Source organism: Salvia miltiorrhiza, chromosome 5 (assembly GCF_028751815.1).
Source record: "Salvia miltiorrhiza cultivar Shanhuang (shh) chromosome 5, IMPLAD_Smil_shh, whole genome shotgun sequence".
Taxonomy (NCBI): domain Eukaryota; kingdom Viridiplantae; phylum Streptophyta; class Magnoliopsida; order Lamiales; family Lamiaceae; genus Salvia; species Salvia miltiorrhiza.
Genome location: NC_080391.1, coordinates 3,715,179 through 3,787,267, shown reverse-complemented (window position 1 = coordinate 3,787,267; position 72,089 = coordinate 3,715,179). Strand labels below are relative to the sequence as shown.

The 72,089-nt window shown below is 36.3% G+C and overlaps 3 protein-coding genes, 2 long non-coding RNA genes and 1 pseudogene across 12 annotated transcripts; 5 read left to right on the top strand and 1 right to left on the bottom strand.

Moving 5' to 3' along the window:
* Nucleotides 1–8,523: 8,523 nt before the first annotated feature.
* On the top strand, nucleotides 8,524–9,819 carry LOC130985213 (uncharacterized). Its single transcript, XR_009088921.1, has 2 exons — nucleotides 8,524–8,812; nucleotides 9,198–9,819. It is a non-coding gene; the product is annotated as an uncharacterized LOC130985213 (long non-coding RNA).
* On the bottom strand, nucleotides 9,381–11,933 carry LOC130985212 (uncharacterized). Of its 2 annotated transcripts, XM_057908045.1 has the most exons (5): nucleotides 11,675–11,933; nucleotides 10,420–10,587; nucleotides 10,046–10,285; nucleotides 9,904–9,963; nucleotides 9,381–9,817 (listed from the first exon to the last, which is right to left on the bottom strand). In XM_057908045.1, exons 1-5 carry the CDS (start codon nucleotides 11,789–11,791, stop codon nucleotides 9,713–9,715), a joined length of 690 nt encoding a protein of 229 aa, XP_057764028.1. In that variant the 5' UTR covers nucleotides 11,792–11,933; the 3' UTR covers nucleotides 9,381–9,712. The 2 variants fall into 2 exon arrangements, with proteins under 2 accessions (XP_057764028.1, XP_057764027.1); XM_057908044.1 differs by having other exon boundaries at nucleotides 9,381–9,963; nucleotides 11,675–11,887.
* Nucleotides 11,934–12,248: 315 nt separating this feature from the next.
* Nucleotides 12,249–15,481, top strand: LOC130985209 (uncharacterized). Of its 3 annotated transcripts, XR_009088920.1 has the most exons (4): nucleotides 12,249–12,455; nucleotides 13,210–13,971; nucleotides 14,513–14,598; nucleotides 15,089–15,481. It is a non-coding gene; the product is annotated as an uncharacterized LOC130985209 (long non-coding RNA). The 3 variants fall into 3 exon arrangements; XR_009088919.1 differs by lacking the exon at nucleotides 15,089–15,481 and having other exon boundaries at nucleotides 13,808–13,971; nucleotides 14,513–15,074; XR_009088918.1 differs by lacking the exon at nucleotides 15,089–15,481 and having other exon boundaries at nucleotides 14,513–15,074.
* A 10,167-nt stretch (nucleotides 15,482–25,648) lies between these two features.
* LOC130985208 (dammarenediol II synthase-like) lies at nucleotides 25,649–32,545 on the top strand. 5 transcript variants are annotated; one of them, XM_057908041.1, is made up of 12 exons: nucleotides 25,649–25,805; nucleotides 27,477–27,914; nucleotides 27,984–28,073; nucleotides 28,177–28,371; nucleotides 29,208–29,292; nucleotides 29,363–29,718; nucleotides 29,811–30,373; nucleotides 30,450–30,593; nucleotides 31,510–31,687; nucleotides 31,776–31,856; nucleotides 31,951–32,034; nucleotides 32,128–32,545. In XM_057908041.1, exons 2-12 carry the CDS (start codon nucleotides 27,513–27,515, stop codon nucleotides 32,245–32,247), a joined length of 2,298 nt encoding a protein of 765 aa, XP_057764024.1. In that variant the 5' UTR covers nucleotides 25,649–25,805; nucleotides 27,477–27,512; the 3' UTR covers nucleotides 32,248–32,545. The 5 variants fall into 5 exon arrangements, with proteins under 5 accessions (XP_057764024.1, XP_057764025.1, XP_057764022.1 ...); XM_057908042.1 differs by having other exon boundaries at nucleotides 25,734–25,805; nucleotides 27,359–27,914; XM_057908039.1 differs by lacking the exon at nucleotides 25,649–25,805 and adding an exon at nucleotides 26,842–27,229 and having other exon boundaries at nucleotides 27,312–27,914.
* A 3,464-nt stretch (nucleotides 32,546–36,009) lies between these two features.
* Nucleotides 36,010–45,532, top strand: LOC130985207 (dammarenediol II synthase-like). The gene is made up of 12 exons (XM_057908037.1): nucleotides 36,010–36,291; nucleotides 41,476–41,631; nucleotides 41,701–41,790; nucleotides 41,884–42,084; nucleotides 43,024–43,108; nucleotides 43,183–43,538; nucleotides 43,623–44,185; nucleotides 44,268–44,411; nucleotides 44,503–44,680; nucleotides 45,028–45,108; nucleotides 45,198–45,281; nucleotides 45,385–45,532. The coding sequence occupies exons 1-12, from the start codon at nucleotides 36,046–36,048 to the stop codon at nucleotides 45,502–45,504; spliced, it is 2,304 nt and encodes a 767-aa protein (XP_057764020.1). The 5' UTR covers nucleotides 36,010–36,045; the 3' UTR covers nucleotides 45,505–45,532.
* Nucleotides 45,533–47,753: 2,221 nt separating this feature from the next.
* LOC130985206 (dammarenediol II synthase-like) lies at nucleotides 47,754–54,950 on the top strand (annotated as a pseudogene).
* The last annotated feature ends 17,139 nt before the right edge of the window (nucleotides 54,951–72,089 follow it).

Below are 72,089 nucleotides of genomic sequence, written 5' to 3'. Positions count from 1 at the left end.
GTAAGTATTGATTAAAATTAATAAACTGAAATGGCAAATTTCTAAGTTCTAGTGAACTAGTATTGATTAATGTTTAAACGTACCTACGAATGTCTGTCCATCTGATAGATAAAGATGGAATTAAGGATTTCACTTGATCTGAGCTGTGACAGTTTTTTGAATTAATTAATAAAATATGTAACATCGCAGTCTCTTGATTTGTTTTTTCTTCTATGAATTAACAAGTAAATAAATAAACTCAAAAACTTGGGTACAATCGAATGTACCGTACAATTGAATTCGAGATATGAGTTCGAATAAGGCTGTGAGTCAGGATCTAAGTGATGATGCAACCCGATTATACAGTACACTCAGTTGTACACACGACCACCTCATCAAGAAATTTAAAGTATGAATTCGAATTTAAAATCTTTGACCATAATTATTAATAGCTCTACTATTTGACCAACACACGTGCAATTTCTTGGAAGTTTTTTTTTTTTTGATAAATTAACATTATTAAATAAAAAAATTTAAAGACCGTGCTACATAATACTCAAACCTAATACATTTAATTTTAGACATTAACTCCTTATCGTTTTACCAGAGTACTATTGGAAATTTTAGTATTCAAAAGGGTTGACCATGCTCCTAAGTAATGATGGTATCTAATTTATAACACTCTACATGCCGGTATTTATTTCCTCATACAATATATTCTTGCTTTTCCCCTTTCGTTGCAATTATGGATTCACTTTTATGGAAAAGGACATCTAGCATGAGGGTATTTTCTTAAGGCTCTCTCTCTCTCTCTAGATTCTTGAAATTAAAAAATATTTTGGGGCTTAGCATTTGACAAGGAAGGAGATACCTTAAAATTGTGTTATATTCCACACTTTAGTATTGATATATGATACTCCATATTTTTCGACCCTAATTGTGATATATCCTAACAAAATAATTATATTTTATGTGTCACTGTTAAATCTCATTATTTTAAAATCTCTTAATTTTCCTTTATTTGTAATTATTCTTCATTTTATATTTTTTAACTATAAGCTTATGAAAATAAAATAATAATTTTAATAAATATTATACTATATGCATATGTACATACATATATATAGGAGTTGATTATAATGAAAATCATCATTTAAAAGGAGAACTTTGAACATTGCATTAACATGTAAAGTTACTATATTCATTGAGCAATTAATTATATTTGAAAAAAAAATATAAAAAAATAAACTTTTCGCTGCCTGCAGAATTTGAACTCGGGTGATGCATTCGTCTATTAAGATTATGTATTCACTGTGGATCTTCATGATCCAAGGGTTGAGAATGATTCTTCATCACATTTTAAATTGTGATGCTAATAAACGCATGAGAACTGAAAAAAAAAATGTTGGATAGTAAAATTATCTTTTAATTGAATTTGGATAAATAAATTTTAAAGGTGTCCAACTTTTAATTGACATACTTATGTTGATTTTTTAAAAATATTTTATGATTTATAGTACTTCATTCGTCTCAATTTAATAGGTCATATTTCCTTATTTAGACGTCCCAATTCAATAGGTCATTTCTTAAAATGGAAAATCAACATATAACAAATACCCCCTCGTAACTGATTATTTACACCAAATGTCATGTACCTCACACATAATTATCTATTCTTTATTTTTCTCTCATACTTTTTGAACAAATATATCCTCACAAAAAGTTATTTTCTCTCTCCTATTTTATAATAAATTATTCGTTTCTTAACATTCGTGCCCGACCCTTGTGGCCTATTGAATTGGGACGGAGGAAGTATTATTTATTGTTAAAGTATATGACTTTGTAATGTTTAATTATATTGAGACAAATAATCAATTGTTATATTTGTGAATTTGGATGTGCTCAATTATTCAGATTTGAACGGGTACGAGTATTGGTAAATCGTGATTGAGTGGGTAGTGTTTTAACCGGGAAATCATGATCGAGTTATGAGTTTTACCTAGTGTTGAACGCGAAAATCGAAAGAGAATAGAGTTGAATTGCCGAGAAAAAGAGTTTGCTGTTGTATTGAGAGAAAAGCACGTGAAAATATATTATACAAGTGCATGGGTATTTGTATAATACATTTGAGGGGCAAAATAGTAATTTCAGCATTGAAGTCACGTTCCCCGCGTGGTCAGGGGTACTGTGGTAATTTCGCCTGCCTTTGCTCAATCCTCTGCTCAGAACCGTGTGTATTGGGGAGTTTTGGATTCCTCTGCAAACAGATGATTCATCTGCTCAGAACCGTGTGTATTGGGGAGTTTTGGATTCCTCTGCGAACAGATGATTCCTCTGCTCTAACGCTTCTCGGGTAACGTGGTCATTTTTGCCATTGATTGTCCGTGAGTGGAGCATTTCTCTGACCTCAGCGATTTCTCTGACCCGAGTGATTCCTTTGTCCTCAGCGATTCCTCTGACCCGAGTGATCCCTCTATCCTCAGCGATTCATCTGACCTGAGTAATTCCTCCATCCAAGCCAATTCCTCTGCTCTGCATATATTACTCCTCATCAAGTATATACGTTCTAGATAGGTCTAAACATTTATCGAAATGCTTACATGAAATTATGATTTAATATAATTTTACATTTGATGATGTTATATCAAGCTCGAGAAGTGATGAAATTCATAACTCAGTTTTTGGTCTTTCAAGTTTCAAATATAAAATAATGTTCATAAGCCATAGATGTTCTATCTAATTCCAAACGAGATGATGCTCACAATTTAATTATGGCCTTTCAAACCACAGACAAGATGATGCTCACAAGTTATCTATAATATTTCAATCTCCATATGATGCTTATAATTGAGCTCTGGCCTTTCAAGCTCCAAATAAGATGATGTTCAGAAGTCAATTACGATCGTTCAAGTTTCAAACAGGATTATTCTCAATAGTCAATTTTAATCTTACATCAGATCCATAGGATATGATTAACATGAAATGCGACACATAAATCCCCATCATATCTTACATCAAACTTACATATTTTATTCTTCTTATTTTTCTAACATCTATAATTCCACATTGATCTTTCTTATAAACTAATATAACAATTTATTTCTATATTCCAACAAAAAATAAATATTTAATTAATAAAAGAGATTGAGATTAAAATGATTTTGATATTAATTTAATTAATTAATTAAAAAAATAATTTATATAATAATTATTTCATAGAATACAATTATAAAAATAATACATAACAATTATAAATCATGACGTACAGTCCACTAAATTTCGATGAATTACACATGATCTGCCAATAATTTCCTCATAAATCAATTTATCCAATCAAACATCTTGTCAAGTTTGGTTGAGCTAATAAGCTCTTTAAAACAATTTATAAGTTGTGTATGAACTTATAAGCTCATTCGAAATGTTTGACAAAATAAGTTCCCAAATAGCTTATAAGCTATAAAAATAAGCTCTAAGAACTTATAAGCTCCCAAAAAAATATGTACATTTACTCCAACTTATTTTCTCATTATCTTATAAGCAACACTCATTTTATAAAAATAACTAAACTAAGAATTTTTATTTTTATCTTGTGGTGCTCTAACGAGTTCGCACCACTTGTATGATGTTTTTGGTACTCCTGGTACCGCCCCAGTTTTTTAATAGATTTTTAATTGATCAAAAAAAAAAAAAAAAAAAAAAAAAGAATTTTTATTTTAATCATATTTCATTCTAATTTTATCTCTCTTTAGTTTTCTCTCTCTAACAGAGATTCATTCTCTCTAACTAAAAATTCTCTCTCTAACTTATAAGCTCAATTATCCAAATATTTTGATAACTTATAAGCTTTTAACAAACTACATCTTGTCAATTTTTAAAACATCTTATAATTAAGTTCCAAAAGCTTGTAAGCTTTTTTTAAGATAAGTTTCGCCAAACACCTGCCAAATTCCCCCTAGATTTCGACCCTAATTGTGGGCAAAATCCTAATATGATTAAATTGACTTTGAGCCCCACAAAAGCCACACAATTTGCAATTATCTATTCCGAAATTATAAGTTTCGTCTAAACATGTCTAAATAATTGGCGCATCATACAATTAATCAGTGTTGCTCGAAAAAAATAAAAAATATAACAAATACTGTCACGCAATTCTTGGTCAAATTATCATTAATAATCATCAGAGACATCACATCCGTATCTATTTCTAATCACAGGTTTCAACCACCAAATTATTGACTTTTAGACAAATCTCATTGGACAAGCAACACATTTCTTACGTAGAATATTAATTGTACATATTTAACTAAAATATGATTATAAATTAAAAATAAAATTTACTATATATAGTTAAAAAAGTAAGAAAATATATTTGTTTGAGTCAATGTCACTAATGAAGTAACATTATATTAGGTCAGGATTTATGTATGTGGAAATGAGAGAATGAATATTTTATTAAAAATTTATGTTGGATTAGATTGTATGAGAGTCTCCTCATATAGTAATGGATATACAGTCTCGGCCTATTATTCAGTATGTTAGAGCAACCACAACGGGCTACTCGATGCCCTTACTCGAGTGGCTATCGAGTAGCCCCATTGCAGAGCTTGTCTATCCGAAGTATACTCGATTGTTCGAGTATACCCGAGAATCACCTTTTTTTTTCTTTTTTCTTTTCTTTGAAATTAGATATTTTAATGTTAGTTTTAAATATATTTTTTAGGATTTAAGTAATTTTTAATGTATGTCTTTAGGTGTTTTTTGATGTAATATTTAGGATCTTTATTTAATGCAATTTTAATTATTATACAATTATTTTATTTAAATTTGAGCAATTAAATTTAAATGAAAAACATAAAATCAAAACTAATGTTATCAAGTAGGCTATCAAGGAACCCCAATGCAGCACTACCTACTCAATAACACAACCACTATCAAGTAGGCTATCAAGGAACCCCATTGCGGATGCTCTTAGGACCATTTCTCTATTAATATATATATTAATTATTTTAAGTGTCCAATCAAATGTATCACAAATTTCTTTAATTTTTTTTTCATGTCACATTTTTTATGAACGCACAATATATTACTACAACAAGAAAAACTATTATATATATTACACATCACAAAATTAAATTAATTCGGAACTCCGTCTTCTCCTCATTATGTAGACGCTAATATTTACTTCCTTCGTTTCACTATAAGTGATATATTTTTGTAAATAGATAAATTTAACCTTAAAAAAGTATAGACCCTATCATTTTTTATTTTCTTAATTCTCGTGCCGAAAAGATTTGATTCCACTTGTAGTGGGGACGAAGGGGGGAGCTCATAATTTAAGTCTTGATAATATAAGATTCCCCATCTTTAGAGAAGAAAGTATAATTCACCTTATACAATTATTGGTATTGGAATTTGGAACTAACAAAAGAATCTTTCATCACTTTTTTGAAAAACTTCGCGGCCTCACCAGTGGCCTATTTTTATAAGCTATGCAAATTTAGGTAGACGAACAATTTTTGGACGTGCTCTTCAAATTAGTCGAAATTACCACTTCTTCAATCTTTATGCGTATATATGCGTATTAATTTACACTGGTTAAGATTATTTAAAAACTTTTAATACAATTTAAATTAAAAAAATGGATTAAATATGATTTAAAACACTCTAAAAAGGAATGAATAATTAATTTTGTGAAATATAAGGAGTATTTTGAAATTGACTTCGTGTCAAGAGATGTCAATTATATTTAAGTTTTTTAGAATTGTTCTATTTTACTTTTATTATTGCTCTGCGCATTATTTTACATTGGTTTAGATTATTTGTTGGAAATTGGTTGTGAGTAAGCAATGATTGATAATTTTTTGAGTACCGAAAACATTTAATTTAGCATAATTAAATGGGACATGATCGATCTACGTTCCGAGTAGATGATCGTAGTATATTTATTTACTTTGCACTACATCCGATTTCAGATCGTGGTCCATGGGAGAGCAGATACTTTCATGATCCCTTGCCTGCTGTTTCTTCACGTTCTTGGCTTTGAGTTTTTTGTTTCTCAGGAATTGTACTTGTTGTCTGCGGTTTTCTGATTCATTGCTGATGCTCTTTGTAGGCACTGCTGGTGCCGTTGGTTTTTGAGTTATAAAAGTCTTTTTCTTATATAAAAAAAGTATATTTATTTACTCAAAACCTATTTTCGGTGAGTGAGAAATAATTATTTAAAGTTGGGTACTTGAAACATGGAGTTGTGGGAAAAGATAAGCATTAAAGAAAATTTAATGCTTATCCCACATTGGTTTGTGGATAACATTTATTACAGTATAAAAGTTATTACATCAGAGCATGTAATAAAACTGTGTGCACACGTGACGGGTTGCAAAGCCCACACGCGCGCGCCGCCGCCATCGCCCGCCCGGCCCTACCCCGTCGCCCGACGCGCGACCGTGGACTTGGATCTTGGCAATTGGTCTTTGGGTGGCCTTTGGACCTACCCTAGCCCACACCGGTTCTTATCTTTTTGGACCAACGAAAACTTGGGCCGAAGGGGACGATTACCTCTGTAACCCCCGACACTATTTGAATTCCATCAATGGAATCAAACCCTGCAGGCTCCCCCTATTGATGTGGTCTGTGCCTAATAAATAGGACAGCCTCCATGCATCATTCACACATCAACAAGCAATCTAGAAACTCTGCTGCATTCTGCATCCAAGTTCTGTTCTCGCCGCATTCCAGTTCGCCGGAGCTCGTTGGTCTGCGGTGCTGCTACCTACGAGACAAAACCGTTTCATCTTTGGGAACGACACGCCAAACCGAGAGCACTACCGGAGCGTATCTCGTCTTGCGGAGAGAGGACCCTCCTCGAATCGGCTGTCTTCCTGGTTTCTTTGCTTTTGTAATTTCAATACAGTTTTGTTTTGTAATCTCATCTCCTACTTTCTGTTTCATTGTAATTACGCCCGCAAGCTTATATTCGAACAATATTTTAATAAAAGAAATTTTAATACAATTTAAACTAAAACAAATGGATTAAATATGATTTAAATTTTAAAACACTCTAAAAAGGCATAAATCATTCAGCTCGTGAAATAGGAGTACTTTGGAATTGACTCTCTCTCTCAGGTCTAAACTATGTATGATACGCTTGACAACGATTGGCCATTAATAATATACGATTGACCTCCAAAATGTTAACATGAAATTTAATTTATGACATCTCACCCTCTCGTGTAGGTCCGAATTATGTATGATATATCGTTCGTAGGGATGTAAATGAGGCGGGGTCGGATATTGGTTTTCCACCTTCATATTCCGGGGCCCGATCTCATGTCCATTTAAATCGTGGTGAGATTGAGGGCACTGTAGAGATTATGTTTTCGAAAAAGGATACTCATTAGGTACCCGCCAAATATTATATATATATATATATATATATATATATATATGACGTGATTTTAGTAAGAATTATATTTTTCGTGAGGACGTGAGAGTTATTATAATTATTGTATTTGTTATAAAAATTAATATATTTGTTGTTAAAATTAATACACTCGAAATATAGAAAAATTTTGCTCACTCCAGAATTCGAATTCAGATGGTATATTCATCCACCAAAATAACACATACACCGCAAATCTTGATGATCTCATGATAAAAAATAGTTATATGTTCAGAATAATGTCAGCAAAAACTTAAATTTGAGTAGGTATTGTTGGAGAGTGAAAATAGAGAAAGTAAATAAGGTGATGTGTCAACAAAGAAGATGCATGAGTGATGCTCTAAAATCAATGGCATAAATCACAAATCACGAAGCACATTTTATTTCTCAAGCACAAAGCCATGAGATCAAATCTCACCAATATAAAAATTTATTGTTTTTTGGCGCAATACAATGACCCACCATCCCAACAAGCATGATCATCACCTCACTTATAAACCTTTAAATCTATCGATTGAGCTCTGTGTTTTTTCCCCCTTCTCATTCACAATCAAGAAGTCGACATTGTAATTAATAATGAAATCGACATTTTGGGCATACCTTGTTGCAGCCATTTTTAGCACCACATGTCACAACGCACAAAGATTAGAGGGTGGCAAGTATGTAGGCAGATGTCTGCCACACTTTGACCCCTCCCTACCTAAACTTCCCTCATTCTTTCATGTTCTTTTCAATTAGTGGATAGTGCAGCTGTAGTCCTAGATTATGGGTGTAAGAATGTGTGTGTGTGTGTGTGTGTTTGTCCATTTGTTTTCGAGCAGACACCAAGAAAGCCTTGTTAAGCACTTTCAAACCTATCATTCATGCCCATCAACCGCAAACTCTTTCTTAAGCCGAGGGTTTTATTGGAGAATTTAACGTGTGTGACAAGTCATTTTATATTTCTTATAATAATAATTATTATTATATTCACGTCTCTGCAATTAAATTATCTGGGTTCGCAAAGCGGGCCCGCGCCCAGCTCACGCAAGCTCCCTACCATTGCCGAGCCGGGAGGGAGCAATCCAAGCATGCAGGAGCGCGTGTCATTGCCGAGCTGAGAGAGAGCGAAACGGGTGTGCAAGAGCAAGGGTGGCGTCGAGAGGAGAGAGAAAATCGCATGAGGGCACAACCCAATAGGATAAAAGGGGAAAAAATATATATATAACAAAAATCTACTATCGAGCCCACTACTTCTGAGCCTGGTGACTCTCACGGAGGTGCCCACCTACGAGCCCAGAATGTTGGCTCGTAGATGGAGATGCTCTAAAGCCCCTTTGCTCAAGAACATTATTGTATCCCTTTTCAGCATGCGTGGAAATTATTAAACTAATTTGCGAATAAGAATAATTTAGGGTAAATATCACTTTAAACCCCAAACTATTTTCGCACTATCAATTATATCCTAAACTATTGAAAATAATATTTTAAACCTTGAACTATCAATTTTGTATCAATTGTACCCTCTATCCATTTTTCATCCTTTTAATTTTTAATGAGTAATGCATATAATCACGCCGTTTTATATAATATAGGTCAAAAAAGAATGATTCTAAATACATTGTGGTATCCGGTGAGCCACGTCAAATTTTGAAGCTAAAAAAATGAACGAATGGTACAATTGATACAAAATTAATAGTTCAAGGTTTAAAAAATTATTTTCGATAGTTCAGGATATAATTGATAGTGCGAAATAGTTTGGGGTTTAAAGTGATAATTGATAGTGCGAAAATAGTTTAAGATGGATTTTTCTCATATTATTTGTATAGATGGACTCAATATCTGTATATACCTAACAAACAATAATTAACACCGAAATTTATATAACATATATGGCGTGAGTGAATCCTGCCCTTATTGGCGTGATTTTGTTTCGAAGTCTGTTGATCTATAGCATGATGTACATCTTAGTTCAACTGTGGAATTGCAAAAACTAACATCAACATCATATATAAACAGCAAAACAATTTCAAAATTGCAACAGTTATGACATCATTTAAATGATCCTAACACCCTGTAGATCTTTCCATGCCTTTCACAACAAAACTCTTAACTCGCAAAAAGACCCCATCGAGCACCAACAACTAAGGGGAAAACAAAAATTCAAAACAACGACAGCAGCGTCGTTGGCCCTAGATATCGACAGAAGCGTGGTTTCAGCAGTCATAATGCAATAGCATAGCCATATATGGACCAGAGAAATACCCAACAAACAACACTAGCTGTTTTATAACTTGAATACCTAGTATCAGGCGTTCAACGATAACTTTGTAAAGGATCAGCTGCTTTGCCGGATCTTGCATCGGTCCATGCTTTAGCAATTGTTCTTTTCATATCCTCATCACCTTCCTCGTACATGTTCTGTAAGTAAACAAATCACGGGATGTTAAAACTGGATAACACAAGCGAGTGTGTGCATATATGGTATGAACGAGCTTTAGTTGTACCTTCATCAAGTCCATTATCCCAGCCATTGGATCCCGTTCTTTCTCCAAATTCGGCTTCAGCTAAGACATACAAATTGTTCATTAGGTCCAATCTCTTCTTGAACTTCAATAGTTCAGTTGCAGACTAAAGTAATTTAACTACCTTATCTTCTTTGAAGTGCAAATCCAACCAGTTTCCCTTCTCAGCTTTAGCCAATGTAACAACCACTCTCTTGGGCTTCACAATGAATTTACATTTCTCGGGTGCAATCTCTTTGAACAGCTTTGGCACTGCACAGCGGTAGTTCTTTCCTTGGACATCATGTAGTTTGATATCAGCAGACATTGGCTTGAATTCAGCTTCAACCTTCTCTTGATCAACACCTTCCAACGGTACATAAATCTGCGACAAATCAAACAGGAATACATCGCAAGTAAGGTACTTGGTTTACAATGACTGGGTTCAGTCGTGAACACACTGTTCATCAATCTTAAACCGAATAAAATCAGAGCTCGAAAATTGAGACCATTACGTACCTTCACTTGATCACTATCTTGATCCCAGCTGAAGGAACCGAGAGGAACATAACTCAACAAAGAGCTGGATACAGCCTTCGGAACACTCGATGTTGGTATCGGTGTGTTGACAGCTGGAACTGGGGTGGGTGTGTGCTGAGACGGTGCAGAGGCAGCTGCATTCGATAACTGAAATGGAAATCACAAATTAAGTATTGCAATAAGGCCTCTCCTAAGGGGGAAAGCATTAAGAGGGTGTTTGGCTGAGCTTATAAGCTCTTTAAAACAAACTTATAAGTTGATTAGGAGCTAAGGTCCTTCAAATGTTTGGCAAAATAAGTTCTTAATGAGCTTATAAGCTGTAAAAATAAGCTCTAAGAGCTCATAAACTCCCCAACAAATAAGTTCCACTACCCAACTTATTATTTTCTCACATCTTATAAGCGACAGTCATTTTACAAAAATAACTCAACTATGATTTTTTTTTTTACATCATACTCCTATGTCATTCTAATTTCATCTATCTTCGGTTTTATCTCTTTAACTAAAATTTTTCTCTCAAACTAAAAAATCTTTCTCTAGCTTATAAGCTCAATTATCCAAACACTTTGACAACTTATAAGCTCTTAAGAAACTATATCTTACAAGCTCTCTAACCTCTTTAAAATAAGCTTAGCCAAACACCCTCTAAATCTCATTCTAAACACCTAAAAGGAGCTACACATGTGTTGCACACGAACACCAATAAGCATAACCAAAATCTTTTATGATCAGGACCTGTATATATACACAATTTTCAACACTTACTATGCGAGGTCGTGATTATGAAAGTAGACAGCAATCCAAACTCATTAAAACGTACAATCACATCTATAATTCTCTATTAATGGAAATATTCAGTAGATTTTCAAAATCAATCACACGAATTCACCTATTCCATTTCACCACTCCAGTGAAAACATACGATTGTCGAAAACATAGTATAAAAACATGAGAAGTTCAACAATCAGTCTTTCAATCTCCAAATCATCGCACAGTCATAGCATCATATGATGACTTATAACAAGCCTGCTATCCAAATTCATTGAGCTAGAATAGGCCGAAATGGAAACGATGTACACATTTCTCAAATAGGCTAAAAAAAAGCACTCGAATTGTACAACCCTAGCCCAACCTCCATGTAAAAAATTTGTTAACATAAACTACAACGGATGATCGCTGGGAAACAACAAAACATTCGACATCAAATATTAGCGTCGAATGCAGATGGACTAACCTTCTCCAGGTTGCGAATCTCGGAGGAAATGAGCGAAACGACGCGCGGCCGCTTTGCGATGCTTTGGAGCTGCTTCAATTCCTCGATGTCCAGCGCGAAATCATCGCTGCTCGCCATTGTTACGTTGCTCTTGCAAATTGGGAAATCGTTTTGCTGAATAATCGAGAAAACTTGGATATATTGAAGGGTCGAGAGGAGTAGAGAAAGCTAGAATGCTCAGTCAAAAGAAGTTTCTAGACTTCCTTTATATTGGGCCGTATGAATTATTCAAGATCTCCTTCAGATTCCGATTGTTTATAATTTGGGCTTAGATTCATGCATGTTATGATTTAAAGCCCAATATTGGCATTTAATATGGGCCTTTAAAGCAACTAAAACAAAACAAATTTTAAATATGGGCCTAGAAATTATGGTATCAAGTTTTACACATATGCATTTCTTGGGCCATTTAATCGGGTAAAAAATGTGGAATTTTGTTCTCAGCTATTTTGATTTCATCTTATGCTTTTGATGTGGGATTGTTTTACGATTCGAGTTCGTCGATTTTTTTTTTTTTTTTTTTTAACTTTAGAAATTGAAGGTCTTATTTGTTTGGCAATAAATTAGTGTTAATTAAAAATATTTATTCCAATGCCAAAGTTCCAAACAGCAGGTAAAGGCGGCAGGCTATTTGGGTGTTTTTTTAATTTGATTTTTGATTTTTGATTTTTGCAGAGATGGGTGTTGAAGGATTTAGCAGTTGTAAATGGCCTGGGCTGGTTAGATAACAGAATTCCAAGAGGTATGAATGGAGGAATTTAAGATATGCTTTATTCATAATGACTAATATCAGTGTGAGCCATATGCTTTGTTTGATTGTAATTTATTGCATATGATATGCATATGAGAGAAGTTGAGGATCAAAGTACACGATCTGTGTGAAATTTTGGATAAAGATCCAATTTTTTACTATCCCATGTTCACAGCTGTAACAAAGTGTTGGTGTACTTGGAAATTTTTTATTTTCTGGTTCTACTGTGATATTGCTCTTTTGAGTTTTAGAAGATAAATGTTGGTTAGGTTTCTTTTACAAAGGCAAAAATGTACCAAGCAAGTGATTTTTCCATTTTTTGAGCTCTCTTTCTTACCATTCACACAGGGGACGTTTACTTTGAGGGTGCGTTCTCTTTGGTTGTAAATTTATTATGGGAAAAAGAAGGATAAACAAAATTTCACTCTTTAAATATTTTCTTTCGTTTCCCACATATCCAACTTGACCCTTACTCATTCCTCATTTACACTACAAAGAAGGGATAATATTATCCCTCCAAAAATAGTGTGATAATATTATCCCTCATTTGTAGTGTAAATGAGGAAATTAGTAAGGGCCAAGTAGGAAATGTGAAAAAAGAAAAGAATGATTTAAAGGGTGAAATTTTGTTTATCCTTCATTTTTTCATGATAAATTTACAACCAAAGAGAACGCACATCATGATAAATTTATAACCAAAGAGAACGCACCCTGAAGGTTAATCCCTTGTTTGCTTTGATGACAGGGGTGGATCCACCATGGAACATGGGGGTGCAGTTGCATCCCAAAAAAAAAAAAAATTTTTTTACTAGTATTAATATTCATATATAAATTATTTTAGATTTAGTTTTTGCAACCCCAATTAAAAGTTTTAATCCAAAATAAAAGAGAAATTCAGTTTTTAAAATCCTAAATTCCATTGACCCAACTAAAAAGAGAGCTCACCGTCTCTTTCTTTTTCATTCTTTTGATCAAGCCCATCATTTAATCAATCAATTACCTCAATTCTTAATTAAACAAAAAAGTTGAAAGTATACATTTTGCATTTGAAATGCAAAGTTATTACTATTATATTTGTATTTTAGTAAAAAAAAATGTCTAAAATGTATCGAAGGCCTCAAAAAAAAAATCTCGGGGGCTACCGCCCCCGAACCCCCGTAGAAGTTCAACTCCCTCAAAAAAATCCTAGCTCCACTAGTGTTTATAAGATTATTTTTTGCATCCCCAATTTAAAAATCCTGGATCCGCCACTGTTTGATGCATTGAAACTTTGGGATATCCCAAGGCCCTTGATTATTTTTATCATTTAAGTTAATTCTGTTTGATTCTTATCCCATTCAAAGGATGAGATTGGAGAAATCCTACTCTTGAGGATAAAAATACTCAAACATGCATCTTATCAATCATGCAAAGTAAACACTCCCACAGAGGCGGCTTCCCGGATAGCAAAAGATACGAGGAAGCAAAGCTGGTTCAATCTGCAGAAGCAGCTTCTGGAAGAAAGTTGGTAAGATATGTCATTGTAGCCACCTTTTTTTGTGGTTGATATGTAGCAGTTCATTTGTTTAATCTGGTCAGATCAGGGATGTAGTGCTTGTTCTTTGAGTATGCATTCCCACTTGTTGAGGATTTAGTTAGGAAAGAGGGGAGACCCAAATTAAATTTTGAATATAGTAGCCAAAGGCCAAAGGTGATGTTATGTAGAGTTACTTATGCACGAATATGAGGATTCTTTCTTTTCTTTTCCTTTTTTCTCTGATAAATTAACAGTATTAATCGAACCAATACCTTTGACCTTAGGCATTAACTCCGTACCGCTTGGCCAACACACGCACACTAACTATGGGGATTTCTTTGTATCACATTCTCTTGTTGACTCTATAAGCGTCTACTGCATATACACTTCTTTCATTTATTCTTATCAAATCTTCATGAAACAAAGGGATCTTTATTTGATTGGGTGTTTGTAGGTGACCTAGATTCCATGCTGTCTCAGTCTCGAACATTTTATAACTGCTCACTCATCTTACCATGTGATCCTCTCACAGATATTATTGCAAGATTGGTGGCTGGTCAAAGCATGTCCAGATTCTCATGGCAAACGATTATGCATTGGAGGCTTCACTTCAAAAGGGTAAAGTTCAGTTTCTTGCTAATTCTTTGTACACAATTTGCATGATAAAGAAGTCTGAGAATGTTCAGAAATATAAAGAGGTGAAATAAACTGTGAATATGATATTGTGGTGTGTGAAATGTTGATTGTATTTTTGGTTCACAATAAGTTCTTTAACTTCTGAGAAACTAAAGATGTCTTTTGTTGCTTTGGGCTGAAGCATGGGTCATAATAATCTGAAATTTAATCAAGTTTCTAAATTTACAGTAAGTTTTGATTTTGTGAGAGGATTTTGAATACATACCATTGGGAATTTGAATTTGTGGAATGTATTTGAGTTTAGGTGAATAGCTCGAATATTAAAGTACGGTAACGTGAAATTTAAACAATCATATAGATTATATCCAAAATTAGTTTAATGCAACTGAATAGAAGCTTACCAGATGAGGCCTTGACTTTAATCATGGAATGATGGAGCTGGAAAATGTTTGTGTGTTCATGGTGTTTGTAGATGAGATACTAAATTGTGGGAAGGGAGATCATCCATTTTCATTTGGGAGCATTGTTCCTCTCTAGTCGATGAAGCCCTTCAAAAATAATTTAATTAATATTTTTTTAAATAATCGTGCCGAAAAGATACAAGAGTACAAGACACTTGAAGTGGGACGCAGGGAGTACTTTTTTTTTTTGGTAAAAGAACAAATAATTTCTCAACGCCAAGTAGTGCCGCCGAAAACCCTCCATCAAGTTGCATCGCGTACAAGATGAAGCTCGAGTTTTTGTTTTGTTTTGTTTTTGTTTTGTTTTGTTTTTTTTTTTTTTAATGTACTGTGAAAAGAACGTATGAGTTTTACGTTTGGTCCATATAATCGGGTAGTTGCATAAATGTAGAGATTTGATTAGATTAATTAATACACAAATGCCATTTTAAACCTTTTTATATTTTTCGCAATATAAATTAGGGGTTATGGCCAAAAAGTACACGAACTTTAGAAAAAGTTGTAATTTTCACCCGAACTTTCAATTAAGCCAAAAAATACACGAATTTATATTTTTGTTGTAATTTTCATCTGAGTTTGACTTCTGATGAAATTAGGGCTTAGTCGGCAGTCGAAAGTTCACCTAATGTTGGTCTAACTTCTGATGATGATGAGTATTTTGAAGGTCGGAGATCTAAGGAGACAAAAATTAATATATTTGACTTAATTTCGACTGTCAATTAAGTTTTAATTTGATTGAAAGTCAAACTTATGTGAAAATTGCAACAAAAATATAAATTCATGTATTTTTTTGCTTAATTAAAAAATCAGGCGAAAAGTAATTTTTTTTCAAAATTCTTGTATTTTTTGGCATAACCCCTATAAATTATTATTCACGGTATTAAATAAATTGAAACTGACATAAAATCTAGACCATTGGATATACTAAATCAATGATATATATTTAGTCTTGGTTGTTACTTTAATTTAAGGTGTTCTCAATAGAAGCTAAGTTAGCTAACTCTACGTGGGCCTACAACTTTTGAAAATAAATGAAATTTAAGGTGTTCTCAATAGAAGCTAAGTTAGCTAACTCTACGTGAGCACACAACTTTTGAAAAAAAAAAATGAAATTTAAGGTGCTCTCAATAGAAGCTAATTAAGTCACCTAACTCTACATGAGCATACAACTATTGAAAAAAATGAATAAACACCACTACTCAAATTTCAATCAAGAGTTACTATATTATGAGAACTAGTATATGCCCATTCATGCAATGCACGACAGACATCGAAATTAAATGATAAATTTAAATAATAAATAAATAAAATAATATAAAAAAATATGTTTTAAAATAAATTATAATAATTCACATCAATTACTCAATAAAATTCTGAATTTAAAAATATAAATTTTCAATTTATACAAAGTGTAATGATATTATAGTTATTAAATAAATTTAAAAATGATTCGATAATGAAAATTTGCATTATGCATATTATTATATAGTATTATTAATCATAATAAATATTTTTCACATATAAACATAAATAAAAAGTTGTAAATTTTTAATGAGGAGATAGAAAATAAAATATTTTAAATTTTTCATAACTTATTCAATTTTGATAATTTTTATACTATATTAAATTTAAGATACATATTGATTTTTTTCATGAATCAAATTTGATGATGTTTAGATAAATAATTAAATTATAAAAAAATAAAAAGAAAAAATAGTAAAAATTTTGGTGGAAGAAGAGAGAGAAAAAGAGAAGGAAAATATGGAGGGAAAAAACTCCTCTTTTATATATTATATAGATTATATAAATATAAAACGTGCATAAGACTAGACAAATTAATAGATGTCACAACTTGCACGTCCTAACTCTCTACTTGTTTGTTTCGTCAAAAAAAATCTACTTGTTTATGGTATCCTACTAAATTAAAGGGTGAAAGATATTGTCACCCTCGTGCCATCCCATTCCTTTTATTAATTATATTTTCTATGTAGATTGCAATATGTGGATTATTCTATTCATGAAATAGAGTAACATATGATTTGTAATTTCATTTTGGATCATCTTGTTCAAAGAGCTAGAGGGGAAACTGCACATCCGACGATAACTTTATCTAAGTGCTTCGATGAATTTAGGGTAATTTTTCACTTGCTATCTATTTTCCTATAAAATTTGGAGCCTCATTCCTATTCTTTTAAGGGTAATCGTAACTACGGACGACAATAAGCCGAATTTGAATTGGATTTTGCTAGGTTTGGATCTAAATTTAAAAAAATTTACTTGGATCTGAATTCAATCTAAAGTCAACAAGTTCAAAACAATGAGATCATATCCATACTCATAAGATCCACATGGTCCTTTGATCCGGAATGAGATTCAGTGTACCACATTTTATGTCTCACTTTGTGTCTCACTTTCAATTTTACTTATTTTCTTATATATTTTTTCTTCAATTTCAATTTTATATGCTTTAGTTTAATTTTGTGATTATTAACTAGGGTTTATTCCATCAAATCAGGGTATATAATTATTTTTTATCGTTTAATTTCACTTTTATTAGTTAATAATTTGTTGATAAATTCAAAGTCATGGTATATACTTTTTTAAAAATATATATTTTTAAAATAAAATTTAAGTATAATTTATAGTATTATAACAAATTTTATTTTTATAAAAAATATTTTAAAAATAATAAATATAAGAATGAGACATAGTGGTACACATAAAACTGTGGGACACTGGATCTCATCCCCTTTGATCCACAACCTATTTCATAAATTTTTCTCTTTTAAAATTATTCTAAATTAATTAAAATTCAAAATAACATAATTGTCTAGTTTCTCAAATTATTCAAAAAATTTAACACCATAATCCACAAAAAAAATATTACAATAATCCAAAATAAGTAATAATACACTCATCCAAGTAACCAACCAACATTGCACATTAAAGTTTAATAACTTGTACTTGCGTCGAAAGTCAAAACAGTCAAGGTAATATATATATATATATATATATATATATATATATATATATATGGTCAAGTTAAACAGAGAATTATTATATATTTCATTTTGAACAAGTCTATACAATTTACGAACAGATTAACATAACTAACGAACAGACGTATTTAGTAAAAAAAGAGAAAAACTCGCCACCAACAGGATTCGAACCCGGGGCAAATTGCTGTTCATGCGGTACATTGATCTGTTCGTAAAAATTGTAGATCTGTTCGTTTTTATTTCACGAATTCTCTATTCTCTAAATATTTAGCATTCTCTGTTTAACTTTTCTCTCTCTCTCTCTCTCTCTCTCTCTCTCTCTATATATATATATATATATATATAGGGTTGCATTCTACGGAAACACAATATTAGATGGAGAATGGAGTCGCAATTTGGTTCGTCAGATCAATCTTGATCAAAGGCTGAGATTAGAAGTTAATATAATTAAAATTGGTAAGATTCATAATATCCCTTAATTTACTCCTTTCTCTCTCCTCTCTCTATCTCCCGTCACCCCTCACCTCTCTCCTCTTTCTCTCTCGTCCCCTCTCTCCCCTCTCTCTCTCTCTCTCTCTTAAAATCAAAATACATAATTAAGTTCATAAAACTATATCTGAAAGTTCGTAAAACTGTATTTGCAAGTTCATAAAACTATATCTGCAAGTTCAATCCTACTCTCCCATCTACCTCTTTCTCTCTCACGATTTTCCCCCATTAAATACCAGAAAACTTCAACAACATTCAAAACAAGTTCAACACAAGTTCAGAAGTTTAATACCACAAATTCAAAAGTTCACAGAATTATACGTATAAGTTCAATAAAATTATTTACAAAATCTGCCGCCCCCTTCCTCTTCTCCGGCGAATGTTCAATGCACGGAGAAGGGGGCAGCGGCCGGAGTTCAGAAGGCGGCGGTGGTGGCTGAACTTGGGGCGTTCGAAGGCGGCGGTGGCTGAACTTGATGGGGTTCGAAGGCGGCGGTGGCTCTGAACTTGTGGGCTGAACTTGGGGCGTTCGAAGGCGACGGTGGTGGCTGAACTTGAGGGCGTTCGAAGGCGGCGGTGGCTCTGAACTTGAGGGCGGCGGTGGCTCTGAACTTGTGGGCTGAACTTGGGCGGCGCCGAGGAAGGAGGCTGCGCCACCTTTTGTGTGTGTTCTGTGTGTGTGTGTGTGTGTTCTGCCGGTGTGTGTGTGTTCTGTGTGAGAGACGAGAGAGATAGGGAAAAAGGGACGGGAGAGAGAGAGATGAGAGAGGAGAGATGAGAGAGGGAAGTGGGAAAAAGTGACGGAAGAGAGAGAGATGAGAGAGGAGAGAGGGAAGTGAGTAATTTAAGGGATCTTACCAATTTTATTTTAAAAAGTTATTATATTAATTATATTAGCTTTTAATCTCTGCCCTTGATTAATATCGATCTAACGAACGAGATTATGACTCTAGACTTTGCAAATATTTATGCTCTTGTTGAACTCTCCCCTATATATATAGTGAGAATGCACAGTTATTTTAATAATATAAGCATAAAAGGGAATTTAGTTAATTACCATATCAATAAAATAAATTATACTAATATTAGGTTATCAGAATAAAAATAAAAATAAAAATAATATATATTATTCTCTCCATCCACGATAAATGTGATGTGGATGTGAGGACACCGATTTCAAAAAAATATTGAGAGATGTGTGTAAAGTGGTGAATAGACTCATCCAAATTGTTTTGTTAGGTAATTAATAAATAATTTGTATGATGAATTTTTTGTAAATATTCTGCGTGAATGAGGGCGAAAATATAAATGTATATGTCATAAAATGGAAAGATTACATTATTTTTTTAGAGTTCAAGAAAGATCACATTATTGTAGATGGAAGAGAATGTCAAAAGGACTATATTTATCGTGGACAAATGGAGTATAAATTAAATAAAGTTGCAGATCAAAATTGTATTCAGTTTAGATCTCAAACATCTTACTTTAGATTTAACCCACATTTTAGAGCACAGGTATCTTCGAGCAAATTCGTTAATTCCAATTTTTTACGTACCTAAATCTGACAAAATGAGTCAATTGAATTTACGAATTTGGATCGAGTCCTAGATTTAGTTATAATTCCAATCAATCAATAATATTTTGTAGTTCATAGATTTAGGAGGTGATGTCTCGCGTGATTGAGAGGCAATCGAAGCATGACTAGTGACTACCAATACATAGGTTGAAAAGATTTACATAATTATAAAATAGAGGGATGCTAATTAGTAATATTGTCGTTGTCCATGCACAATAGAAAAAAAATTAATTTATTTCATTTATTTTGTTTAATAAAAAATATTTAGGTATTTTAATGTATTTTTCACAATATAGATATTTTTTGTAACTTTTTTATTTATTTTTAAAAATAAAATAAAATTAATAATTATAAAACAATAACTATAATGTAGACAATATTGTAAAATAATGAAATCCTTTTTTTTATTTAAAAAATAAATCAAATAAATAATACTCCATTTTTTTTATATTTAACGGTAGTGTGATTGTATAGATTTATTATTCAAAAATGGTAAATATCTCTTTTGTTTCAAATCTTGAAAAAGAAATGAGACATTTCAAGACATAAATTTTTGTTATTCATTTTTTTCCATGGATAAATTTATCCATCAAAGTAAACGCAGACTACTTCCAAAAAAAGAAGAAGAAAAAGACAAAGAATTTTTTTGCCACTTGCTACAAAAATCTAACATGTCAGTTTTCAAATCTGCATCTCGAGATAAACTCACCACATATTTTTGTGTTAATCGTAAATATTTTCCGTTGGTAGCAATAAATATTTCATAAAATTAAACAATTGAAATATATATTGCTCTAAAATATCAACAACAATAATCAGTTATGTTACGCCGACTTTTGTGGTTGCTATTATATCGTGCCGACCTTTTCCTCCAATATGCCAGAGATTTATGAAAAGTAATACCGCTGCATAATTTAAAAAACCAAAATTGTCATACGATTTTATTAAAAAAAATTCTATTAAAAAGCCAAAATCGTTATATATATATATACACACATGCGTGTAATACTTAAATTAAGAAAATCATGAATTTCATTTTTTATGCATGCATGTATGAAAAGTTAGTACATTTTTCCAAAGCCTAATAATTATTGAACACCTTTCTTTATCTAGCTATATGTATATATCGAGTAATTAATTAAGGGAACACACAAATAAATGCAGTAAATGATTTGGATTATCATCACCTCACATGAGTTGATATATTGAACATCACATGAGTTTGTTTATGTCACATGTGTATATTCGACAATTGTCAAAAACTCCAAGTTGTTAATTAATTAATATATATATCACACATCAATATGAACTTTACGTCATTCCATTTGGATGTATAGAACCGGTCGCTAATTAATATTATAATGGAATTTATTATCTAAAATTTTGAAAGAGGTAAAAAAGACGAAGTCAATAGGTGATCAATTCTGACTTTGCAATTTTCTGTTCTCATTTTCTGAGCATTAAATAACTAATTCGACCCCTCAAATTTCGGGTCAATTATGTTTCGAATATAAGTAACGTTTTGGATCTACTTAATTTAATTTCTTTTATGTGATGCTAATGTAGTCATATTATGGCTAGTTATTATTTTTATTTTAGGGAAATATTATGGCTAGTTATAAATGAGTTAAATAGAGAAAAATTTGATTCATTTATGCTTTTTTCAAAAAAAAAATGATTTAGTTATTTTATTATATTATCCACATTGTAATTTTTTTATTACAAAAATAAAATTAAAATAACTAATGTAGATAACACAGTAAAATAGCTAAATCCTTTTCTAATTTTAAAAATAGTTAAATGAATCTAGCTAGTTTCTTCCTATTTGACTTGTTTATGATTAGCTAGCCATAATGTATATACTGCATTGATTTTTTTTTTTTTTTTTTTTTTTTTGTGACTTGCAGATTATTATAATTTATAAAGCTATATATTCATTTAAAGTGCTCTCAAAGTTGTGGTTGGGATGATACTAAAAAAAAACACTAAAAAAAATAGTAAACCACAATTTTTGAGATAGATTATCACAATGAAGTGGCAAATTATTGGTGCTGCAGTGTATTAATTTAGTGGTGTATACACAGTCAGACATATTTAACTGTGTGTTTTTGGTAATGCAAAATAAGTGTCGGTTTGAGATAATCGAGTCGTGCATGCTAATAATTAAATTTGAATACTAGTATATATAATTAGAATTAATATTTTATTTACATGCAACATATTTTTTTTACACCCAATACATGCATGAGTCGTGGTACGTATAACGTATTAGTTGATCATGAGTTTATGAACCGAAAATAATGTTTATGTTTCAAAGTTATAAATGCTTAGTATATATGTACATACCAATTATCAGGGTCGATTTAGAATTTGTTAGTGGGCAAGCTGAAAAAATAAATAACTTTAACTAACTAAATTTTATATATACTAAAATATATTAATATTATTCACATAAGTTGTGCTTGCGAGACTTCAATACATATACTTTATCAATAAGCTAATTTTAGATTGAACTTGATATAATACATGAAAGAAAAAAATTGGCCACCTACTCCTCCTATTGGCCAAATGAATTTGGTAATTATCAAAAAAAATATTTGTTGAAATGCAGCGTGACTACCTGCTCGTCAACACCCACATATTTTTTTGTCACTTTATGACATTAAATGCATAATAGAAGAAATTTTCATCATTATAGTCAACTTTATTGATTTTTTCACAAATACAATTATAATATTAGGGATAATTTAATTAGTTTGAACATAAAAATACATATTTTATAAAAATGAACACACTAACTTAATGGAAGTCACATTTTAAATTTTCGGCCAATATATAGTATCTCCGTGACTCTATTACACCTTAATTTACAATTTGAGTTTAATATTTATTTTAATTATTTTGTCATGTCTTTAATTATAATCAAAAAGCCGGCTCCATTTAATTAGTCCATTTATTACTAAACTTCCAATGTGGAATAAAAAGATTGAGGTTAAAAAAGAAATTATTAATGTGCATTAGATATTAGTACTACTATATATAGTTGGACTTAATGCTCCTACCAACTACTTATCTGGACTTTGAAAATATTTTTTCTCAGCCACAAAATGTTGACTTAGGCACTGATTCACTCCACTGTTGAACAGTTGTACAATAATATCTATTTATTTATTTCACGATAGATCATTACACGTTGTTACACAAACAACGATAGAAACGTTTTCTATATTAGCGCTGAACTTTTTTTTTTTTGTGAAACGATATTAGTGATGAACTTTGATAACATATAAATATGTTTTGTTATGTATGAAGTAATTAATTAATTGTGTTATAAGATTGAGGTAGATCATCGGAAAGATAAATTAATTAGAAATTAAGAAAAGATAATATAAATAAATTTGAAATAATGTGAATTATCGATTTAAGTTGGCTGCCAGGTAAATAATAATAATAATAATAATAATAATAATAATAATAATAATAATAATAATAATAATAATAATAATAATAATAATAATAATAGTGCACCTGATTCGGCAGCTAATGACTCTATAATTAATAAGTTCTCATAATAATTTGGCCCACGTATTATTATTGTCTCCTATCTTGGCGAAATACTATTGGTTTCGTAGTGGACACCGACTATATATATTTATATTTCTATGAACTTAGCGAATTTGTTTGGTGGCTCAATTTGTTATGAATAAATTTTAAATACTATGATATATTTATATGTACTTATTATAAATGAGCCTTGTTTTATAAAATTTGATTTATCTATTATATTCTTTGTATATATTTAATTTAAAGTTAATGATGTAATTTAATATATTATACATATATTAAATCTAAAAATATATTATAGTTTATGTTTTATATTTTAATAATGATTTAAGTAGTAGTATTTATTAGAACTCTTCATCCATACAAGTTACTATTTTTTATTCTGAAAATTTAATAATTTAGAATTACAATGCAAATGATTTATTTATTAGTTTTATTATAAGTTTAATTTTGTACTAAAATCATTGGAATAAAAAATTAATTATGTAAAGATGAAACCTAGAAAATAAATATGAATATATCAATGTTTTTTTGTTATTGCTCGTGTTTTTTTTTTCTAATGATGACAAAATTAGGCGATACTTGATTAATTAAATTTAACTTTTATATTAAATATTTTAGATGATTTTTTTTTCAATTTTATGAGTTTTATAGTATAATAATTTTCAATTCCAATAATTAGTTTAAGAACTATATATTAAAATGATAAATGATACTATAAATAAAAATAAAAATAAATATAAATTTAGTTTCCTAAATAAATAATTTTTAATTGATTATGTTCATGTACACACAAATGCAGTCAAATTATTGTTGCTGTCATATCCTTTATTGTCATAAATTTGGTACGGATATACGAAGATGAAATCTTTTAGTGCTTTTAGTAATTCATATATATTATAGTATTTCTATTCGTCCAAGATATTATGTTTTAACAACCACATAATACTTTTACCTTTTAAGAAGATGTAATATTTATAGTGAAAATTTTCATTTGAGGTAAAATTTCTACTCCTCGGAGAGGACTCTCTGCACTTTTGTTTTCTTCGAAATTGGATAAGGTGTGGCTATTACCACATGAGTTCCTACTATTTTGTGTGTACCATCGTGTACCACTCTTAATTTATTATAATTTTTAATTATATTTTTTTCAATTTTAATTTATTATGCTTTCATATTATAAAAAGATAACTAACAAGGGTTCACTCATCCAATTAGGGTTTATACTTATTTTTGTTATCTTTATTTGAATTAATAATTGATTATTTGGGTTCATTAATTCAAAGTTAGGGTATATAATTTTTTAAAATTTCAATTTTTAGTTATAAATATTAATTAGAGTTCATAATATAATTATATTTTTTATTTTTATAAAAAATAATTATAAAAAAGATAAATTTAGAGTGGTACACACAAAATAATGGAACAGAAGATCCGATCTGGGCTATTACTGCCCAGTTCACAAATGACCACTCATTTCTACAAAAAGATAAAAATAACTCATTTCAATACCCAAAAGTTTATGAGTAAAATTATCTTTTGTGAGATACGATGTGTACACTTCGAATGAAATTGCTATATCTATTCATTTTATTTTAATTTGGACAACGCGCGACGTCATTTAACTAAAATTTATTACTAATAATCCAAATTAACTTATAATTAAATTATATCCTAACGACAAAAAGGTTAAACTCCCAACTAAAAGCCGATGAAAAGCAGACAATCATGACCAATTCATACGTTGCTTTTGGCATAATCCACTGTCGTAATGTGACTATAAACTTCAATTATTATTGTAATCTTCATGCAAAATTAAAGTGTGTGTACATGAAGAATTTCACAAAAAAAAATTGGACATATAATATTTATTAATGTATAGCACCCATAGATTGACGTTGACAAATAGGAATAAAGTCTGCAGCCCATATAAGACTTTTTCCCCCTCTTGGTGGATTAAATTTCTCAAGCAAACTCTGCATCACTTTCGTTTATATAAGTAGTCTATGCAGAAACTAATTCTACTACAAAAACAAACTTCTAATTTCTGCTAGCTCACAAATATTGGTCACACCCTTTAACTTCTGCCCTACATTTCAGGTATGTATGCTTTCTTCTTTATGTTCCTTTTGGGTGTGGATCCTCTGCTGTTGGGGAAATACAACAATTAATTCGCTTTGCTCCGTTCATCAATAGTATACAATTTTTGCTGGACACGGGTTTAATTGTTAGATGTGTAGTTGTAATTGAATTGAGCGTGATGTCATATAAAAAATGAGTGATTGTAGTTAAAAAAAAAGAAGAAGAAACTGAGATCATGTTTAAAAAATGAAAATAGTATACTCTTTGTGGACGCCAAATCAAATAAATGTTGTATACTCTCGATGGACGGAGGTAGTACGACATATACTTCTCGATGAACTATACTACATGCATTATCTACTATATGTGTGTTAAATTTTTATGTGTTTAACTATATATATATATATATATATATATTGCGAAATGGAGTAAGATATTTTGTTTGTATCAACCAACGAGACATTAATTGATAAATTAATTTTAGTGATAAGAAAAGTACCAAGTGGGGTTGCGGAAATTTTGAAGTGTCTGTCTTTAGCAATTTTGGATTTGTATCAATTTAATGTTTGATTTGAAGGGTAGCATCTTGGGAGGCGCTATAAATCGAGTTCGGTTAGCCAAATTATTTCAAAACAATGGGCCTCGTTCAATTATTTGAAAATGATTTTTTACCGATCATGAATTCGTTCAATAAAGTGATTAATTAATCGTAAATTTTCATGTTTATTCACAATTTTTAAATTAAAATGAGATTTTATTTTAACCGACCCCTTTGTGTATATATACATCACATCATTGCAGTCCTTGAACATTAAATAAATTAAATTAATATTATAGGTATATTAATTTTATACTAATAATGTAATTTAATTGGATACCCTATATATATCATAAGATGTCAACTTAATTTGTCTCTTCCAATAAAAAAAAAAACAAAATAGAAAAGAATTGGCAAAAGCGACAAAAAGAACATGTGTTTTGTTTTTTCAAGGACCTAAAAAAATTTCAAGCACGCCAATATATATGAGTCTTAAACAGTCTAAACTCCCATCTATATTCGGTATATTAATCATCAATTCAGCTGGCACTTCTGCAACTTTTAATTGAGTCTATGATTGAGAAGATTGATTTTGGAGATCGAATCTTTATTTGATAATTTATATAATATGGTATTGGTGTCTGAGCATTATGAATAAAATATACAACCACATGTGTTGGATATTGAATACACAGCCAACCAAGTTTTACTTTGCGAGTATTTTTCAAACACGTATTTCAAAATTATAATCTACCAAGTTATCTACCCCTTCTATAAATAGCATCACTCCAAACCTCCACTTTCGCCACATATAAAACACACACACACACACATATAATCTTAGTTTAGAAGCTATTTCAGCCGAAGCATCTACAGACACTACAGATTCTTACATTCATTTCTTGTACGTATATATATCTTCGCTTGCTAAAAACTCTGCTTTATTTTTCGATTTTTATCTATCTGAATTGTAGCATGAAATTTAGTAGTAGTGTGGAAGTAAATTAAGACGTGCACGTCGCGACTTGTGTAGCTTTAACTGCAGAAAAAGCGTGAGCCCTAAATCGTGTGCGTGCTTCATGCATCTTATCATAAAACCTAGTATTTCTCGAAGCTCAACTGTTTTAATCTGCCGGAAAATTATTTTCCAGCTGACGGAAAGGAAAAATAAATAAATTTAAAAAAAAATGTGGCGGCTGAAGATCGCGGAGGGCCACGGCCCGTATCTGTACAGCACGAACAACTTCGTCGGCCGGCAGATATGGGAGTACGACGAGAACGCCGGCACGGCGGAGGAGCGGGAGGCGCAGCTCGTCGATTTCCAGAAGGCCCGCGACGACTGGAGCGAGAACAGGAAGAAGGGGTTCCATTCGTGCGCCGATTTGTTCCTGAGACTGCAGCTGAAAAGGGAAAGCGGAATCGATCTGCTCGGAATCCCGCCGGTGAGGATCGGAGAGAACGAAGAGATCAGCTACGAAGCCGCCACGACCGCCGTGAAGAAGGCGCTGCGGGTGAACCGGGCGGTCCAAGCCAGCGACGGCCACTGGCCGGCCGAGAACGCCGGCCCGCTCTTCTTCACTCCCCCTTTGGTAAGCTTATAATTTTGTTTTACTATTTTAATTTTGTAACTAATTGTTTAGTAACGTTTTGTGCGACAGCTGATATCTTTGTACATAAGCGGGACGCTCAACAAGGTGCTGACACCTGCGCACATTAAGGAGCTCATCCGCTACATCTACAACCACCAGGTGATTTTATCAATCATGCCAAATTGATGTATTTAATTATTAAAGAAAAAGAAAAAAAGAAAAAAAAGTGGTGGAGATGCATAACGGTGTTTGTACGGTGCAGAATGAGGATGGGGGGTGGGGATTTTACATAGAAGGGCACAGCACAATGATTGGATCAGCGCTAAGCTACGTGGCGCTAAGGATACTGGGGCAGGGACCAGATGACGGCGACGGCGCCATGGGCAGAGGAAGGCAGTGGATTCTTGATCACGAAGGCGCCACCGGAATACCCTCATGGGGAAAGACGTATCTTTCGGTAATATATTCACTATTTAATTTCCACACATATATCTATCAATGTTTTGGACACATGACACATATTCTTAAGTCGTCTACTAATGTGGTTGAACCAAAATTTAAACAAAAAATCATTAATTTCCTATGTATATCAGGTAAATAGTTAGTTGGTATGACTACGAAATTAAAAGTAGGACTAAAAGAAATGAAAGACAATTTGTGGGTGATCACTCAAGATATCCTTAGAATTCAGATACATTATTCAAAAACTAGAAAATTAAATCTGGGGAGGAGTAGCAAATATCTCCCTAAGTCCCTATTATATAACCTCATAACATATTTATCACCTTATCTTTTGATTTTGGGCTGTTAGCTCCTCAATATCTTAGAAGAAATGCAAAATTCCCCATATTTCTGACGGACACTTTACTCCGTCAATATTTTTCATTTTTTATTTATTATTATCTCTCAAGTGGATCTCACTCTATTTATCAATGTATTAGGAAGAATGAACTTTCCTTTATTTGGTATTTTTAATTAACTTTTATTCTTTTTGATATAATCCCGAAAATATATAAAAGCAGTCGCACCTTCGTTTTTTATTGTTTCATTTATTTCTATTTTTTTTCATCGGGTTTCACTGAATTTTGTTACGTTGAAGAAGAAAATTTTCAAATTTGTTGAGGAGCTAACAACTTAAAATCAAAAGATAGGGAGGTAAATATGTTAAAAGATTATCCGATAGGGGCTATTAATTTACTACCTCTCCCTGAAATCTTTAACCTGCCCCAAAGTAACATCCATCAAAAACTTTTAACCATGAAGTATAAATTTTGATGATGAAAATGCTTTCAGGTTCTTGGAGTGTACGAATGGGACGGTTGCAACCCTCTTCCCCCGGAGTTCTGGCTCTTCCCTTCCGTTTTCCCTTACCATCCAGGTACGGGGAGCTCTGTTTCTGTTTTTGTTTTTTGTTTTTGATTCGATACTAAACAAACATCGGAATGCAGCAAAGATGTGGTGTTACTGCCGCACAACCTACATGCCAATGTCGTACCTATACGCGAAACAGTTCCACGGGCCCCTAACCGACGTCGTTTTGGCCCTCCGCAACGAAATCCATTTGAAGCCCTACGACGAGATCGACTGGAACAAGGCGCGACACCACTGTTGCAAGGAGGATATTTACTACCCTCACTCGAAGATCCAGGATGTTCTGTGGGACACTCTCAACTACTGCAGCGAGCCGCTGATGCGGCGCTGGCCGTTGAACAAGATCCGGCAGAAGGCCATGGACAAGGCCATCAAGTACATGCGCTACGGCGCTGAGGAGAGCCGATACATCACCATCGGATGCGTCGAGAAGGTATTAAATTAATTCATCAATAAATTAATTGGTGGCTCTTGCTCCATCGATCATGATATTCATTAACGCTACTGTTTTATCCATTGATGCAGAGTCTCCAGATGATGTGCTGGTTCGCACACGACCCCAACTGCGACGAATTCAAGTACCACTTAGCTAGAGTTCCCGACTACCTGTGGCTGGCGGAAGACGGCATGAAGATGCAGAGCTTCGGGAGCCAGCTGTGGGACAGCACGCTCGCGACGCAAGCAGTCATCGCGAGCGGCATGGTGGAGGAATACGGCGACTGCCTCAAGAAGGCGCATTTCTACATCAAAGAGTCGCAGGTGAAGGAGAATCCCAAGGGGGATTTCATGGCCATGTATCGTCACTTCACCAAAGGCTCCTGGACTTTCTCTGATCAGGATCAGGGCTGGGTCGTCTCCGACTGCACCGCCGAGGCGCTCAAGTGTCTGCTTATGCTGTCGCAAATGCCGACGGAAATCGCCGGGGAGAAGGCCGACGTGGAGCGCCTCTACGACGGTGTGAACGTGCTCCTTTATTTGCAGAGCCCTCTCAGCGGCGGATTTGCGATCTGGGAGCCGCCGGTTCCGCAGCCGTATCTGCAGGTTTTGAACCCTTCGGAGCTCTTTGCGGACATCGTGGTTGAATCAGAGTAAGATTTTTCATTCAATTGAAGATTCATCGCATTTTCATGGGCGACTCTGAAACAGAGTGTGTTTCTTATTCAGGCACGTGGAGAATACTGCTTGTATAATCCAAGCACTCGTCTCGTTCAAGCGTCTGTATCCAGGCCATCGCGCCAAAGAAATCGAAGGCTCTGTCGCACGTGCGATTAAATTCCTCGAAGGAAGGCAATGGCCTGATGGTTCATGGTGAGCTACTTTTTTACTCTTACGTCGAGCATGAGTGTATTTTGAAGTGACACTCGACTAGCAATCGACAAATCTCGAGTATTAGTGCACTTTTAAGAATGCTCGACCGTTTGACTCGCAATGGTTGACCGTGTCGAGCATTTGTTTAGCACTGATGCTTGACTTGCAGGGTGAAAATTGTATCTACTAAAATTTTGAAAATACTAATATTTTACAAAATATATATAAATGAGTTAATGGGCTCAATTAGCCGTTCTTGTATAAGAAAAGGAAAAAATGTCCACCCAAATAAAAATATGGAAAAACTAGCATTTTTTAATGTAAATGTACAATTATACCCTTAATACTGTTACACATTTTTTCGCAAAAGTGTGTAATAACATAAAGTGTGTAACTGCGAAAAGTTTGTAACAGTGTATTTTACACTGTTACACACTTTTTCACAAAAGTGTGTAATAATGTAAAAGTGTGTGGTTGCGAAAAAGTGTGTAACAGTGTAAAATATACTATTACACACTTTTTTCGTTTCTAAAAGGTGTGTAATAGTATATTTTATATTGTTACACACTAAAAGGGTATTTTAGTCAGAAATGCTATTATTTCCATATTTTTATTTGTATGGCTAGAATTTCCTATGACTAAAAGGTTTTGGCTAGACTAGGGTGTGCTCATACCCATTTAGAACTTTTTTACCTTTACATCGAATATTAGTGCATTTTCTAAGAATGCTCGATTGCTCGACTCGCAGTGGTCGAACATGTTGAGCGTTGGTGCATTCACCACTAATGCGTAATGCTTGACATGGTCGACTTGCATTGATCGAGCATTTCAAACAAAGTTTGCGATTTAATTGCTACTTCCACTTCCCTGAAAGAAAAAAAAAGAGAGTAAATTTGAATGATGAATGGTATTGCAGGTATGGATACTGGGGAATTTGCTTCTTGTATGGGACGTGCTTCGTATTGGGAGGATTAGTTGCAGCGGGTAAGACGTATGAGAACAGCGAAACAGTGAGAAAAGCTGTGAATTTCTACTTGACAACACAGAACGAAGAAGGTGGATGGGGAGAAAGCCTCGAGTCCTGCCCAAGCATGGTATTAAATCTATAAATAAATAAATAAATCAATCAAATCATAGAAAAGATGAAATTAAACTCTTAACAATACGATGATGTTGTTACAGAAATACATTCCTTTGGAAGGAAACCGCACAAATTTGGTTCAGACATCATGGGCCATGCTCGGTCTTATGTATTCTGGACAGGTTAGTCCTAATTCCATCTGCAATAAAATATAATTAATATCTACTTATTTAATGTATAATCTAAATGAATTTTGTGGTATTTTTGATGGAGCAGGCGGAGAGGGATCCGAAACCTCTACACAGAGCAGCAAAGCTGTTGATTAATGCACAAATGGACGATGGAGATTTTCCTCAAGAGGTATTTAATTACAAAAACACACACACTTGTATTTTCATTTGGTGTTAAAAATCTGTGAGTTGCTAAAATAAGAAAAATTTTGAAAAATGGCAGGATATAACTGGGGTGTACATGAAGAACTGCATGCTGCATTACGCGCAATATAGGAATATATTCCCGCTGTGGGCACTGGGAGAGTATCGCAAACGAGTCTGGTCATCGCAATGCTTGTAAACAGAGTATATGAGAGCAACCATATTCAAAACAAATATATATATATGTATTTATAGATATATATGTGTCTGTGTGAAGAATGCTTGGGTGAAAAATCTGTGACAGCCCATGTCAAAGAACTAGTACAAAATAACCATGTGAAAGATGGCTTGCGGAAGTCTGCAATAACGAAGCTCGCCAAGTGTTGTTCCTTTTCTTTTTCTCTGTTTTTTAGTGTAAATTATGTAATATCAGCTTTTAAGTTATCATGATCTGTTGATTTCCCAATTGTGAATTTGGAAGTTGAAATTTCCAACAATTCCCAGTCACATTTTTTAATTTTTTTTTAGTATTATAATGGGACTCTAAAAATTAGAAACTAATTTATTGTTGGAGTACATGTTGGGTAAGTTTTCAAAGCTGATGTGGCAATTTGGAAGCTGAAATTCTAGTTCACCATTTGAGGCATCGCAATCGGGGTTGTGATGCGATGGTGAACGGCGTTTGGTTGAGCCACGGCGATGGCTGATTATGCCGAAAAATGGATGAAATATGCGACAATGGCGCAAGATTTAGGAGGAGAAATTGCTAAGTTAGGCAAGAGGTTTTCATATATAGTCTGAAGAAAAGAAAAGGATACAGTTTGGCAAGTGTGCTGCTGATGTTCTTGAAATACAAATTAAATTATGTGGTTGACAATAGCTCTAGTTCTTCATCTCTTGCTAACATCATTCCCTTCAAAAATTATACTGAGGATTGTGCTGTTAATTTATCACTTGATATTCGGAATGAGATTCCGTGTACCACATTTTATGTCCCACTTTGTGTCTCACTTTCAATTTTGTTTAATTTCTTATATATATTTTCTTAAATTTCAATTTTATATGCTTTAGTTTAATTTTGTGATTATTAACTAGAGTTTATTCCATCAATCTAAGGTATATAATTGTTTTTTATCATTTAATTTCACTTTTATTAGCTAATAATAGGTTGATAAATTTAAAGTGATGGTATATACTTTTTAAAAAATTTAATTTTTTGAAATAAATATTAAATATAATTCATAGTATTATAATAAATTTTATTTTTATAAAAAATATTTTTAAATAGTAGATATAAGCATGAGACACAGTGGCACACATGAAATTGTGGGACACTGGATCTCATCCCGATTTGGGATGTCAAAAGTGCGATTGGAGAAATAAAAGCGAGGTTGTGGAGCTGGAACAAGACTTTTAAGATGACCGATAGGGATCTTAACTTTCAGTCTTGGATCTCCAACGACATCTCTGCTTTACTTGTGTAATGTTTGGGTACCTATGGTACCAATGAATCCTCAATAATATTTTTTTCTGATAACAGAAAAAAAGTAATAAAATGAAGGTTTATTGGCGCCTAAATACACGAATTTTGGATCTATTTTAGTTTTCCCACGAACTTTGAAATTTGTCAAAAAATATATGAACTTTGATTTATTTTATTTTTTCCCACGAACTTTGAGAATTGTCAATAAAAATACGAACTTTGGCTCATTTTGCTTTTTTTTTTTTCTTTTCACAAAATATATTGTTATAAAAAAATGGTTCAAATAATTCTTTTATAATTAATTAGCTAGCTTAATTAATTTAATTAACTATAGATGACAATTATTCATGGTGACACATGATTTTTTTTTTAATTTCAAAATATATTCTATAATCAAAACGACGTCGTTTTGAAAAGAAAAAAAAAGAATTATTTGGATAATTTTTATGATAATATATTTCGTGGGAATAAACAAATTTAGCCAAAGTTTATGTATTTTTTTGATAATTCTTAAAGTTTGTGGAAAAAAACAAAATGACTCAAAATTCGTGATTTTTTTGACAACTTTCAAAATTCGTGAAAAAAAAAAATCAAACAGACCTAAAATTTATGTATTTAGGCGCCAATAACCCTAAAATTAATTTATTTGTTTATGCTACCAAAAGAAATAGTTGGGCCCAATTCCACAAACAATAGTTGGGCTAAAATCTATCTTAAGCAACGAAATTTTGATCTTTGAAAGCCTATTGAGCCCATAGCTGTCCTAACAAGCGTAATGCAGCATGCAGTTCTTCATGAACACCCCATTTATATCATGTCATTTTTCAATTTCTTTCTTTTTTCAACAACACGTAGATTTTTAAGACCAAACTAAAATAGAGGTGTGTGTTTTTGTTACCTCTTTGAGGGAAATCTCCATCTTCCATCTGTGCATTAGTCAGCAACTTTGCTGCTTTGTGTAGAGGTTTCGGATCCCTCTCCGCCTGCTCCATTAAAAATACAACAAAACTCATTTTGTGTTTATGGTTAATTTTTTTAAAAAATAATATAAATCTTGAGTTATCCATTAAGGACTGCTCGTTTGGGGGTTAATCGGGTCAGTCCGCAGGTTTCGGGCTGGATTAACATCCCCTAAAGTGTGAGATCCTGTGTTCCGTAATTTATTATGTCTCAATCTCAATCTTTTTTTTTTGTTACAAAAACAAAAAATATTAATATGCGTGATGATGTCAAATATATTCCAATTAGGAGAGAAGTATTCCAATTAGGAGAGAAGTCCCTATTAAATGTGAATGCGGCACCAACCAAAGAAGTCCCTATTAGATTTTCAATGTGAATTAGGCGACATGTCAGGTAAAAGATAATTATCAATGTGATCACAACATCACGTATATCTATATATAACAACATGCATATTCATATTTAACTATATGCATATTTATGTTGCATATTTTCATGAGTGGTACAGAAAAAAATAGATAAAAAAGAATTTTAAAATAAAATATTATCATTATTATTATTATTATCAATATCCAAAATTAATATTTACTATTTTACCCCTATGTGTATTTCGCCTTGGAAGGTCTCTCACACATGTCATGTTCTTAGTGCGCCACACACGCACAAATGAGTAACCCATATTTGGATCTATATACTAAAATAAGAAGAGGATATACATAATCCACTTCTTATGTGTGTGGTGGTTCTATTATTGAGAACTAGTATAATTTTTGTAAGAATGTGAGGACCATTAAAATTACTAAATCCATTATAAAAATTAATGCATTTGTCGCTAAAACGTTTATGTCACACTTATTAATGGTTAATAATTAGTGATTAAAAATGTTATTAACCACACATATATAATCCTTTACTATGTGTGGCTAATACTGTTTATTAATTTGTCACATAAGTATTAGATATTAAGAGTTAAATAGAAAATAAAAAGGATAAAATAAATGGGACTAACACTTTTTACCCACACATAACTACAGATTCTTAATTACTATTGAAATTTCTGGCTCCGCTGCACACACATACAATCTTAATTTAGAATCTATTTCGACAACACCACAGATTCTTACATTCATTTCTTCTCTAAATTGTGGCATGAAATTTAGTAGTAATGAAAGTAAATTAAGACTTGTGTAACTTTAACTGCTGAAAAAGCGTGAGCTCTTGTTGAAATATAAGAAAGACTTCATAATAGAGAGAGAGATTGAATCAGAAAAACCATCTTTCATTTCATCGCATTCTCCTATTTATGCAAGTTTTACAAGTTGGTGTTTGTACACCAGTTTACACAGGATAACTTACTCAGCTAACTAACTCCCTAACCAATTCTGTTTACTAACTAATGGGAGCTTAACAGATTCAAAATCCAACGGTAATATTCAATATTCAATAGCTCTAAATTGTGCGTTTCATGCATCTTATAAAAGCCTAGTATTTCTCGAAGCTTAACTATTTCACCGGAAAAGTATTTCAGCTTACCAAAACACGGAAGAAAAAAAAATGTGGTGGCTGAAGATCGCAGAGGGCCACGGCCCGTATCTGTACAGCACGAACAACTTCGTCGGCCGGCAAATATGGGAGTACGACGAGAACGCCGGCACGGCGGAGGAGCGGGAAGCGCAGCTCGTCGATTTCCAGAAGGCTCGCGACGACTGGAGCAAGAACAGGAAGAAGGGGTTCCATTCATGCGGCGACTTGTTCATGAGACTGCAGCTCAAAAGGGAAAGCGGAATCGATCTGCTCGGAATCCCGTGTTAGGAAATTAGACGCAACTAATTCCGCCCGGGATCAAGTGTGACTCAATATTGTGGATATCGACCGATATGAAACGAGAAGAAAAAATGACACCGATATTTTTAACGTGGTTCGGCCAAACTGCCTACGTCCACGGACCCACACCAATATATTAGAGAATCTCAAAAGGAGGAGTACAACAAAAATACCACACTGTATTTTGTATATGCCTACGCAGAGGCTATCTCTCAACTCACTTTTATCACTCGTGTATAACTTCCACACTGAAGTTTTCTCTCACAAGAATTTTCTCTCTCTATTTCTCTCTCTATCTTTCTTAGCTGAAAGCTTTGTTTGATAGTTGTATTTGGTGTGTTGTGATGCTGCTGCGAGGAAGGATTTTATAGGGGATGAGATGTGGTAGGTGGCAGATGGTGGTAGGTGGCAAATGGTGGAGGTGGTTGGTGAAGAAGGTTGGTGGCAGCCTACTTCCATTTTTACTAACAATCTCCCACTTGAAGACTGATTTCAATCTGTCTTCACACCTCGATCAACGCAACAGCCTTTCTGTCTTTGTCATTCTAGCAAACCAATTGAAGCTGAGCACAACTTCAATTTATCAATGGTTACTGCCTTTGTAAGCATGTCGGCTGGATTTTGAGCTCCTTGGATCTTTTCAAGTATTAACACCTCATCCTCCAACAGAGATCTGATGAAATGATAACGAAGTCCAATATGCTTTGTTCTAGAATGAAATGCTGAATTCTTTGCCAGATGTATCGCACTCTGACTATCGCTGTGCAAGACATTCTTCGTCTGATCAAAACCCAATTCTGCCAACAACCCTTGTAACCAGATCATTTCTTTGCTAGCCTCGGTGATTGCCACGTACTCTACTTCTGTAGTGGATAAAGCAACAATCTTTTGTATCTGCGAGATCCAACTAACAGCAGTCGTGCTAACAGTAAAGACATAACCGGTAGTGCTTCTCCTGCGATCTACCTCACCAGCAAAATCTGCATCTACAAAACCTTGTAGTGCTACATCACCTCGTCGAAAACACAAGCATCTATCAGTAGATCCACGTAGATATCTCAATATCCACTTTACTGCTTCCCAATGCTGCTTTCCTGGATTTGCCATAAATCTGCTCACAACTCCCACTGCATGAGCGATATCTGGTCTAGTACAGACCATGGCATACATCAGACTTCCAATGGCTGAGGCGTAAGGAATTTTAGCCATGAAGTCTCTTTCCTCCTTAGTCTTTGGAGAGTGCTCTTTGGATAGGCGGAAATGGTTAGCTAATGCTGAGCTAACCGGCTTAGCACTGCTCATGTTGAATCTTTGCAAGATTCGATTGACGTAGTTGGCCTGAGACAACTGCAAAACACCTTTTTGCTTGTCTCTGTAAATTCTCATCCCGAGAATTTGCTTTGCTTCTCCTAAGTCCTTCATCTCGAACTCCGCTGAAAGCTGTCTTTTCAACTTCTTGATTTCGTTCAAGTCTGAGCCGGCTACTAACATGTCATCAACATAAAGTAGCAAGATGATATAGCTGGACTCGAACCTCTTGAAGTAACAACAATGGTCAGCATTGCACTTCATGTAGCCATTTTTCTGCATGAATCCATCAAACTTCTTGTACCATTGCTTCGGAGCTTGCTTCAAGCCATACAGGCTCTTTTTCAACTTGCACACCAGCTTCTCCTTTCCTTTGACAGAGAATCCATCTGGTTGTTGCATGTATATTTCCTCCTCTAAGTCACCATTGAGGAAAGCAGTTTTCACATCTAACTGCTCTAGATGCAAGTCCTCCGTTGCGACAATACTCAGGACCGACCGGATTGTTGTCAACTTTACAACCGGAGCAAAGATATCTGTGTAGTCAATTCCTTCTTCCTGTTGGAAACCTTTGACTACCAATCTTGCCTTATATCGCTTTGAACCATCATGCTCTTCTTTGATTCTGTACACCCATTTGTTGTGTAGAGCTTTCTTTCCTTTGGGCAACTCAACTAGTTCCCACGTCATATTAGAGATAAGAGATTTTATCTCTTCTTTCATTGCAAGCTCCCACTTGACAGAATCTCCGACTTGACATGCTTCTTCATAGAATTCAGGTTCACCAGCATCGGTCAATAACATTTGATTCATGTACTTCCTGTTTGGAACATGAGGTCGAGATGACCTCCTGGGTATAGGAGTTGGAGCTGGAACTGGAGACTGTGGTGGATCAGCCTCAGAGTTGGGCTCCTCCGTCTGCAAACCTTCATCTATTTGCTTTGATGTACTGCACTCTGCAGTATCATCTGGATCAACGTATGTTGGATCGTCACTTGTTGTGTCGGTGGACTGCACTGCATTCCTGTCCTTGTACATCACATTTTCATTGAATATGACATTCCTGCTTCGAATGACCTTCATGTTTTTGTCATCCCAAAAACGGTACCCGAACTCATCTCCACCATATCCAATGAAAGTACATTTTAGTGATTTGGAGTCGAGCTTACTCCTGGCATTATCACTAATGTGTACATACGCGACACAACCAAATACTTTCAAGTGAGAAAGTTTAATTTCTTTGCCGCTCCAAACTTCCTCAGGTATTCTGTACTCCAATGGTACAGATGGCCCATGGTTAACGAGATATGCCGCAGTGTTGACAGCTTCTGCCCAAAATTGTGTTGGCAGTCCTGCATGTATCCTCATGCTCCTAGCTCTTTCTGTCAACGTCCGGTTCATGCGTTCTGCAACTCCATTTTGTTGTGGTGTCCCTGGCAACGTCCTTTCTAACTTGATGCCATCCTGGTAACAAAATTTCTTGAACGCCATATCTTCGTATTCTCCACCATTATCGGATCTCAACTTCTTTATCCGTAAGCCAGTTTCATTTTCCACCATGGCCTTCCACTTCTTGAACGCCTCGAACACCTCTGACTTGTGTCTCAAGAAGTAAACCCACACCTTTCTCGAGTGGTCATCGATGAAAGTCACAAAGTAAGACTTTCCGCCATTGGATGAAACTGCTGCTGGGCCCCAAACATCTGTGTGGACTAACTCAAGCTTTACTTGCTTCGGAGTTCTACCACTGGTATTGAAACTCACCCTCTTCTGCTTCCCGTAGATACAACTTTCGCAAAAGTCTATATCAACAGACTGAAGCTCTGGTAGTTTCCCTTTCGAATGCATATACTTGAGCCCTTTCTGGCTCATGTGCCCAAGTCTTTGGTGCCACAAATTTGCATTCTTCTTGCTATCAGCAACTGCAATTGTCACACACGCATTCATCGTTGTGTATAGGCTTCCAGTATCCTTGCCACGTGCAAGAATCATTGCGCCCTTAGTGATTTTCCAATAATCACCTGAGAAGTGTGTATCACATCCTTCTCTTGACAATTGCTTGACGGAGATCAAGTTCTTCCTCAACTCTGGAATGTGTCTCACGTCCTTCAATTTCCATACAGATCCATTGAGTTTGATCTGTACTTCTCCTATGCCCACCACGCTGCATGGGTGATCATCTCCGAGATATACTTCTCCGAAATTTCCCGACATGTAATTTATGAAGGAATTTCGATTCGAGGTGGCATGGAAAGATGCTCCAGAGTCTATGACCCAATACTCGGCCCTTTTCTCCATGGAACATATCAAGGCATCGCCTTCTTCTTCAGCCACAACATTGGCTTCGGTCTTTGTCTCGTTTCCCTTTGAAGGTACTTTACACTGCGTTCTGTAGTGTCCGACCTGACCACAGTTCCAACATTCAACAGACTTTGATTTGTTGGAATTCTTGTGGATCCTGGAGCTCTGCCTGCCATTCCTTGACTTGCTCCGTCCACGCCCTTGACTTCTGTTTGAGTTTCTGCCTCTGCTTTCTGCATTTAAAGCGGCACCTGAAGTGGAGACTACATCTGACTGCCTCCGGATCTCCTCGGTTAAGATCATGCTCACGACATCATCGAACTTCATTTTGGACTTACCGGCAGAGCTGCTAATGGCCGTGACTGTGCCATTCCAGCTCTCAGGTAACTGCCCAAGAATTAACAAAGCCCGGACCTCATCATCGAATTTGATGTCCACCGTGGTAAGTTGGTCCGTCACTTCGTTGAACTCGTTCAAATGTTCTCCAAATCTTCCGCTTTCCGTCATTTTCATATTGAACAATTTCTTGATCAAATGAACTTTATTTGCTGCAGACGGCTGCTCGTACATGCTGGATAAAGCTTTCATGAGAGACGCTGTTGTCTTCTCATGCTTTATGTTGAAGGCGACTGACTTTGATAAGGTCAGTCTGATTGCGCCGAGTGCTTTTCGATCAAGCACCTCCCACTCGTCGTCCTTCATATCATCTGGCTTTTCCTTCAAGGGCTTATACAGGTCTTTCTGGTACAAGTAATCCTCCATTTGCATTTTCCAAAATCCAAAATTCACACCATTGAATTTCTCCATTTTGGAAATTTTATCGTCTGTCGACATTGCTCCCACTCGATCAAAAAACACGATAATTTTCTCAAAAAATTCGTTTCTGATGTGGAGGTTCAGTTTACACTGCAACCACAGAGCATACTAAGAATTTTAAAAGAATAATTACCGTTGCGCACGAAACACTGTTCGCAAAATTTACTATTCACGAATTCACTATTCACGTGAATAGTACCAGCGCAAGAAAAAAAAAATTTCGCCACCAACGTGGCTCTGATACCAGTTGTTAGGAAATTAGACGCAACTAATTCCGCCCGGGATCAAGTGTGACTCAATATTGTGGATATCGACCGATATGAAACGAGAAGAAAAAATGACACCGATATTTTTAACGTGGTTCGGCCAAACTGCCTACGTCCACGGACCCACACCAATATATTAGAGAATCTCAAAAGGAGGAGTACAACAAAAATACCACACTGTATTTTGTATATGCCTACGCAGAGGCTATCTCTCAACTCACTTTTATCACTCGTGTATAACTTCCACACTGAAGTTTTCTCTCACAAGAATTTTCTCTCTCTATTTCTCTCTCTATCTTTCTTAGCTGAAAGCTTTGTTTGATAGTTGTATTTGGTGTGTTGTGATGCTGCTGCGAGGAAGGATTTTATAGGGGATGAGAGGTGGTAGGTGGCAGATGGTGGTAGGTGGCAAATGGTGGAGGTGGTTGGTGAAGAAGGTTGGTGGCAGCCTACTTCCATTTTTACTAACATCCCGCCGGTGAGAATCGGAGAGGATGAAGAGATCAGCTACGAAGCCGCCACGACCGCCGTGAAGAAGGCGCTGCGGGTGAACCGGGCGGTCCAAGCCAGCGACGGCCACTGGCCGGCCGAGAACGCCGGCCCGCTCTTCTTCACTCCCCCTTTGGTAAGCTTATAATTTTTTTTACTATTTTAATTTTTGTAACTAATTGTTTAGTAACGATTTGTGTGACAGCTGATATCATTGTACATAAGCGGGATGCTCAACAAGGTGCTGACACCTGCGCACATTAAGGAGCTCATCCGCTTCATCTACAACCACCAGGTAATACCATGCAAAATTAATGTATTTAATTATTTACAAAAAAAAAAAAAAAAAAAAGTTGTTGTAGATGCATAACGGTGTTGTACGGTGCAGAACGAGGATGGGGGGTGGGGATTTTACATAGAAGGGCACAGCACAATGATTGGATCAGCGCTAAGCTACGTGGCGCTAAGGATACTGGGGCAGGAACCAAACGACGGTGACGGCGACGGCGCCATGGGCAGGGGAAGGCAATGGATTCTTGATCACGAAGGCGCTACCGGAATACCCTCTTGGGGAAAGCTTTATCTTTCGGTAATATTACTCTATTTCCACAAATATATCAAAGCTTTAATTTCTTTTTTTGAAGCGAAAGAGAGGAACTATATTATGAAGAATCAGAAAGAATAACGCTCAGGAGAGTCAATTAGGAAAATCGGTCTGTCAAATCATTACATCAGAAAAAGAAAACAAATGCCACGCAAGCTCATGAGCTGCACGGTTTGCCTCACGGCGCAACCACATGTTGGCGAGCATGAGTAAAGGCATCTCATAAATCATCACAAAGCGATTTCAAACCTTGATTCTTATCGAAGAAAATATGCACAGCAAGAAGTGAGTCATAGCTTTAATTTCACACACATATTCTTAATCTAATTATTTTTTTAATGGAATTTCAAAATGGGCACTTTGAAAAAGTAAAAATTAATAAAAATTGTTCATTAATATAAAAAACTTAAAAATTGGTCACTCTTATGATTTTATCCTTCATATAAAAAACTTAAAAACTATCCCCAATTTTTTAGTCGCGAATTAGAATTTTTGAGCTACAATTTACAACCAATAATATTTTCTACTCGTGAATTCAAGTTTTAAAATTGAATTCACAACTAGAAATAGTATTGGTAGCGAATTCTAATTTTAATGCTGAAATTCACTACCAACACTATTTCTATTTGTGAATTCTAGCTTTAAAACTCTATATAGCCGGCGAGCCCAAATGATCCCCAAATATACTGTCGGGTCCACTCACATCCAAGCTTTGGATGAGCTTTTGCAGTAATTATGCCTAAAGTAGGAGTCTTGTACGTAACTCCACATGTAACAGACATCTCTGCTACAGTCTACAAAATAACAATACAATATAGAGTACTCATACTCTACCATTATCTATTGTGTGCAGCGATGATTTTCTTTTGTGGGACGATATTTATAAATTAAAAATTAAAAATTTTGATGATGGAAATGTTTCAGGTTCTTGGAGTGTACGAATGGGACGGTTGCAACCCTCTTCCCCCGGAGTTCTGGCTCTTCCCTTCCGTTTTCCCTTACCATCCAGGCACGGGGAGCTCTGTTTTTGTTTTTATTTTTTATTTTGGATTCGATACTAAACAAACATCGGAATACGTACAGCAAAGATGTGGTGTTACTGCCGCACAACCTACATGCCAATGTCGTACCTATACGCGACACAGTTCCACGGGCCCCTGACCGACGTCGTTTTGGCCCTCCGCGACGAAATCCATTTGAAGCCCTACGACGAGATCGACAGGAACAAGGCGCGACACCACTGTTGCAAGGAGGATCTTTACTACCCTCACTCGAAGATCCAAGATCTTCTGTGGGACACCCTCAACTACTGCAGCGAGCCGCTGATGCGGCGGTGGCCGTTGAACAAGATCCGGCAGAAGGCCATGGACAAGGCCATCAAATACATGCGCTACAACGCTGAGGAGACCAGATACATCACCATCGGATGCGTCGAAAAGGTGTTACATTAATTAATTAAGTATTAATTAATTGGTTGATGCATCGATCATTCATTAACGCTACTGTTTTATTGGTTGATGCAGAGTCTGCAGATGATGTGCTGGTTCGCCCACGACCCCGACGGCGATGAATTCAGGTACCACTTAGCTAGGGTTCCCGACTACCTATGGCTGGCGGAAGACGGCATGAAGATGCAGAGCTTCGGGAGCCAGATGTGGGATAGCGCGTTCGCGACGCAAGCCATTATCGCGAGCGGCATGGTTGAGGAGTACGGCGACTGCCTCAAGAAGGCGCATTTCTTCATAAAGGAGTCGCAGGTGAAGGAGAATCCCAAGGGGGATTTCACGGCCATGTATCGTCACTTCACTAAAGGCTCCTGGACTTTCTCTGATCAAGATCATGGTTGGGTTCTCTCCGACGGCACGGCCGAAGCGCTCAAGTGTCTGCTTATGCTATCGCAAATGCCGACGGAAATCGCCGGAGAGAAGGCCGATGTTGAGCGCTTGTACGACGCTGTGAATGTGCTCCTATATTTGCAGAGCCCTCACAGCGGCGGATTTGGGATCTGGGAGCCTCCGGTTCCGCAGCCGTATCTGCAGGCTTTGAACCCTTCCGAGTTCTTTGCAGACATCGTGGTCGAGTTCGAGTAAGATTTTTTCATTAGTTAAATTGTAGTTTCATAGCATTTTCATGGATGACTCTCTAAAACTGTGTGTGTTCTTTCTCAGGCACGTGGAGGTCACTGGTTCTATAATCCAAGCACTCGTCTCCTTCAAGCGTCTGTATCCAGGCCATCGCGCCAAAGAAATCGAAGGCTCTGTTGAACATGCAATTAAATTCCTCGAAGGAAAGCAATGGCCTGATGGTTCATGGTGAGCTGATTTAATTTAATTAGTGCTTTCACTTTTCCAAAAAAAAAAAAAAAAAAGAGAGAGTAGATTTGAATGAGGAATGGTGTTGCAGGTATGGATACTGGGGAATTTGCTTCTTGTATGGGACGTGCTTCGTATTGAGAGGACTAGATGCAGCGGGGAAGACGTATGAGAACAGTGAATCAGTGAGAAAAGCTGTGAATTTCTACTTGACAACACAGAACGAAGAAGGTGGATGGGGAGAAAGCCTCGAGTCCTGCCCAAGCATGGTATTGAATCGATAGATAAATACTCCCTCCGTCCACGAAAGAACTTCCTATCTTTCCTTTTTGGGACGTCCACAAAAGAACTTCCTACCTATTTTTGGACTATACCCCACCACTTATAATCCTCTTACTTTTTACTTTTCACAACTCCCAATATTAATTGTAACACATTTTCACCACTCCCAATACACTCAATTATTTTTTATCCACTCTCAATACACTCAACAATATTTTTTCTTAAAACTCGTGTCACTCTCTCCTAGGAAATTCTTTCATGGACGGAGGAAGTATATAAAATCACATGTAAGAATGAAACTAAACTCTTAACTACGATGGTGATGCTGTTACAGAAATACATTCCATTGGAAGGAAACCGCACGAATTTGGTTCAGACATCATGGGCCATGCTCGGTCTTATGCATGCTGGACAGGTTAGTCCTAGCTAGTTCCATTTGCAATATAGTATTCCATATCTAATTAATTGTTTAATGTGTAACTTAAATGATTTTGGATTGAGCAGGCGGAGAGGGATCCGAATCCTCTACATAGAGCAGCAAAGTTGTTGATTAATGCACAAATGGATGATGGAGATTTCCCTCAAGAGGTAACAAAAACACACACACACACACCTCTATATATTTTAATTTGGACTTAAAACTAAAAATATCTTGTGTTGCTGAGAAAAGAAAGAAATTGAAAAATGACAGGATATAACTGGAGTGTTCATGAGGAACTGCATGCTGCATTACCCGCAGTATAGGAATATATTCCCGTTGTGGGCGCTGGGAGAGTATCGCAAACGAGTCTGGTCGTCGCAATGCATGTGAACATATATATATATATATATATATATATATATAGGGGCGCGCTCCAGTGAGACCCTCTATTTTTCGTGTAACATGAGTACAATAAATAAGACATATAATACTAATGAACAAAACGCATATCTAATGAACAAAATGTATATACTGATGAAAAATAAAATTTAAAAAATTCGTAATGAATAAGACATATATACTGATGAACATGGCCGTATATACTGATGAACAATGCAGTATATACTGATGAATAACAAAATTTAAAATATTCTTCTCCCTTCAGGATTCGAACCCTGCGAAAAAAAATCACCCTCCAGGATTCGAACCCTGCGAAAAAAAATCACCCTCCAGATACAATATCAGCCATATGATTGATAAAATAAACGCACTAGATCGTGCCCTAGATCTCATTAAAATTAGGGAGTCTCATTGGAGCGGCCCCCTATATATATATATAGAGAGAGAGAGAGAACCATTTTAAACCATTCGATCATCAAGATCTACGGTGGATGCATCATCTTGGTGGATGAATGCAGATCCTGGGTTCGAATCCTGAAGGGAGCAAAAAATTTATTATTTTCGGATGCATTAAATTTAATAGCGAATGCATTAATTTATATAGTAGATGCATTGATTTTAATGGTTCTTATGTTCTCACGATAAGTGTGGTTCTCACTATAACCGCACCCTATATATATATATATATATATATATATATATATATATATATATATATATATAGGGGCGCGCTCCAGTGAGACCCCCTATTTTTCGTGTAACATGAATACAATGAATAAGACATATAATACTAATGAACAAAACACATATCTAATGAACAAGATGTATATACTGATGAAAAATAAAATTTAAAAAATTCGTAATGAATAAGACATATATACTGATGAACAGGGCCGTATATACTGATGAACAACACAGTATATACTGATGAATAACAAAATTTAAAATATTCTGCTCCCTCCAGGATTCGAACCCTGCGAAAAAAAATCACTCTCCAGATACAATATCAGCCATAGGATTGACAAAATAAACGCATCAGATCGTGCCCTAGATCTCACTAAAATTAGGGGGTCTCATTGGAGCGGCCCCCTATATAGGGAAGGGCTAAAATAAGAGCATTTCTTAAGATATAAAATAAGAATCATTTTCAGCCCTTAGATCATCAAGATCTACGGTTGATTCGTAATTCTGTTGGATGGATTTATAGTCATGAGTTCGAATCCCAAAGGTAACAAAAATTTATTTTTCACAATTCATATCTTTATACAGCAAATTCATACGTGCTGTACATAAAATTCATACATTAAAAATTGCTCTTATTTCTTATTTTATGTGTTCTCACGATAACCCACTCATATATATATATATATATATAGGGTTAGGTTTTATTGAGAAGCTCAAATGTGTTGAGAAGTTGAGAAGCAATCCAATAGATGAACATGTCAATTAGTTTCTATGAACGCGGGTTTGATCTGGGGTTCGATCCTTGGCGGTGATGTATTTTTTAACAAATTAAATAGATTTGTATGTTCGTCAGTTATATTTGGTATGTTCAAAGAATTCATTGATGTGGGGTCTAATTGTCATGTTCATCAAAATGTACTGACATGTTCATCTATTAGATTGCTTCTCAACTTTTCAACACATTTGAGCTTCTCAATTGAACCACTCCCTATATATATATATATATATATAACAAAAAAATTAAAAAATTATGGGAGCATGTGCCCCCATGGTGGGGATGCGTTCATCTCTGTACACATCATAAGGTGTCAACTTTGTCTCTTCCGATAAAAAAAATAAACAATATATAATGTTATTTGGACAAAATATATCCGAGCAAAATATGGTTAAATAATTGAAAAAATAAATTTATTTATAAGTTTTGGTTCAAAATAAAAAAGAATTTAGTGTTTTATTATTTTTCCATATTATAGTTTTTTTTTGTAATTTTTTAATAATCTTTTTAATTTTTATTATTTTAAAAGCATAAAAACTACCCAAAATTTTTTTTAAAAAAATTGCTAAAAAAACCTAGAATATGGAGAAAACAAAAGAATTGGCAAAAAGCGACAAAAAGACCATTTGTTTTGTTTTTTTCAAGGAACTAAAGAAAAGAAAAAGGAAACAAAATAATAAAGAATTGGCAAAAGCGACAAAAAGAACATTTGTTTTGTTTTTTCAAGGAACTAAAAAAATTCAAGCACGCCAATATTCCCGACTGAACTCCCCAGTCCCAACTATATTCGGTATATTAATCATCAAGTCAGCTGGCACTTGTGCAATTTTTAATTGAGTCTATAATTGAGAAAATTGAATTTGGAGATCGAATCTTTATTTGATAATTTATAAGCATTATGAATAAAATAAACAAGCACTGAAGCACATACGTTGGATTATTGAATATATATCCAACCAAGTTTTACTTTAACTGCAGAAAAAGTGTGAGCTCTAAACTGAGCTAGCTTCATCATTCGTGCATCTTATAAAACCTAGTATTTCTCGAAGCTCAACTGTAAAGAAAAATGTGGCGGCTGAAGATCGCAGAGGGCCACGGCCCGTATCTGTACAGCACGAACAACTTCGTCGGCCGGCAAATATGGGAGTACGACGAGAACGCCGGCACGCCGGAGGACCGAGAAGCGCAGCTCGTCGATTTCCAGAAGGCTCGCGACGACTGGAGCGAGAACAGGAAGAAGGGATTCCATTCATGCGCCGATTTGTTCATGAGACTGCAGCTCAAAAGGGAAAGCGGAATCGATCTGCTCGGAATCCCGCCGGCGAGAATCGGAGAGGATGAAGAGATCAGCTACGAAGCCGCCACGACCGCCGTCAAGAAGGCGCTGCGGGTGAACCGGGCGGTCCAAGCTAGCGACGGCCACTGGCCGGCCGAGAACGCCGGCCCGCTCTTCTTCACTCCCCCTCTGGTAAGCTTATACTCCCTCCGTCCACAAAAACTATGCCACATCCATTTGTAATAGTAGGGTCCACACCATTCAACTACCAACTTCACTCACATTTTATTAAAACCCGTGCCGAAAGTAAAGTGACGTATCTTTGGTGGAGGGAGTAATTGTTTTTACTATTTTAATTTCTTACGGTAACTAATTCTTGGTAACGTTTTGTTTTGTTTGACAGCTGATATCTCTGTACATAAGCGGAATGTTGAACAAGGTGCTCACACCTGCGCACATTAAGGAGCTCATCCGCTTCATCTACAACCACCAGGTGATTTTATCAGTCATGCCAAATGTATTTAAGTAATTATTTTAAAAAATATGGTGGAGATCAACGGCGGAGTTAGGAATTTTGATGAACTTGTATGAAGGTGTTGAGCAGTTTATTTATTTTTCTTAGTTAAAAAATAGGCATAACAGTGTTGCACGGTGCAGAATGAGGATGGGGGATGGGGATTTTACATAGAAGGGCACAGCACGATGATTGGATCGGCGCTAAGCTACGTGGCGCTAAGGATACTGGGGCAGGGACCAGACGACGGCGACGGCGCCATGGGCAGAGGAAGGCAATGGATTCTTGATCACGAAGGCGCTACCGGGATACCCTCCTGGGGAAAGACGTATCTTTCGGTAATTTACTATATATCAAAGTTTTTGATATATACATGTTTACATATTTTAATTTTAAATATTATTGTTCTAATAATTGAAAGAAACTAATGAATTATACTTAATATTCATGTATGTATATAAATTGTGATGATGAAAATGCTTCAGGTTCTTGGAGTGTACGAATGGGACGGTTGCAACCCACTTCCCCCGGAGTTTTGGCTCTTCCCTTCCACTTTCCCTTATCATCCAGGTACAGACGCATCCAATCTCTCTATTTTTGTTTTTAATTCGATACTAAACAAACATCGGAATGCAGCAAAGATGTGGTGTTACTGCCGCACAACCTACATGCCAATGTCGTACCTATACGCGAAACAGTTCCACGGGCCCCTGACCGACGTCGTTTTGGCCCTCCGTAACGAAATCCATTTGAAGCCCTACGACGAGATCGACTGGAACAAGGCGCGGCACCACTGTTGCAAGGAGGATCTTTACTACCCTCACTCCAAGATCCAAAATCTTCTCTGGGACACTCTCAACTATTGCAGTGAGCCGCTGATGCGGCGGTGGCCGTTGAACAAGATCCGGCAGAAGGCCATGGACAAGGCCATCAAATACATGCGCTATGAAGCTGAGGAGACCAGATACATCACCATCGGATGCGTCGAAAAGGTATTACATTAATTAATGGGTTAATAGTGTTTTATATCCCGAACTTTCAGTATTTTCCATAAAATATTTCAAACTTTCATTTTCTCCTAAAAAACCTCGGAGTTTAAGTTTTTTTCATAAAATGCCCAGCTATATAAAATTCGATGACGGAAAGATGATAAAAAAACCCCGATCGAACTTTCAGCGTTTTTCAACAATGGTGGTTCCTAATATGGTTTTCCAACAATAATGGTCCTCAAAATATTTCTTTCAGCGAGATAATTCATCCTTTTGTCACCAAATTTTATATAGCGGGACATTTTATGGGAAAAATTGAAAGTTCGGGGTATTTTAGGAGAAAATAAAAGTTCAGAATATTTTCTAGAAAACGCTGAAAATTCGGGACATAAAGCACTATTAACATTTAATTAATTGCTTGCTCCATCAATCATTCATTAACACTACTGTTTTATTGGTTGATGCAGAGTCTGCAGATGATGTGCTGGTTCGCCGACGACCCCAACGGCGAAGAATTCAAGTACCACTTAGCTAGAGTTCCCGACTACCTATGGCTGGCGGAAGACGGCATGAAGATGCAGAGCTTCGGCAGCCAGCTGTGGGATACCACGCTCGCGACACAAGCTGTTGTCGCGAGCGGCATGGTTGAGGAGTACGGCGACTGCCTCAAGAAGGCGCATTTCTTCATAAAAGAGTCGCAGGTGAAGGATAACCCCAAGGGGGATTTCACGGCCATGTATCGTCACTTCACGAAAGGCTGCTGGACTTTCTCCGATCAAGATCATGGCTGGGGCGTCTCCGACTGCACGGCCGAGGCGCTCAAGTGTCTGCTTATGCTGTCGCAAATGCCGACGGAAATCGCCGGTGAGAAGGCCGACGTGGAGCGCCTCTACGACGGCGTGAATTCGCTCCTTTAGTTGCAGAGCCCTCTCAGCGGCGGATTTGCGATCTGGGAGCCGCCGGTTCCGCAGCCGTGTCTGCAGGTTTTGAACCCTTCGGAGCTCTTTGCGGATATTGTGGTTGAAGCAGAGTGAGATTTTTCATTCAATTGCAGATTCATGAAATTTTTCATGGATGGCTCTAAAACAAGAGTGTTTCGTTTTCAGGCACGTGGAGAACACAGGTTCTATAATCCAAGCACTCGTCTCCTTCAAGCATCTGTATCCAGGCCATCGCGCCAAAGAAATCGAAGGCTCTGTTGCACATGCAATTAAATTCCTCGAAGGAAGGCAATTGCCCGATGGTTCATGGTGAGCTAATTTAATTCAAGATAAAATTTAAAAAATACTCATATTTTACAAAATATATATATGCTTCATTTGTCTACGAAAAAGACTCTCGTTTGAAGGTAGACACAAATTTTAGTAAAATTGTTAAATATATTGTAAGTAGAATTTGTAGAGATAGTGTTAATACAAAAAATTAGAATAAAGGTACATTATTTGTTAAATATGAAATAAAAGTTCAATTTATAGTTAAATATAGGAGAAAAGATATGATGTGATGGTTTAGAAACTAAAATGAAACTCTTTTTCGTTTAAAAAAAAGGGTAATTAAGTAAGACTCTTTTTTTGTGGATGGAGGGAATAAATTATACCCATTTAGATTTTTTTACCTTTGTGCTGAGTATTAATTAGTCCATTTTACATTGATGCTCAACTCGCATGTCTAACAATTGATGCATTCACCACTAATGCTTAGTGCTTGATATGGTCAAATATATCGAGCAAAGTTTACAATTTAAGTAAGGATAATGGCTCACAATAGATAGTTTCTACAATTAACCTGTAATTTAATTGGTGTAAAAGAAGAAAAAAGGTACTAGATTTGAATGATGAATGGTATTGCAGGTATGGATACTGGGGAATTTGCTATTTGTATGGGACATGCTTTGTATTGGGAGGACTAGTTGCAGCGGGGAAGACGTATGAGAACAGTGAAGCAGTGAGAAAAGCTGTGAATTTCTACTTGACAACACAGAATGAAGAAGGTGGATGGGGAGAGAGCCTCGAGTCCTGCCCAAGCATGGTATTAACTCAAATCAATAAATAAAATTACATGAAATGATGAAATTAAACTCTTAGCCCACGTTTGGTTGGGTGTTTTTAGAGGTTGGAAATGGAATCAAGTAATTGAATCCATTACTTGTTGTTTGGTTTGGATAATGAGATAAGCATTACCCTTACTCGAGGGTAACCCAATCATTCAATTTGTTACCCCTCAAAATAGAGGGGAAACAAAAGAAATGGAATCCCTTACTAATGATTCATTTCCAATGTTAATCCAAACACTCAATAAAAGTAATGGTTATTGTTACCATTCCACTTCTTTATTTGATTCCATTCCATTTCCATTCCTCTACTTGAACCAAACGAGCACTTAACATGCAATACGACGATGTTGTTACAGAAATACATTCCGTTGGAAGGAAACCGCACAAATTTGGTTCAGACATCATGGGTCATGCTCGGTCTCATGTATGCTGGACAGGTGAGTCCTAATTCCATTTGCAATTTACTAATATCTACTTGTTTAGGGTTTGTTTGGGAAGTATTAATATAGAATAAAGTGTGATATATTTGACTGAGATATATCATATTGATATTTATGTTTGGTAGACTATAAAATATAATATATTGTTTGATACTCCATCCGTCCCATTAGTAGTGTCTCACTTTCCTTTTTAGATTGTCTCATTAGTAGTGTCACATTCCCTTTTATGGCAATATTCTCTCTCTCTATACCTAATATTTAAATAATTTTCACCAACCCACTTTATCTACTTTCTACACACTTCTTAATCTCCGTGCCCAAAAGAAATGGTACACTACTAATGGGACGGAGGAAGTATTATTTATTAAGATTATATAATGTTAATGATGATTAATATAACAATGATTTATATTATGTATGCCACAACAACCTTAGATTGTATACATAATCATCCAAATATGTACAATATTTTCAATCTTTTAATTTATAAAAGACCGTGTGTTTTGTACCAAACAAAATATTAAAGTGTTATAGGTATATTATGGATGAAATCCTATGTCCCACATTTTACTGTGTTCCACCATGTCCCATTTTCAATTTGTTAATATATTTTTTCTTTAATATTATATTTTAATACTCCCTTTGTCCATAAAAAAATAGTTCTAGAAGGGGAAGACATATATTTTAATAAAAATAGTTAGTGTTGTAGTGGGCAAAATTCGTCAACTTGGCTCAAGCCCAATTAACATTCCAAGATGGACTAATGAGCCGAACAAACCCGGTCAGTCCAGCCCGACAAACCTCGGACCAGCTTGGATCATTAACAGGTTGGCCCAATTACTTAAGAAAACTTGTCGTCTAGCTCAATAAGTGAAATTATACTTATCACAGGATCAACCTGGACCGACCCAGGTTGACTATCCACTTTCGGTCCAAATTGCCTAAACAGTCGGGCTGCATTCGGCCTATGCCCACCAAGCTAGTTTGTCAGTTTGGCACAATCCTAAAAAGCCCAACTAGTCAAACGGACTGGTCCGTCTAGCCCGAAAAGCTATAGATCGACTTAAATCCACAACCAAGCTGGATATATCGCATGCGGCCCAAGGGTTATAGCCGACCTGGATTGACGAAGTTATAAGACCTAGCCGTCAAAACCCTAGAAAACGTCTCCCAGCCGTCAAACCCTAAAAAAAACGTCTTCCACCAAGCTGACGCAGTCTGAGGGGAATCTTCATGATCCCGGCCAAATCGCAACAACCGGATGGATGAGGGTTTTGACGGGGCCAGGCTGTAAAAACCCTAGCGGCTGGATGTCTCCTATATAAACATCCAGACTAGATCATAAAAGGGGACGAAAAAAATTGTACTTGCTCTCTACTTCTTAAACTCTCTCTCTACTCCGCCGCCTAGCCAACTTGGCCTATCTCCGCCTCCCATATTCAATTATCACGACACACTGTCACCGTTTCCACCCTCCGACGCCGCTTACAGCCTGGAGTAACCGCACACTCCAGCCTGCCTTTCTCTCTTATTTCAATTTGCTTATCTTTCTATTTTGCTATTCCGCTACTGACTTGAGCGTCGGAGGCTCTACGGTCGACACCCCCACCCGGTGCTCAACCTAGGGCTCTTACGTGTTCTTGTGTTGACAGGTTGCTAGTGCCCAATCTATCCGGACGTGCAGACGTCAACTTCAATTGTAGATTTTAGCCTCTACAGTGTATTGTGAGTGAAGAAAATATCTCACTTAAAAAGTAGTGTTAGTAATGATAATTAATTGAATTGTGAGATGAGAAAATGGTCTACCATACTATAGAAAATTTCTAAAAATAGAAAGAAAATGACAAAAATGAAATATTTTTTGTGATGAAAGGAATTTAATTTTAAGATAATTGACAAGTATTTGGTCATCTAATTAAGGTTTATAATTTTTTTTATATTTATTTTAATTAGTAATGAATTATTTGGGTTAATTAATTTAATGTTAGGATATCTAAATTTTTTAAATTTCAAATTTTAGTGATAAATATTAATTATAGTTCATTCGATGATAATGTTCTTTTATTTTTACAACAAATAATTATAAAATAAAAAGATTGAGATTGAGACACAATAAATTGCGGGACACAGGATCTCACACTCTTAGGGATGTCAATCCAGCTCGAAACCTGCGGGCTGACCCGATTAACCCCCAAACAAGCAGTCCTTAATGGATAACTCAAGATTTTTATATTATTTTTTAAAAAAAATTAACCATAAACACAAAATGAGTTTTGTTGTATTTTTAATAGAGCAGGCGGAGAGGGATCCAAAACCTCTACACAAAGCAGCAAAGTTATTGATTAATGCACAAATGGATGATGGAGATTTCCCTCAAGAGGTAACAAAAACACACACCTCTCTATTTTAGTTTAGTCTTAAAAATGTATGTGTTGCTGAAAAAAAGAAAGAAATTGAAAAATGACAGGATATAAATGGGGTGTTCATGAAGAACTGCATGCTGCATTACGGGCAATACAGGAATATATTCCCGTTGTGGGCACTGGGAGAGTATCGCAAACAAGTTTGGTCATCGCAATGGGCTCAATAGGCTTTCAAAGATCAAAATTTCGTTGCTAAGGTAGATTTGAGCCCAACTATTGTTTGTGGGATTGGGCCCAACTATTTCTTTTGGTAGCATAAACAAATAAATTAATTTTATTGTTATTGGCGTCTAAATACACGAATTTTAAGTCTATTTTAATTTTTTTTATGAATTTTGAAAGTTGTAAAAATTATAAAAAAAAATACACAAACTTTGGCTAATTTTGTTTTGTCCCACGAAATATATTATTATAAAAAATGATCCAAATAATTCTTTTATTTTAATTTTTTTTCCAAAATGACGTCGTTTTGATTACGGAATATATTTTGAAATTAAAAAAAAAAATCATGTGTCAACATGAATAATTGTCATCTATAGTTAATTAAATTAATTAAGCTAGCTAATTAATTATAAAAGAATTATTTGGACCATTTTTTTATAACAATATATTTTGTGGAAAAAAAAAGCAAAATGAGCCAAAGTTCGTATTTTTATTGACAATTCTCAAAGTTCGTGGGAAAAAATAAAATAAATCAAAGTTTATATATTTTTTGACAAATTTCAAAGTTCGTTAAAAAACCATAATAGATCCAAAATTTGTGTATTTAGGCGCCAATAACTCTTCATTTTATTACTCCTATTATATTCTATTTTTCCTCGAAACCTTTTAGCTTTCCAATAATAACAAAAAAAAAAGTAATAGCGACAATATGATTTTACAAGTTTCTATAATTACAATTAGATGGGTTTTACTATTATAATTAGAGAGGATTTAACCCTTTTAATAACAAATTTAACTCTTCTATCAGTTTCATTAGTATTGTCCCACTACTTTTGGTACAAAGAATAAAAAGAGTGTAGTCCCTTCGTCCACGAAATGAGTACTCATATTTCCTTTTTCGTCCGTCCACGAAATGAGTACTCATTTCCCTTTTTGGCAAGTGTACCGCACATCTATTTAATTAATACACTAAAAAAGTGAGACCCTTAAACTATTCACACTACACTCCATACATTTCTTAAAACCCGTGCCGTCCACAAATGGATACTCATTTCCTGAACGGAGGGAGTATAAAATAAGTTGGTGAAAGACATCTAAGGATTATTTTAAGTGAGTTAGTGTATAAATTAAGTGAGCTAAGCCCATTGTTATAACATTTTAAATGGTTGCTTTTTTTTTTATTAAAAAAGACATTAAGCATTGATGTGTATATTTTAGCTACCTAGTTTAGTGTGTGTGTTTGCTATTATTTTATATGCTTTTACATGATTTATGGTATTTTGGATGTAGGAATTGAGCGAAGATTGGAGATGGATCTTGTGGATGGAAAAAGTCGAAGAAATCGAATTTTGCATGGATTTTGATGAAGATGGTGGACTATGGAGAAGAAGTTTGGAGATTGGGCTTGGAATTAATTATCTAGAATTTAATTAAGTCCAAAATTCTTGATTTTAATTATTTCATATGTTTTATTTTGTAAGGGCCGAAGCCCATTAGCAACGAACTTAAGGGTTTTAATTCCCCTAGCTTATTTAAAGCATAGCCGCATAGTTTAGTAATGAGTTAGGTTTTTATCTTTTTGTTTTTAACATTAGCCGCAATTTTGGACTTTAGGTGATAGTTGACTTTTGATTAGGAGATCATAGACTTTTATATTCCTTTAGCTACTTTTCCTTAGTTTTTTTTATCAGACGAATTCTAGTGAATGCATGCAAAGTTTCAGTTTTATATTATTGTTCTTTTTAGAAGATTGCGGCTGGAGTGTTTTCGAATTGGAGCGGACGAGTTTGTTCGAATTGGTTCAAGTGGTGTCTTTAATTTACTTGCAATTTATTTCGATTGTTTTTATGTTTGTTTTTATTTATTTTATTGTTCTAGTTTTAATTATGAGTAGCTAATTCTTTAATGGGCAAATGGTTTTTAATACCCACTTTTATAATACATCTATCAAATCTACCCACCTATATAAAACATCTATGAAAAATACCCACTTCATAGTGAAATACCATTTCTACCCTTATACTTAATTTCTCTTTATCTCCCATCTTTTGCCTAATTAAGCTTGACTAGTATATCGGCTGGAAACTTTCCTCGTGCCCGATAGGTTACTTCGGTAAACTGGGTCTGGACTGTGCGACAACGCCACGTACTATTAAGCAAAAAATGATTAAAATTGGTAATTGTTCAAATTGATCCCGCGCTTCTCAAAATGGTATCAAAGCGGGTTTTTATAGAGAAATTATATAATTTTTAGTTTTTTTTTTTATTATTAACCCATGTGGGAGGAGACTCCATTAAAAGTTTATGGATCCGGACGAGTGTCCGAGATGTGTACCATACAGGAATTCTCTCCAATATTTGGAGAGTGAAATGACCCGTCTACTAAACGGACTCAACTGGAACAATCGAGCCCTCGTTACCAACTTACGACGAGGAGAAGATGTCGAGACTATTCGTGATATTATCACGAGTATCCAATTCTACCATGAGAACCTCATGGGACTCGCCGCCACCAGAACGGCGATTGAACAAACCAGAGACGAGGCCCATCAGTCACACGATTGATGGAACAAAAAGACAAGGCGGGAGTAGCTTATCCGAGCTACCACAAGATCGAGCCAGACTCTTCCGACAACGTCAACTTGCGTGATATCCAGAGAAGAATGGAGGAGATCGAAAGGCGAAAACCATGTTCCGGAAAAATTCGGAATCAATGGTCCAAAGACCCGACGTCTACCTCTCTATTCGATGCAAAGCCCAAGGAGTTGCAGCCGGAGGACATAATCCGAATCATGAAAGGCAAATATCATGAATAGCCTTGACAGAATCGGATTAGAAGATCTACAAGAGTTAGCAGAATCTTTTGCTAACCTCAATATGGTTGATCTAAAGATGAACCAAGGAGATGAAGGCCCTAAAATTGAGCCTCAAGGAGAAGAATCGTCAGGAAAAGGGTCAGCCCAAGACGATGCAAGCCAGTTCCAACGAACCCGACGACGGAGGCCTCAGATGCAGAATACTCCGGTTGGAAAGGTCACACTGGAACCAGTCCATCCATATGGATTGATCCTCAATCTTGACGAAGCCAGCTTCAAAGAATGGGAGGGTCTCATCGACGAATGGGCTTCATCATTGAAAGTCGTAATTGCTACAATTGATTACGACAAAAAGGAATTTGCCAGAGTCTTCGAAGCTAGTTTGGCAGGCATGGCAAAACAATACTGGGACAAACTTGAGATTCCAGTAAGGGAAGAAATGTTTAGTAGTACATCCATGTATGACATCATCAAGGAGATTACTAAGCAGATTAAAATCCATTTCTTGGGAATGAGTTTTTTCGAAGGATCCGCGGAGGAGAAGCGCAAGAAATATCAACAAGCACTTCACAATCTAAGATTGATGGTGCTGGAGCCAAAAGCTCTTGATGAATTTCTGCGCCTATATACCCTATATGTCCATATGGGGGAAGTTGAAGATCAGACGGCCATGGACCTATTTTTTCCAAAATTTCCAAGTCCATGGAGGGAGATGCTCATCAAGGAGTATGTTTCACCCGGAACATATCCCCTCGATAGTGCTTCAAGAAGGATGTCTTATGTCCACAAGAAGCTGTCCGAATGGTGCCAAAAGGCGGCGGACCAGAGGAATCTCAAGAAATTGAGAAGACTCACCAAGAAATCCCCATTGATGTGCGACAACATTGATCTTCCAACAGAGATTGGTGCCGAGTTGCTTTATCAAAGGAGGAGCCGAAAGAAACATAGGTACCAACCCTATGAAAGAAAGTCCAGAAGGAGTTCTTGGAAGCCAAGGACTATGTGGACCAGACAGAAGGCACGCTCCTACAAGTCAGGCCAACGGAGCGGACCATCAAGAAACCAATTCTCAAATCAAAAGAGAATCCCGGCGAGAAAAACTTTCAGGCGCACTCAAGCTAAAGCAAATGAAAGTTTCAAGGATTGCAACTGCTGGACGTGCGGAGCAAAAGGGCATATCTCTACAAATTGCCCAGACAACAAGATGAGGAAATTCGAATCCACACCGGATATCGAAGACGCCATCTACCACCAGGATTTGATACCCGTGTATCAGTTCGAAAATATATCCTCTGATGAGAGTATATATGAGCAAGAGGAAATCTTTAGTTCTGAAGATTCGGAGATGTCCGATGGATCAACCGGAGCCGAGTCAGACTAAAGAGGAGCACGAGGTCCACCACACCCAGAAGGAGGATCAGAATGGATTTACTAGCCATTTCCTGATTCCACAAAAGAAGTGGTGAAGCAGCTCGTGAAAAAACTCAAGAAGGAAACCGAGGAGGTTCAAACCTACCAAGGATTTTCTAATGGAAGATTGAATCGAGTTTTAAATAGCTTGATTCCAACCAAGAGGAAGCATCATGTCTATTTTGGCGTCACAAGCCAAGAAACGGCGCTTCCAATTGAGATCACAAGCAACCAGGTGGAAATCCAGCTGGTTCCAGCCGAAGATATTAGGCGGGATCTCAAGAAAATGAAGCCAGAAATCGCAAGTACGATGAAATGGATTCATATTGGAGCAATTCAATTGGTACTCAAATCTTCCCTTTTCCCAGGGACAGACCAACCAATTGACGTCGCACTCTGCGATAAAAGGGTCAGAGATGCCAGAGAATCAGTTATTGGAGCTTTTTCGGGCAATCTCTATGCCAAGAAGATTATAACCGAGTTCTACCCACAGATCGCTTATAATCTACAGGATTCATCCTTCAGCCGAGCCCTGACTCTCTATCAGGACTACAAAAAGAAGGAGTACATGACAGATGGAAACAGGCCATACTCACTGACTTATCAAGTCTCGTATGCCTTATCAAATTCCCATCATACGGAGTTATTTCTGGGAAAAGAATTTATTGAAATTCCAGAAATATTCAAATAAGTTGCCAAAGCAGCTCCTCCAAACCGAGTGGAAATTCCCCAAGTCAGGGAAATCGACATCGATGTGGGAGATAAACCGGTACTTAGCCATACCCAGAGTCTCAGACTGGGAGCACCAAGGCTATCATTCCAAGGAAATAGGCTAACTTCAGGGCCTATTACAAGAAGTTTCTCTCATTCCTATGAGAGAAGGGCGATACAGGAAACACCAGTCCCAGACATGAGGGTCAAATTCAAATGTCCCGAAGGATGGAGACAGGTTTCTACAAGATTTGATACAACAAGTATGGAAAATAAGTTTCCTTGCAGTATGTTGTATTATCTGGCGAATCCAGGCGACAACCGATACATCGGAACTCTGGAGGTTGGAGGTTTTGAAATTCAGACCGAAGGCCAAGCCGGACAAGAAGCAGATGTCCTAATCTTAGGACGAAATTTCCTTGACAAATATAAACCATGGTCATGGAAAGCAGGAGGAATGGAGATCACCATTGGGCGCCAAAGAGTGATGATCCAATGACCAGTCCATTCTCGATATACATCTCTGTAGGGATGTTATATGACAAATTCAAAGCAGAATATTTTGCTGCTTATGTGAATTCAGGAGCAGGAATCTGTACAGCAAAACGAGGAGTCTTTCCAACAGAAGTGGAAGAAGATCTACCTCGAATTGCAGGAAGGGATTTCTCCAAGAAAATTTTACTCTTATCAAAAGGAGTAAAACAAACGGAAATATTGATCGGCGGAGCAGGACAAACACCTTGGTACAAGGTCAAGACTCCACCAATTTATTTCCATGATACCGGAGCAGATATATTATTCGGAAATAATTTTCTGCAAAGCTTCAAGAGGTACATACAGGACAATGAAGCCAGGAGGCTAGTGTTCACAACCAATTGTGATCACAAGATCATTGTGCAAAGGCTCCAGGGAGCTTTTCATCGTTCAATGCCAATCAAATTCCGCAGCAAGCGTGGTGATGATGGCAGACTCCGGAGACCTCAAATGAAGGATCAAAGGAGATTCGGAGAAGTTCTGCTCAAATGCAGAACTGAGGGATTCCCAAATCTCTCCGAGGAAGAAACCCAAATCCTCAAAGTATCCCTGATATCACACAAAGATATCAAGGAAGAAGATCAGGTGTCCATTGCCGACGTCAAAAGGAGAATCCAGAAGTGTTACCACGAGGATCCTTTGGCATGGTGGGACAAGAACCAGCTCAGAGCAACCTTGAAAGTTAAAACTGGAAAGGAGCATGAGTTCGTTAGATTCAAACCTATCCTGATGAACCCTCAAGACCAACAGGATATGATGAGTATAATCAAGGAACACCTTGATTTAAAGCTGATTGAAGGAGGAAGATCACCCTACAGCAGTCCTGGATTTCTGGTGAGAAATCATGGGGAGATCAAACGAGGAAAGCCAAGATTGGTCATTAATTATAAAGGGATTAATGACATTCTTGAGTTTGACGGATACTTCATCCCAAGCAGAGAACACCTCATCAACTGCATCAGAAGTGCAAAGGTATTCTCGAAGTTTGATTGCAAATCGGGTTTCTACCAGATTCGCATGGAGGAAGGGAGTAAGAAGTTCACAGCCTTCTCTACTCCACAAGGACATTATGTCTGGAATGTCATGCCAATGGGGTTAGCCAACGCGCCTCAGATATTCCAAAGAAAGATGGATAATCTCTTCAAAGATTATTCTTCGTTTATGTTTGTTTACATTGATGACATCCTTATTGCATCAAAAAACATTCATGAACATGTCAGGCATCTGGAGATCTTTGCGGATGTTTGTCAACAAGAAGGACTAGTGCTGTCAGAAAAGAAGGCAGTCATAGCCACCCAGAAGATGGAGTTTCTGGGAATCGAGATCGATGAATCTGGGATAATTCTACAAGATCATATTGTGGAAAAAGTCCAAGGATTTCCAGAGGATCTCAAGGAGAAAAAACAGCTCCAAAGCTTTCTCGGAGTTGTCAACTTTGCAGGAATGTTTATCAAAAATCTTGCAGAGTACCGGAAAGTCTTCAGTCCATTACTGAAGAAGGATGTTCCATTCATTTGGAAAGAGGAGCATCGGGAGGGTATGAAGAAGTTAAAAGAGATTTGTAAAAATCTCCCAAAACTTTCAATACCACAAGATGAGGATGACTTGGTCCTCTACACCGATGCGAGTGATTTCTGGTGGGCAGCAGTGCTTACAAAGATCACCCCTTATGGAGAAGAACCTTGCAGATACTGTAGCGGTCTCTTTTCCGATGATGAAGCTGTGCGATGGCACATCAACGAAAAGGAATTCTTTGCAGTGCGAAAGGCGTTTAAAAAATGGCCGCTTTTCTTACTTGCTAAGAAATTTGTTTTGAAAGTAGATAACACTAACGTTAAAGCTTTCTTAACAAAAAAGATTGAATCTAAGCCTGAAAAATCTAGATTGCTTAGATGGCAAGCCGAATGTCAATATTATGATTATGATATTGTCGTTTTGAAATCTGATCAGAATGTTCTTGCAGATTTCCTTACAAGGGATGGAGCTCCCTGAAGTGGAGGCCATCGAGGCAATACAGGGGCAGCTCTTTGCAAGTCTAGAGCTGCTACAACAAGAATGGCAGAAGTGTGTACTACACACTAAACAAGCTGGAAAGATACAAGCGGCTGACGAAGCCCAAGTATCCAACCAAATCGATGATTGCTTCATGAAGATGTTCAATCTTCAGGAAGTACTCAGCAAGCCGCTCTTGCGCGTTGTCCGTGAAAACCGGGCTAAAGCAATGCTTTCCGTACAGGGCGGATTACCTGTAGCAGGGGATTCAAGTACCCCTAGCACAAGTCCTGAGAGAATGGCTTTACAGCCGGACGCTCGAGGAAAAGATGTTGTTAAGGGGTCACACCCTGAATCAACATGTCAACCCTCCACCTCTGGGGAAAAAGAGGGAGAGATCAATCTTAGGCCGATGACTGGCCAACTTAAGGTTGATACTAATTTTGTTGATATTTCTCCTTCTTGGCAGATTTATCAAGACAGATGGGAGAAACTCATCACGAGAAAGGGCATTAATCCGGGAAATTGCCGGGTTGATGTTGCAGGAAGATACCCTAGGATTTGGACAACTCCGGGAGCCAATCCAAATCACATCAAAGAATGGTATGAGTTTGGGGCTTTGGCCTCAGTTTATACCACTGCTCCAGCCTTCAACGAAATCAAGGGTCTACCAAAGTGGATCCAGAGAACGGTGTTTGAAGCCTGGGAGAACAACGAGTCCCTTAAACGGGGAGATGTTCTGGAACTTTACTTCTTCAGTGCAGCACCAGAACCTGTCGGAAAAGGAGTCTATGAAGTTTTGCATTTCATCAAGCTTCGGAGACCAGATACAGGAGCCTTGAACCGGATCAAAGTTCCTGATTTTCAAGTCCCAATCGCCTCAACCTTTACGGAGGAACAAATTTCCACGAGACGAGCATGGGGGCTATGGGTCTGTCTCACAGAGATGGACAAAATGAAGTCCAGATTTAAGTTCTTTCAAAGTTCAGATCTGGGAACGTTCCTGGTCAACACAATGACAGGAACAACAACCGAGTTTGCCGAAAAATCTTTCGAGAAAAAGAGGCAAACGATATGGGACAACAAGATTGCGGGGAGCAAAGAGACTCGTCGCAAATTCTGCAACATGGCTCATTCGGGCCAATGGATCGAGAAAATCTGCGATCAATGTTCGTCGCAGAAGGAGCCAGAATTCGGAAAATGTTTCTTCCCGAAACCTGACAGAAGGAGGTTCCGGTCTGATGAACACGACAAGCATCAGACTCCAAAAGGGAGGACCCCTCGGGCACCAAAAAAGTAAGGTGGCCGACAGAGCAAAGTGAATCATGTGATTCACAGCAAGGATCGCACCCACAAAAGAAACGACAAAAGTGGGTGGAATGACAGGAGGACCACTCAACGCTCCAGGACAAAGGTGAGTGGAAAGAAAGCAGCCGGCCCCTACCAGCATTATCACAAAGCGATAAAGCAAGGGCCCAGCACATGTGACAACACCAACAAGTGTCGGCAATAATGGCCAACAAAAGAAGGTGGCTGTCAATTTCAAACAAGCTGGCCACGAAAATAGCATCCGAGGCCAACCACCAAGTAATAATAGAGGGTATCAGACCTCTATAAAAACACAAGAGCTGGAGAGAAGAAGATCATCAGAAAATTTCACAACATTTTCACACACCACTTCCTCTCTCTAGAAACTATCCTTTGTAATTTTAAATTTTGTTTTCAAAGTTTTTTATTTTAGTTTAGTTCCTTTTTTATTTTATGTACACAAGGATTAGCTACTATGAGTAGCTAAAACAAGTTTGTCTCCTCCCTTGGGGAGTATTTATGAAATAAAATTAATTATTATATAATTCCTCTATAAACACTTTGTTTTTGTCCAACTAATTCCGGTTTAGTAAAAATATTTTCTTTTCATTTTTCAACAAAAATATTTGAAGTCGAGACACAGTGAAGGAGGGAAACTGATTCCTGAAGGTGACCATTCGGCGAAAGCCGGAACACAGTGAAGGAAGAAGGTTGCAACCATCACTTGCGAGTGGGTGGTTGGACGAAGGCCGAGGAGGCAAGAAGTCCGTAAAACGCGATAAAAGCTCCTGAAGGTGACCAGTCGACGAAAGGTATACTGTTGATTTATGATTTGAATTATTTCGAAGTTGTACGGAAGCATGTTGGGCCTGATTATGTCTTAATCGAATTATGATAATTTGAACATGAAATGGTTTTAAGATGGATTTGTTGAGGATTGGTTGAAGGGTAGTTTTGTCATTAATTATGAGTTGGGTATGGTTGATATGTGTTTTGTGAAAGTGGGTATTTTTGATAGATAAGTTATGAAGGTGGGTATTTTAAATTTTGACCCTTCTTTAATTCGGCGAGGATAATGAAACTCTAATTTATTAATCTGTGAGACCTAATTAGTTTTAAAATTGATTCCTATTGATTCCGATCAATTCCTAGGATTTAAAGATAATTCCGATTTTATTTAAGTCTGGCCAACTTAGGTTTAATTGGATTACAGTCAATTAGCACCTCAAATCCGTAATTGTTGGAATATGGCTGATTAGTGATAAAACTACCATGTTCGTAGTAGGAATTAATTGGTATATTAATTATTACTAGCGTATCTAGGATAATTGATATAAACTGGGTCCCTTCATCTTAATACTATTAGAATATTAAATCTAGGTCTGGCGTCTCCAGCTAGGTTATATTTTAATAAGGGAAATAAGCAGGTCTGGCGTCTCCAGCTGTTTATCGACACAGTAAGTAGGAATTGGGGTACGTCCGTTGCGTTTCACGGTATCCTATAACTGGTTGGTTGATAGGGATTAATTAATTATTGCGTCGATGATCAGAGTTTGAATTAGAGTGGATTTATTTGAGCCGAATTACCCTTTTTATTGATTTACTTCAAGCGTATTTTATTTGATTTAATTCTGCATTCTTAGTTTAATTAATTCCTCTTAAAATTAAGGCGTGGTTGCATCACCGATTTTATAGATTTAGGAATTTGAATGATTTTTAACTGCTCTCTGTGGGATCGACCCTGCTTATCACGATACTAATTTATTTTGATAATTCTGCAGGAATTATTTGGTGGTATACGACGTCCACCAAATTGGCGCCGTTGCCGGGGAGCGGTGTTAATCTAATTCTTTTCCCTTTGATCTATTTTTTTTTTCTTTTGTTTATGAGCAGATCTTCTAGGCCGGAACTCCTATACGAAAGTGAGATTGAGAAGACAGCGAAGAAGTTAAGGAAGGAGGCGAAGGCGAGGAAGCTACTGGATCTGCTGGATTCGCAGGCTGACCTTCCCGTTCGACAAGAACAGTTCGTCGAGAAGAAAACCGGTACTGTCGCTGCTGAAGAGGTTCTGTTTGCCCAAACAGACCACGACTCGGAGACAGAATCAGACTGTGAAGAAGAAACCGACTCAATTTCGGTTGCAAGTACCGAGAGTGACATGGCTGACGATCCGAGACTGTGCGATCTCTCCAGCCACGAAGCTGATGACCCCCCAACTCCGATCCGGATGCCGGCGGCTGCTACTGCTATAGAAATTAAGGTTGGATTGCTTAATGTTCTTCCTAAGTACTACGGGAAGAAAGGAGAAGATCCATATAATTTCCTGAGCGAATTCATCAAGATCTGCAAGGTACAGAAGCGCCCCACTGATGTAACGGAGGAACACTTCAGATTAGCTGCTTTTCCCTTCACCATGACAGCAGAGGCGAACTCTTGGTTCGCGAGTCTCCCACCGTATTCTATCACTACATGGGCGGAGATGAAAAGGCTATTCCTGGAGCACTTTTTCCCTCCCACCAAGAAGAACGCGCTAAAGAAGGAGATCAGTGGTGCAAAGCAGGAGTATGATGAATCGTTAAGCGCCTACTGGACCAGATTTAGGAGATTGGTGGATAGTTGCCCAAACCATAAGTTTTCTGAGGGTGACTTGTTGCAGTATTTCTACCAAGGGATGACCGTTGACACTAAGAATTTGGTGAACTCAGCAAGTGGAGGGGGATTTTCCCAAAACACGGTGAGTGAAGCCAAAAGATTAATTCAACACTTGGTGGAAGCTACGAGGGAATATGAGGAGCCGCGCATCCAACTGCTCAAGAAAGGTGCTCAAGCTAGTTCATCAGATTTTGAGGAGAAGTTCGAAGCAAGGATGGGGAAATTGGAGAGAATGTTGAGTACTGTGGTGGAGAAGGTTGCAATCGCTGGACAACCGACAGAAAAGCCATGTGGAGCATGCGGTAATTCAGGCCACACGAGTTTGCAATGCACAGGGGATGAGGAAGAGTATCAAGCCCATGCAAATTCTTCCCACAATTTTTACAGCTGTGACGCGCCATTGCCCCATTTGCCCAAACGGGACCAGTACGCGAACAATCACAATGCTCCATGGAGAAATCATCCCAATTTCCGATGGAGAGATCCCGAGCCGAAGCAACCACCAACGATGCAGCAGCCACAACAACAAAACTACCGTGCTCCACATCAAAGGACGGGGTATCAAGCTCCACAAGCTCAGCAACATCCTCCCGAGAAGCAAGGCAAGTCACTTGAGGAGATGATGGCGGATTTGATTGGCAACCAGCAATTTCTGCAAAATAATGTGCAACAACTCCAACAATCCCAAGCCGAGCAGAAGGTGCAGATTGAGGGGTTGGCTCGTCAAGTGTCTCAACTCGCAACTTCCGTGAATCAACTCAAGGGCCATCAAGGCAAATTGTCATCGCAAGTCCAAGTGAATCCTCAGGAAAGTGTGAACTTGATCACCTTGAGAAGTGGCAAAGAATTGGATGAACCACCAATCAAGAAAGTGGAAAAAGCTCGAGAAGGCGAATCTGGCGAGAGCAACTGTTTGCCCAAACAGAACGATTCTGAAGAACTAGTGCTCACTGGAGGTCAATCTGGAAATACGTCTCGTTTGCCCAAACAGGACGGTGAGTCCGAAGCTGTGCAGAAAGGAAGAGAGGCGGAACGAGAAAGTGTTGAGGATGATTCGACCAAGGAGTAACCAATACTGAGCCTCCGCGATCCTAAGTTTGTGCCACCAGTACCTTTCCCAAGAAGGTTAGCAAGGAAGAAGCCTGAGGAAGAGATCAATGACTTCATGAAGATATTTGGAAAGTTGGAGATTAATCTTCCTTTCCTCCAAGCACTCAAACTCCCTCATCTGAGCAAGTTTTTGAAGGACTTCATCGATGGAAAGTCTAAGAAATCTGGAAAGATTGTGATGGGCGAGAACGTGTCAGTAGTGATACGAAAAGAGTTGCCGTCCAAATGCAAGGATCCAGGTATGCTTTCCCTGCCATGTTTCATTGGTGATACTAAGATTGAGCATGCTATGTGTGATCTAGGAGCTTCTATTAATGTCATGCCCTTAGCTGTTTATAATAACCTAATTGGTGTGAAGTTGGTGGCTACTAAAGTGGTGATTCAGTTGGCTGATGGGTCACGTGTTCATCCTGAGGGTCTTCTAGAGAATGTTCTTGTAAAGGTGCATGATTTTGTTTATCCTGCTGACTTTTATGTGGTGAAAATGAGTGGTATGCAGTCGAAAGAGTCAGCCGGTGTTCTGTTAGGTCGTCCTTTCTTAAGGACCACTAGGGCAGTCATTGATGTTTATAGTGGTACCATTTGTTTGGATTATCATGGAGAAAAGTTTACTTTCAACATTGATGATACCATGAAAAGTCCCCTTGTTGTTAAAACTGTTTGTGCCACTAACATTACTGACCCTTCTGTCCAAGAACATCTTGAGACTAAATCTGTGCAGGACAAGTTGGAACCGACCTTGATCAAAAGAGCAACTGGTCTTGATGCTCGTGGGATGAACAATGAAGAAGTCAAAGAATCTACCAAGTCTCTTCATGCCCACCCGAAATTGGCAGATTCTGGAAATACGTTCTGTTTGCCCAAACAGGACAAAATTCTTCATGATGACCCGAAATTCACAAGTTCTAGACATACGGTTCGTTTGCCCAGACGGAAGCCACGTTATAGAACTCTGCATTTTAATGTGGAACCACCCGACTTAAAAGATAAGTGTGAGGAGGAGCTCCGTTTGAAAGCCTATAATACCAACATGGGGTATGCAGATCTAATAGCGATAGCTTATCACAAGCATCGATTCTGGAGAACATTTGAAGTCGGTGAAAAGGTTCGATTCATGCTTGGAAGGCAATGGATAGGTCCTTTTGAGATACAGTCTGTTTGGCCAGGCGGACCAGTGGAGATTAAGAGTTTGGCTACGGCAAAGACGTTTGTAGTCAACTATCACAAGTTGGAGCCATATTGCGATGCATCTCATATGACAACAGTGGAAGAAATTCCATTGTCACCTCAGACGAGATTCTGATTGCATCAATAGTCTAGCCAAAGACTTTAAATAATGGCGCTTATCGGGAGGCAACCCGATTTTCTTTCCCTTTGTTTATCCTGTTTTGTTTTTCTTTTTCTTTATTTCCGTTTCGTTCAGTTTTATTTCCCTTTCTTTAGTTTTAATTTTTGTTATGTTTCAGTTAAAAAAAAAAAAAAGAGATCGACGGGAATGTGGCAGCCCTATAGGAGAGCATCACGATTTTGAGCGCCACCATTCGACAAGAGCTGCGGCGGCAACGCACACGGTGACTTCCTTCCTTTTCTTATTTTGTTTCGCATGTTTTTTTTTGTTGTCTTTGTGTTTTTCGTTTAGTTGAGTGTCTTGTTGCTCCTTCGCTTATGCTTTGTTTTGTTTGCTTGAGGGCAAGCAAAATCTAAGTGTGAGGGGGGCGTCTTTGAGTTGTGTTCTGTTAAGTCTGTTTGTTATGTCGTTTTTGTGTGTTGTGAGTCTTGTGATTGTTGAAGTATTAGTGATAAGCATGCTGCCCGGTTGAGTTGTGTGATGAACTTGAGGTTTGATACTTGAGATTTGGGATTTTGAGATTGAAAATTTGTGTTTTTGTTGGATGAAATTTGGAATGACAAATAAGAGCAACAATGAGTAAAAAGCCACATATAAGTGAGAATTGAGCTTATTAGAGTAGAGCACTCTCTACTATTTTTCTTTTTGAGTGCTTTGTTATTCATGAAGTTGTGATATGTTGTGAGTCATTGGTAATGCATGATAGAAGGCATTAAGGTAGCCATTTGGCCTGCGTTTGATTTCCTACCTATGCATTCACCCCTAGTGAGCCCTTTGAAGCCTTGACTATGTTCTTTCTTATGAGTCACTAAATTATTAAGCCAAGGCCTGTTTTGGACTCTCTCTTTGACCCTATTGTGCATGTTTGAATTTGAATTACATCCTATTTGAATTCTAGAGGAAGTTGTATCTGTCTGCCCAAACAGAATCCATGCTGAAAACTGTTCTGAACCGTGGAGGGACAATCTGTTTGGCCAAGTCAGTGACTGTTGTTGATGGATGGGCTAATTCTTTGTGTATTGAGCTGAATTGTGAAATAAATCTCTGTATGTGGTTTGAAATATGTGAATAAAAGGTGCTGAAAAAAAGAAAAAAAAAAGAAGAAAAAGAAAAAAATGCACCAAGTTGAATTAGTTGAGCATGCAGTTGATTGAGATGATCTTGTTGCCCAATGATGAGTTAGTGTTTGTTCCTCATATGCTTAGTATTTTTGGATGTGATTCGGTTTTAATATGCACAATACTTGATCTTCAATGTTTGAGCTTAGGACCCCTAGGATCTTGCCTACATCATTGATAGTCCTTAGCCCCATTACAACCAAATGAGAAAAGACCTCCTTGAGTTACTATGTGACCATGACATATCATAACTAAGTGGATTTTCTTTCTTGTGTGTGAATTTCCAAATGAATTCTTGAGAGAAGAGTGAACCTTGAGAGGAGCTCGTTGTTGCTTGATTTGGACTGAATTGACTATAGAAACACATGTTTGATATCCCTTTTTTTCTTGATTCGAGAGTAGAGAGTTGATTGTGAGTTGCATGGTTCGACTTGGCAGTATGTTCTGTTACTGGTGTTTTGATGATTACTTGGCTGTAGTTTTCTGTTGAGTTTGTCGTTGTAGTGTCCTCGTTTTCTCTGTTCCTTTTCCGTTTGTTGTTGTGTCCGTTGTTCGTTCTTTATTTTTGGAGTCTTTTGTGTCGTGTCGAGGGAGGAAGTTGTTTCTAGTGGCTAATTTTCACCATTAAATTCTTCTTTCATGTCATACTTGAGGACAAGTATGATCTAAGTGTGAGGGGATTTGATGTGTATATTTTAGCTACCTAGTTTAGTGTGTGTTTGCTATGATTTTATATGCTTTTACATGATTTGTGGTATTTTGGATGTAGGAATTGAGCGAAGATTGGAGATGGATCTTGTGGATGGAAGAAGTCGAAGAAATCAAATTTTGCATGGATTTTGATGAAGATGGTGGACTATGGAGAAGAAGTTTGGAGATTGGGCTTGGAATTAATTATCTAGAATTTAATTAAGTCCAAAATTCTTGATTTTAATTATTTCATATGTTTTATTTTGTAAGGGCCGAAGCCCATTAGCAACAACTTAAGGGTTTTAATTCCCCTAGCTTATTTAAAGCATAGCCGCATAGTTTAGTAATGAGTTAGGTTTTTATCTTTTTGTTTTTAACATTAGCCGCAATTTTGGACTTTAGGTCATAGACTTTTATATTCCTTTAGCTACTTTTCCTTAGTTTTTTTGATCAGACGAATTCTAGTGAATGCATGCAAAGTTTCAGTTTTATATTATTGTTCTTTTTAGCCTTGGAAATTAAGAAGATTGCGGCTGGAGTGTTTTCGAATTGGAGCAGACGAGTTTGTTCGAATTGGTTCAAGTGGTGTCTTTAATTTACTTGCAATTTATTTCGATTGTTTTTATGTTTGCTTTTATTTATTTTATTGTTCTAGTTTTAATTATGAGTAGCTAATTCTTTAATTTGGCGAGAATAATGAAACTCTAATTTATTAATCTGTGAGACCTAATTAGTTTTAAAATTGATTCCTATTGATTCCGATTAATTCCTAGGGTTTAAAGATAATTCCGATTTTATTTAAGTCTGGCCAACTTAGGTTTAATTGGATTACAGTCAATTAGCACATCCAATCCGTAATTATTGGAATATGGCTGATTAGTGATAAAACTACCATGTTCGTAGTAGGAATTAATTGGTATATTAATTATTACCAGCATATCTAGGATAATTGATATAAACTGGGTTCCTTCATCTTAATACTATTAGAATATTAAATTTAGGTCTGTCGTCTCCAGCTAGGTTATATTTTAATAAGGGAAATAAGCAGGTCTGGCGTCTCCAACTGTTTATCGACACAGTAAGTAGGAATTGGGGTACGTCCGTTGCGTTTCACGGTATCCTATAACTGGTTGCTTGATAGGGATTAATTAATTATTGCGTCGATGATCAGAGTTTGAATTAGAGTGGATTTATTTGAGCCGAATTACCCTTTTTATTGATTTACTTCAAGCGTATTTTATTTTATTTAATTCTGCATTCTTAGTTTAATTTACTCCTCTTAAAATTAAGGCGTGATGGCATCACCGATTTTATAGATTTAGGGATTTGAATGATTTTTAACTGCTCTCTGTGGGATCGACCCTGCTTATCACGATACTAATTTATTTTGATAATTCTGCAGGAATTATTTGGTGGTATACGACGTCCACCAAGCATTACTAGTGAAACGTCCCTGTAATAATTGAGACATTTCTAATGAGAGGGAGTAATAACCTACCCCCGCTAACAAAAAAAAAAATCACCATAAGATAGATGCTATATATATATAGAAAAACAAGTTCTGAGATAGA

Coding starts and splice junctions, on each gene's coding strand:
- LOC130985212 (XM_057908044.1), bottom strand. CDS start 11,791: ATGGCGAGCAGCGATGATTTCGCGCTGGACATCGAGGAATTGAAGCAG. Junction 10,588..11,674: donor AGATTCGCAACCTGGAGAAG/GTTAGTCCATCT, acceptor TTTCCATTTCAG/TTATCGAATGCAGCTGCCTC. Junction 10,286..10,419: donor AAGATAGTGATCAAGTGAAG/GTACGTAATGGT, acceptor GATTTGTCGCAG/ATTTATGTACCGTTGGAAGG.
- LOC130985208 (XM_057908041.1), top strand. CDS start 27,513: ATGTGGCGGCTGAAGATCGCGGAGGGCCACGGCCCGTATCTGTACAGC. Junction 30,374..30,449: donor GACATCGTGGTTGAATCAGA/GTAAGATTTTTC, acceptor TTTCTTATTCAG/GCACGTGGAGAATACTGCTT. Junction 30,594..31,509: donor CAATGGCCTGATGGTTCATG/GTGAGCTACTTT, acceptor ATGGTATTGCAG/GTATGGATACTGGGGAATTT.
- LOC130985207 (XM_057908037.1), top strand. CDS start 36,046: ATGTGGTGGCTGAAGATCGCAGAGGGCCACGGCCCGTATCTGTACAGC. Junction 41,791..41,883: donor GCTTCATCTACAACCACCAG/GTAATACCATGC, acceptor TGTACGGTGCAG/AACGAGGATGGGGGGTGGGG. Junction 45,109..45,197: donor GTCTTATGCATGCTGGACAG/GTTAGTCCTAGC, acceptor TGGATTGAGCAG/GCGGAGAGGGATCCGAATCC.